The 67,241-nt window shown below is 47.4% G+C and overlaps 4 protein-coding genes and 1 pseudogene across 6 annotated transcripts in view; 3 read left to right on the top strand and 2 right to left on the bottom strand.

Annotated features, from left to right (window-relative positions):
• Window positions 1-1,383, top strand: part of LOC120644754 (protein ROOT HAIR DEFECTIVE 3 homolog 2-like) — a 7,103-nt gene extending 5,720 nt beyond the window's left edge. For both annotated transcript variants that reach the window (XM_039921453.1, XM_039921455.1), the window contains 4 exons: window positions 1-19; window positions 309-403; window positions 555-651; window positions 863-1,383. The exon at window positions 1-19 is cut by the window's left edge and continues 86 nt beyond it. In XM_039921453.1, the coding sequence (XP_039777387.1) occupies window positions 1-19; window positions 309-403; window positions 555-651; window positions 863-1,114 (463 nt within the window). In that variant the 3' untranslated portion in view covers window positions 1,115-1,383. The remainder of the gene's footprint in view (window positions 20-308; window positions 404-554; window positions 652-862) is intronic.
• Window positions 1,384-11,701: 10,318 nt separating this feature from the next.
• LOC120644753 lies at window positions 11,702-35,696 on the top strand. The gene is made up of 4 exons (XM_039921452.1): window positions 11,702-11,832; window positions 24,828-25,061; window positions 31,914-35,168; window positions 35,302-35,696. Exons 2-3 carry the CDS (start codon window positions 24,834-24,836, stop codon window positions 35,115-35,117), a joined length of 3,432 nt encoding a protein of 1,143 aa, XP_039777386.1. The 5' UTR covers window positions 11,702-11,832; window positions 24,828-24,833; the 3' UTR covers window positions 35,118-35,168; window positions 35,302-35,696.
• Window positions 35,697-42,393: 6,697 nt separating this feature from the next.
• On the bottom strand, window positions 42,394-44,271 carry LOC120644752 (antimicrobial peptides-like). The gene has a single exon (XM_039921451.1). It carries the CDS (start codon window positions 44,189-44,191, stop codon window positions 42,764-42,766), a length of 1,428 nt encoding a protein of 475 aa, XP_039777385.1. The 5' UTR covers window positions 44,192-44,271; the 3' UTR covers window positions 42,394-42,763.
• Window positions 44,272-47,003: 2,732 nt separating this feature from the next.
• Window positions 47,004-51,009, top strand: LOC120644751 (pentatricopeptide repeat-containing protein At4g14820-like). 2 transcript variants are annotated; one of them, XM_039921450.1, is made up of 4 exons: window positions 47,004-47,473; window positions 48,199-49,578; window positions 49,670-49,754; window positions 50,487-51,009. In XM_039921450.1, the coding sequence occupies exons 1-2, from the start codon at window positions 47,031-47,033 to the stop codon at window positions 49,496-49,498; spliced, it is 1,743 nt and encodes a 580-aa protein (XP_039777384.1). In that variant the 5' UTR covers window positions 47,004-47,030; the 3' UTR covers window positions 49,499-49,578; window positions 49,670-49,754; window positions 50,487-51,009. The 2 variants fall into 2 exon arrangements, with proteins under 2 accessions (XP_039777384.1, XP_039777383.1); XM_039921449.1 differs by having other exon boundaries at window positions 49,670-51,009.
• Window positions 51,010-57,424: 6,415 nt separating this feature from the next.
• LOC120645775 lies at window positions 57,425-59,194 on the bottom strand (annotated as a pseudogene).
• Between the last annotated feature and the right edge of the window lie 8,047 nt (window positions 59,195-67,241).

Raw genomic sequence — 67,241 nt, 5'->3', positions numbered from 1 at the left:
ACAAGCAATATCTATGCAGGTATTTTTTTTTTCCAGTGCCAGCTCAATGAGCCATCCTGTTTGGGGTTGGTGCTTACACAACTATGATTCATGTTCACGGTTTTGTTGGATAATCAACTTATGGAACTGATTTTCTTAGTTTCACATACTTCTGAAAACCAATCCTGGATTCCATCTGTGCTTCTTTTTTTTCCAAAACTTAGTATCTTCGTTTTGCTGCATTGTTTATATCACATGTATTTTTTGAAATGTGTGTACATTTTGCATTTTGCTGACCAAAATTTTCCGATCCGAATTCCTCCTTCCAGGAAACACATAGGCGTAGCAAGAACTGGTTGCCACCTGCGTGGACTATTCTGCTTCTGGCAATACTAGGTTACAATGAATTTATGTTTCTTCTCAGGTAATCATCTCCCCAAGATAATTTGTTTATTCGCTTTCTATTTGTTAGTTAAGACTACGGGAGTGCAGACACTTCCATAGTTCCATAATTGCAGATTTCATCATTGGCACGTGTATAACTGGTGTAATCTTTTTCTTTTGCTGATGAACAGGAACCCATTGTACCTTCTGGGCCTCTTTGTTGCCTTCGTCCTATCATATGCCATATGGCTGCAATATGACATCACTGCTTATTTTCGCCATGGCACGGTAAGAACATGAAAAACTTCTGACAAAGAGATTAGATCCCAAAGCTACTAAATAAAGCAATGTTTCTGCTCCTAGAATTCCGCTTCTTTTCTTCATCGGGCAACATAACGTTCTTGTTCTGGTGTTTCTGCATGATGCATTTCTGAAGTGCAACTGAATCTTACTACTGTAATTTAGCACTGATCTCAAAATAAATGTCCTCCATCTACAGCTATCTGCTCTTCTTACGATTTGGTCAAGACTGCTCCCGACAATCATGGACATCATGACTGCGATCGTCAACATAAGCCACAACCACAAGAATCATTCCACACGCGGGTCTAGTCGTCCCCCAGCGATCCATACTCACAGCTTCAGGAACCAGATGCGGCGACAGGCTCAAGTGCAGTACCACCAATCTCCTGACTCTTCATCCACATCTTCCTCTGTGGACTCAAACAGCCGTGATGAACATGAATCTTAATAAGCTGTATGTATGGAATATCCATCCCCGTGGAAGAAGCAGGAGAGCAGTACTTAGGTATCCTTCAGGGTTTCTGGTTGATAAGGAAAAAGTTTGTGTTGTCTTTTGGCTATGATGTATACATGTACTGCGAGATAAAATCTAACTTGTGCCTGGCAGAAAAAAATGAAGAGTACATTCTTGAGTAGTCCAACCATGGATGTATAGTGCTGGACAAGAGAGATTACACTAAAGTATACATGATCAGTACTGGAAGTTTTTCGAGTCTATGTGCCTTTTCTAAATAGCTTTTGGGGTTGCCATTAGTCAACCACTGCAAGCTTTGGTTACAAGATACTTTTTATATGTTAGAGTTTAGATATTTGGAAATGATACACTTGCGTATGCTATCTCGAAATGCTGTTTTATAGAAGTGTGTGTCTATATATATATATGTGTGTGTGTGTGTGTATATGTATATATATATATGTATATATGTATATATGTATGTATATATATATGTGTGTATGTATGTGTGTGTGTATGTGTGTGTGTGTGTGTGTGTGTGTGTGTGTGTGTGTGTATATATATATATATATATATATATATATATGGCTGGTCTATTCAGCACCCAGTGTGTTGGAATAGTTATTTAACGCCCACGGCTCTGGCGGGAAGGAAATTACGGTGCGTGATTGAGAGGGTAGTAAAATATAGCATTTCGTTGGCTTTTAATGTGGTTTGCTGTGGGTCTGGTCATAATGTCGTGGTTTCACGCGGGCCTAGAATATTTAATACAACTTTAATGTCTTGCATATTATTTTAACATTGGTTGACTAGTAAAACAGGGGCGCCATCAGCGCGTCATAGTGAGGCGCTTTAGCTTGAAATTTCTGATGGAGTATAAATTGTAATCAGTGAAAGTAAAAAGCTAGATTACAGTTACGTGGGTCGTGGCTTCAAGAAAAGAATTTGTTCCATGCATGTGTGTAATCAGGGCTGCCCTTGTCTGTGTCTGGTGAAGTATAAATTAGAGTGTGTGGGAGTAAAAAGTGATTTTTCGATGATTCTAAGCACAGTAGAAGATGAATGATATTGGACGCTCCCGGCAAGGCGTTATGGATGAAGCCTCGATGAGATCCACGTCACATGTTATGGTCAGAGATCTGACAAGTCCAGTTACATTTAGTAGTATGATCCTAGAAGTAATTTTAAGATTAGTAGTATGATCATTGGTAAAAGTTAGTAGTAAAAACATGTGCCGGTAAATATTAGTAGTACGATCCTAGAAGTAATTTCTGTGGTGTTAGTATGTTTCAGGAATAATAGATCGGGAGTAAAAAGCTAGTTTATTGGGGGCCAAATATTTTTAAAAATAGACGGGCTAGCGTGACAACGTTTATTCTATATGTGGCATATTTAATTTGAATATGAACATAATTTGTGAGAGATGGGGTCTGGAGTTGGAGGGACATGGTGGGCAGGCATAAACGTAGATTGTTGCTGGGCATTTAAATCTTGTCTGACTCTTGCTAGCCAGAATAATTAATTATAGGACACTGAACACTTTAGCCAGGATGTAAATGCTAAGATTATTTATACAAATGGAAAATGATTAATATATTGAAGTCAAATGATTCAGACATTGGAGTAGAACATTTCATCCAAGTGCGTAAAATTATTTATGATAAAGAGTAGACCTCCATTGTTGTTGTGCAGTTATTTAATTGAGCTGTTGTAATATATTTTGGGATGACTGCGAGTAAAAATCTAGGAGTACTTCGTGCTGCCAACTCCTAACCATTTGCTTCACAATACTGTGTACCCCGACGTAGCAAGTAGTGGCGCCAACATATCACAAATGTCTAGGGATTCTAAGTATCATGCTTATAATGGTATGAAACATTGAAACGAGTAGTAAGTTGATTTATCTGTAAGAGTAAAGTGATTCTCAGAAAGGAGTAAAATGTTTCATCCGAAGGTGTAAAATGATTTATCCCAATTAGTAGAACGCCATTGCCGTGGTGTATTTATTTCATTAAGTGGGTCTAGTATATTTTTATTTTGAGCATGCTGTTCATGCGGCATGCAAGGAATCTCCATTGATGTTATCTTAAACTTGCATTAGAGAGCAATTTTAGGAGGAAGTCAAAACCTGCATGCCATCCAATTAGTTTGAGCGTGATTTGTGAGTGAAATATATACAGGCCTTTGTGTATAGAAAGAATGCATTGAATCTGCAGTTGTCATAAAATTGAAGGACGAGGGATTTCAGGAGGCTGTTAAAAGCATTCATGCACAGAAACTAACTTGAGTGATATTTAGGAGAGTACTTAGCATGCATTTATGTTTTAAAATGAAATATCCTTGTATGGATGCAACATTTTGGAACATGATTACAGAATGTGTAAAAAACACATGATGGACTCATACAACACACACATTCCTTTGGTCTCAATTTTTATTTCTTGTGTGTATGGCCAATTATTCCTTGTTCTATAATATTATTCCTTACTTGGCTTTTAATCCATTCATCTATATAAACACAATTTTAGAAATTATTCCTTTACAAAATACTCCTTTGTTCTTAGAAGATTTAGACATGTAATATCTAGGAGTAATTTTCTAAATTTCGAGAAGTAAAATTAATGATGACATCGACCCAATGATAGAGAAGCTGTTTATGTTGTTATTACTTCTCTAATTTTATGATAATACTCTTTGATATTGATAATATTACTACTAATATCAATACTCTTTGAACCAGGTATGTGAGAGAAATAAGGGGAGGAGATAATGCGTAATTAATGTGCACTGAAAGTGGGAAGAAAATTATGATGTGACACATTATTATGTATTTATTGTAGCAAGACCTTCTGTTGCAGCAGTAAATATCATGAGAATTTTACTCCGGTGCATTGAATAATATTCAACAATCTGTGTGTAGAATAGACAATAGGTATATATATATACACACACACATACATATATGAGAGTATCACTTGACTTGCATGGTGTTGTAAATATATATATTTTTACAACCGTAGAGAACACTTGAAAGTTGAAACGATCCTATTTTCAATTTCGAGTAAACGAGAATTTAAAAAAAGCCAACCACAAACTTTTTGTAAACGTTGTCACTTTATTTAACAACACCACACATGTCACTTACATAGCCTCTCAACTAGGAGTTCCAGAAGCAAACTTAAGGCAAACAGTGTCACCAGATAGCAGGTCCCACGCATCCACGTATTCACACATCACATCGACAGCTCCTCTCGTACGGAGAGCCGTAGCCACGTATGCATCCACCGCTCTTTATTATTCCTCTACTATACACCTCTACGAACGGAAGACCTATATATATATATATAGGAATTAGAAAAAAAATTCAGATCCCGAGCGCACGCGAGCAGACACCGGGAGGCTGCTAAAATTTCCTTCTTCTTCTCTTCAACATCCGCCACCGCTCCAGCACCCCTGCCGCCGCCGCTCCTGCACCCCTCCTCCTCCACCTCCTACCCGTGCTGCCGTTGCCTCTCGTCATCCTCCTCCTCCTCCCCGTACCGCACCCCTCCTCCTCCTCCTCCCCCTCCTCGCGCCTCCACACCCCTCCTCCTCCTCTTCCCCCTCCTCGCGCCTCCACACCCCTCCTCCTCCTCCCCGCGCCACCGCTGCTCCTCCTCCTCCTCCTCGGCCTGCGCCAGTGCCCACCTCGGCCCGGCCCGGCCTTGCCTAAGGTAAAATCTTGATTTTTTTTTCTTTTTTCCATTGCAATTAGTGACTAGTTAGTGACTTACTAGTTAGTGACCTACTAGAAATCATGGATTTATAATGCTAGATGTTCCGTGGTGGTGGCGGTGGCCGTCATGATGGTCGTGGTGGTGGTCGTGGCCGTGGATGCATTTTCAACGATGGTGAATCTCAACGTCTAGGCCTACACTTCCATGAAGACATTGCCTTGCCTTTGGGCAATCGAACACGCAGACCAATTCCAAACGCTGTAAGATTCATTTATTATTTTTATATATTTTTACCTACACTTGAATAATTTCTAAATCTACTCACATACAATGCAGCATATCAACCTTATTAGATGTCTTTAAGATGTTGTCGAAGGTTTGGGTGGTACTATTCTTGCGGTGCGAATCGAACTTGTTCGGGAATTTGATTTCAGAAGGATACATATTTCTTTTTAAGTACCTATTCGACAGATAGATTTCGCCTCGATGGAACCAGGAGAGGCACCAATCTCCTCGAGGGTACCGATGGTTTCAATTAACGCAATGGGTGGAGTGTCACCAATTTGGGTAACTTATAAGAGCCTAGCGGTTGAGGCCTGCCTGCGGCAGCTTAAGGATCATTGGTACTGTGTGCCCAACTTTTCATATTTTCGAATTAAGCAGCTCTAGGTGGGAGAAAGCAATGTTATTCTAACTGCAGAGAGGCTTTGCGGGCTTAATCGACAAGACAGAGTATGAGATTTTCTTTTTAGTCATTGTTAACTTTAGTAATATTGCATTATTCTTAACTTTCTGTTACACCCGGTTTTAGGAACAAAACCGAATGCATCTCATATCTGCGACATGATCAAGTTTACACACATATGATAGACATTATAAGTGAATATATCAAAGAAGTGTTCAAAACATAAGTAAGAGAGAGTAAATAATTTTATTACACTCTGATAAATAGACACAAAGGTCTTTAATCGTTTCACTAACATCCTAAACGAGTACTGCAGTAGCGGCTTCCTCCACAGGCAGTTGACTGGTGAACGCACGCCTAGAACTCCTCGAAGTCGTCGTAGTTCTCCACTTCAACATTCTTCTGAACAATATTTAGGCAAGGGTGAGTACTCTTATGATTGGTACTCCGCAAGTGGGGGGAAGAATGCATGGCCATCAAGAGAGGCTAGGGTTTATAGTGGTTAGCATTTTTAGTTGGTCATATTTTATTAGCGAGCACCTATTAACTAGGTATAAGTTTATACCAACTCACTTAACCATAAAGGATTTATCATTATATAAAAATCATAGAAACCACATGTTAAATTATTCTTCAAGTTTGATTATCATTTGAGGGTCCAAGCCACTTGTAACCGTGAGCACTGCTGATATATCAGTTTTACACTCTGCAGAGGTTGTACAATTTCACCACAACTCGTGTCTCCCGATTTGCCCAAGGTAGCTAGCCTCTTAAACACTTCCTTAGGTGAGTGGCAAGGGATCCACTACGAAGCCTTTAAAAGACATGCAGATAACTAATGGTCCGCTAGAGTTTCAGTAGCGGTGTGGTCCATAACCCTCCCTAATGGTCAGCACCTTAGCAAAGGCTGCTACCCGAAGAGGACCGGGCTATTACCCCTACACCGACCCCCTCCTTGCCCTTTCAGTAAGGCCACCAGTTAAACACATGCCTAATTAATCGGCTAAGGTCAGAGCCATGTGACATTGTGGTTGTACTATTTTCTTCGGTGGTTCTCCATGTTCCAATTAAACATCATGTTCTTGTAACATTAACCAAGATAACAATATAAAGCATGTTTAACATTTCTCAAAAGTTCATTATATAAAGCATGTTTAACATTTCCAAGATAAAACATCTAAGCATTCCTACCCAACAAGATTTATTAAACTCGGTGTTCAAGGTTTCAGAGTAAAAGACTTGGTAAATCCTTAATAGTTGTCCCATCAAATTTATGCAATACGGAAATAAAGTAAAGTGTATTATCATGCTATTATTGGGAAAAAGTAGAATATGCATGGGGAGAAGTCCGCTTGACTTAACTTGCCAAACTGCCGATTCTCTTCCTCGTACTATTGCTCTTGATTTCCCCCAAATGGCGCGTTGTCTACACAATCACATAAGCAAAACAAACAACAAATGAGAAGCAACACGACAAACAGTAAAAATAGAAAAAGATATTGTACGCGTTGCAAGGATCGCGTGAGCAAAAGAATTGATGAAAAATGAAGTTAAAACGAGGAAGATATGGCTAAAATAAGGTTCAAGGGCTTATTTGCGAAGAAACAGAACTTTCAGGGACTAGATCTAAAAAAAATAGGGGCAAGAACATGAATAAACATAAAACTCAGGGGTTAGATTGAGAATAGAGGCCTGAAGGACGGCTGGTTCTATTTTACATGAACTCAGGGGTTAAAATGGATGTAATATGGCCTTTTTGGAATTATTTTTGAACTGTGCAGGATGATGGCTTCATTTTGAAAACTGTAGGGGTATTTTTGCAAAAAGACCGAGAATTGACCGGTATTGACTCGGCTTTGTTGGATCTGATCCGTTGGATCAAGATCCAATAGTGCAAGGAGAGTCGGGCGGCTCGGGCTGGCGGCTCGGCTGTGCGGCTTGGCTTGGCTGCGGCTCGACTGGGCGAGCGGACGGCTCGGCGGCGGTGCAAGGAGCCGGTGGCGAGCGAGTGCAGCGGCGGATGGCAGCCTCACCGGAGCAAGCCGAAAACAGCCATCCGGGCTCGGTCGGCGATGGGGAAATATCGGGGAGGTTGAGGAGGCGACGACGAGCTTGATGGGGGCGTCGGGGCGGCGAGGAGGTGTGGCGGAGGAGACGCACGGCGGTGAAGGGTGAGCAGAGTTGCCGGTGGTGGCCGAATCCGGCAGTCCGGAGCTCGGCCTCCCGCACGGGAAAGCCAAGGAGGATGAGAGGACGACGGCGCACGCGATGAAGGGGTCGACGAGGGCGCACAGGGTCAGCGAGGTGGTGCTTCAGCCCCCATGGCAAGCGGCGGCGTCCGGCTCCGGTGAGCAACCTAGAGCAAGGGAGGGTGAGAGAGGGGGGGGGGAGGACGAGACCGGGGGCATCCTCACCACGGTGCAAAGCTCCGGTGGCGGTTTGTCGATGAAGAGAGGCGTCAGATAGGGAAATCGACGGCGGCGGCATTCCGGGCACGGCGTGCGGCGGTGGCGCTTCGAGGCAGAGGAGCAGGAGGTATGGAGCAGGAGCGAGGGAGGGGAGGGAAAGGAGAAGCAGGGGTTCAGCGGTGGCCTTATATAGTGTAAGGATCGATGGACCAAGAGGGGGGATGAATTGTGCCTTTTTCAAATTTCTAAAACAAAATAAAGCAACCTTAACCTATGCAATGCTAGTAAGGCTCAATTCACCAATTGGCTAACTAAGCAACCTACACAAGCTATAAAGGATACAACAAGATATAAAGCTAAGCAAGATAGAGCTAAGTTATGATCTCTAGGGTCAAGCACATGAATAAATTGCATGAAAGTAAGTGCTTGAATGTAAAGAGTTGGCAAGAGACGACCAGATTTTTTTCCCGTGGTGTCGATGTGTTGGCACACATCCCTAATCCACATTGTGACACTCACTAAGAGTCTTGTCACCTCCTATGTCACCAAGACGAGGGTGCTCACTAAGAGTCTCCGTTCACCATCCCGGCGTGGTGGAGCTCAAGCCACGTACAATCTTCTTCGGGCTCCCACAATCAACTTGGCAAGCTCCGCAAGAAGCACCTCAATTACCAAGATCGTCTAGGTGATGCCAATCACCAAGAGTAATAAGCTAGGGCCTTCACTTGAGCAAGAATCGATCACCAAGAACGGATGCACACAAGCTTCTCTCTACTAGAGTCCTTAGCCTTGCTTCTTGGATGATTGAATGATCAAATGAGTGGAATGTGAAGCTCAAGGTGGCTCTCAACAAAAGAATGAGTGTATGAGTGTTGCCTGGTGTCAAGAAGCTATAAAATGACCCATTGGAGGGGTATATATAGGCAGCTCACGCAGATAGAGTTGTTGGAGAAAAGCTGCCAGAAAAAGTACTCAACGCCGGTTAATCCGACGGCCCTCCAAAAGTCATCGTTGGTTCAACCGATGAATGTAAACTGCCCATTTGAAATACTAGCCGTTACATCTCGGGCAATTTAACCGACGTATCATCGGTTTAACCGATGAGTGTAGTTGTCCACTGATCAACTGAAAAACCAACTCTCTGGACAACTGCACCGACGCTAACTCAAATCCTTCGTTGGTTTAACCGGTGAGTGTAAGCCTGAAAACCCCTGAAAAACTGACTCTCTGGACAACTGAACCGACGTTAATTTTAAACATCGTCGATTAATTCGGTGAACACTGTGTCCAGACTTCAGCAACTGTGTTTAATCGACGTATAGAAAATTGATGTCGTCGGTTAAACTGGTGATAAGACTTTTTCTTGATTTTGCTTTTTCTAATCTAAGTCTTGAATAAAATCCAAATATTCTTGAGATATGAGCTGAATAGCACTTGTTTGAGCTTCCAAGAACCTGAGTGACCAATGTGTGTGCATCCATTCTTTGATTGACCATGTCCATGCTCAAGTTACTTGGCCTTAACCCCTCTTAATAGTGCGATCTCTACAAAACTATAAAACCTATACTAACCTAAGTGTCCTTCTCAACCTTGCGACACTTAGAACTAGAAAGATCCTTAGTCTTGTTATATACTTGAGTTGAATACCGATATCGCCTTTTTGAATAATGAAATTTAGGGGCCTCTTTAACATATGATCCAATGAGCGATAAGATTTCATTAAGCTGCACAAACTCATTAGTCACAATAATGGTTGTCATTAATCACCAAAACATACCTTGAGGGCCTAGATGCTTTCATATAAGCCGAGGGAGGGAGGAGAAGGGGCGGCAGGGGAAGGGGCAACGAGCTTGGTGGCCGGCCATTAAGGCCATGGTGATGGCAACCGTTACTGACCGAGGGAGGAAGGGTGCGAGACGGGGCGTGATGACGGCTCATCACGAGCCTTGAAGATGCAGTGAAGGGGGAGGGAGTGAAGAAGGGAAGGGAGTGCGTCGCGGGGGCAGCGAGCACGTGCGCTGCGGGAGAAACGGCGCTCGGCTAGAGGTAGAAGGAGGTATCGAAGGGTGGGCCCAGGGCGTCGGTGAGAGAGAGAGGGTGGCTGAGGTGGTAAACTGGGCCGGCTCTGTTGAGCTGCCTGGGCCGCGCAGAAAGGAAAGAAGGGAAGGAGAAGGGAGTGGGCTGGGCTGGGCTGGAAGGAGAAAAAGAAAAAGGGACAAGAAAGTTTTTCTTTTTTTAAGACAAACATGATTTGAATAAATTCATTTTGAATTCAAACCAAATTTAATTTTGGGTGTTACACTTTCATAACGTTATTATCACCTTTTAGGATCTCATCGATGGTGAATCTACCATTGCAGCAGTTAGCTTTCGGGCAATTGTTAATCAAGTCTTGGAAAACTTAGCTTTGACATACATGGGTGGAGAGTCATTCTTTACTAGAGATTTCAAGTTTCAAGCAAAGCTCTCCTTCTACAGGATAAGTAAGCTTAACACTCCATTGTTCGATATTTATAGTTCTATATGTGGTATGTATTGGGAAACAGAGGAGAGTGCACTTGTTCGTGCTCTAGCATATTTTGATGAAGTTCTATGCTGGACGATTGGAGACATTAACTATCTTAAATATCTACAGAAGCAGGCTGCAGTAGCTTGAAATTTGTAATATGCATGGATGTACCTCTACTATTATCTTATGGATTTGAACAATTTGTACAAACTTAAGTATTTGTAATATGCATGGATGTACCCCTACCTTTATCTTATGAAATTTGATTGCATGTACACTGTTAAAAAATATCGAGAAACAAATTAAATTGAAATTGCTAAATTTTTTGGCGGGCGGGAAATTCATTTAGGGGGGGGGGGCATCGCCTCCCCCGCCCTGGAAATGCATTTTCAGGGGCGGGACATTGCCCCACCCGCCCCTGAATATCCATTAGTAGGGGCGGTTGATAGGGTGGCCCGTCCTGAAATGCATTTTCAGGGGCGGGTAACGCACCCGCACCTGCAAACAGCTATTTTTAGCTACGGAAATCAGGGGCGGATGCGCCATCCGCCCATAAAAATGCAATTAGCCGCCCCTACAAATCATTTTTATAGTAGTGACTGTTGTTTCTTATCCGAGGCGGGCACGTAAAGTCAGACCGCCTCGGTAAAGGCCACGATTAACCGAGGCCTTACCACCAAGGCGGTTGCAATGCCCGTCTCGGTAAAGCGGTTTTGCCCGCCTCGGTTAAAGGTAGTGTAGTAGTGTATTTATGGGCCCAAATAGAAGTGTATGTGAGGAAGAATAAGAAAGATAAAGATACCACATAATAATAAAATTTTTTATAAGAGACAAATATGAGACAACTATTGTATGACTTGACACTTAATACTTTTTTTTTGCAAGGATGACTCTTAGTACTTGACTTATAGCCAAGCACTTGGCTCTACTATTAACTAATTAACTATGCTCTTATAATTTAAAAAGAATGGAGCATGTAGCTGCTAATATACTTTGGCAGCTGGAAGAAGGCGGTACTATCTTTATGCGTTACATCCCGCCCCAAGAAAAGAACCACGTACGCTTTAAGCAGCTGGAAGAAGGCGGTACTATCTTTATGCTTTACATCCCGGCCCCAAGAAAAGAACCGCACGCTTTAATACTTTTGCTTTAGCCTTTAGAAAATTAAACCACCAAAACACGAGCTAATAAGGCATAGTTTTGCGTTGGGCTCAACGATAAGAAATGGAGCCCATCGACTCGTTTTGCAGGTTCGCCAGCAGCTAAGCTAGCATGCATGCATTTATAGCTAGCTAGCTACTTGCATTATTCTTCGTCTATCTCTCTCGGACTCTGGCGCGCGCTACGTTTCTTCTGTGCATGATACGGGCACTTGCCAGTAGCTGCCGAAGGAGGTATGCATCCACATTCTTCTTTTCTCATCAGTCGTGTTAAATACAGTATTATATTATTCCATCGATCCTGTCACTAGTATTGGGCGTTAGGACACAAGAATATAGTTTAGGGAGTACTCAACGCATTATAATTTTTTGAAATATAAGTAATGTGGAGAAGCCCATTTTTATCCTATGCCCTTTTTTCTGCCGTCGTGTATTTTGTTTTATTTTATTTACCTGACTACAGTATACTGAAACCATAGAATTAATCCACACGAACTTAAACCTACGTCGTACTAGTCATGGGATTAGGATGCATGCGCACAGTCAATGCAATTAATAAGCTTTCAAGGTCTTATCCTTTCTTAATATGTTTCTTGAGTCCTTACGTTGCAACGGAGAATGTGTAAAACTTATTGTGTGGTTGTGTGGAATCGTGGATGATGTGTGGCAAGCTATGAGATTTATGCAACGCATTATAGAATCGAATTCCGTACTTTAACTCGACACGTCTTGGAATCAGATTTCACACCTAAACGCACATTATTGTTAGCTTGTATGAGCATGGGTTATTAGTTGAAATTTTCTCATTCGGGACAAGGAGGGATATTGGGAAGTAAAAGAAGACAAAGGGATATTGCAGTTGTTTCTTTCTCTTTAATATTAGATATAGATTAGTGGTCCAAAGCAGTGCATAGCCATATGAATGTCTCAAACAACCGATCTGCATCTAAGGAACAAAACATGATACTGGCGTTCGTTTGCAAAGATTATATCCTTCTCTCTTCACATTTTTTTTAGAAAAAGGAAGGTTTCCGACCACTGCAACCGCACACAGTCAATTGTTACATCAATCTCAGCTCTGAAGTTGATCACAAATATCCTTCTCTCTTCACATGGCATGGCGTTCTTAGAGAACGTAGTGTAAATTAAAACAAAGGAGGATATGAATATTCTAAATATTGTGATTACCCTTGGGATGCATTAGAGATATTACAAATTTTCTTATTAGGAGATAATGGTTCTCCATGGCTACCAAGATGCCAATATTACCCTCCTAATCTATTCTTCGTGAAAATCTAATCCTACTGTGCATTTCCAAAAAAATCAATGTTCTATAGAATTTTATAGTTAGATCACACAGCACTACTTGTTTGGTAATTAAATACCGATTTTATCTAAAAATTTATCGTGTGTTGCTACGGATAAAGACCACACAAAGATTATTGCTCTATATAGAACTAAACATCATTTTGTTTTAAAACTAAGACTATAATGCAAGTTAATAATAATGTGCCATTATTTCTTTTTCCTCATAAATACTAGTCTATCAAACTATGCTTTCGCATGGGATAGAATCTTAGAACACATAAACATTAGACGTTACTCTTTAATATCAATAACTAATAAAATTTACTATATTAATTTGCATGTGTTTTATCTTTGTTTATTTTGTAACGCAAAATTTGCATAGAAACTCTGTAATCTCGATTCAGTTGTAATAAACTTATCAATACTAATCTCTATGTTCATCCATATCTATAGTTTTTTTTCCTGTGCTTATCTTCAATATGCATTTATTAGAAGCCTTACCTTTTATGGTGACTCTTAAGGCGCCCATGTCTTATTATGACATCATGAACTTAGTTTTCTATTTTTCATGTTTTGATTTCATTGGTTTGATGGTTTCTACAGACATTTATGTCCTTACAGTCAAGTTGAAACCCTTAGTCTTATTATTGTATCTTTGGAAAAAAATTCTTTTGAACCCCCTCAACTACTAGCAATCATCTACTTCGCTCCTCACTTATAAAACCGGGTATTTTACCCCCTTAAGTCTTGAAAACTGTCTAAATATATAATCTCTCAAAGTGCTTTTGAATTACTGACATGGCATATTACGTGGATGCTAGCTTGATGTATAATAAGAAAAAGTTCACATAAGCCCTAAATATATTGAAGGTCAGCTATATAAACCCTTCAACTGTGACTCTAAGACCTAGTACTGTGTCCTTTAAAGTGTCAAATATTGTTCAAATGACACCATGATGGTTTTGTAGGACTAACCTACCACACTGGCATATTACGAACGTGAGCCTACTTGTAAGATTGGCGGGGCTGGTATAGCCTTCTGAGGTGGACTGGGCTAGGAGGGAAGGTAGCTCATTGGTGAGGTAGCTATAGGAGGGAAATTCAAAAGGGAGGTAGCATCCGTGAGGGGATGGTGTTGGGGCATCCGTGGTGCATGAGCTCATTGTCGTTGAGGAGTGTCGAGAGGTAGAACATGCAACAAGAGATCATGCATGGGCTGCTTGCCGGTGGTGGAATGGGATGGAAAGATTGAAGGGAGAGCGCGGTGAAGGGGAGCAGATAGGGTGTGGGGTAAAAAGAGAAATTCTAAAATAATGTATCCACTTACAAATGGGCCTATATGCAACTATGGTTGATTAGGCTAGTATGGTAGGGTACAGTGGGGGAAATATAGCCTACAAAACCATCTCCTCATCAAAGATGCAATCAGTGCATCGAGTCATATGAAGATCTCCGGTCTCACAAACTAGGTATTTGATTATGGACGGAGTCCCATAACAAACATATCGCCAACTTCTAGTGGGAGTTTGAAAGTGATCTGGTGCTATAGCCTAAGAGGGGGAGGGGTGAATTAGGCAATCTAAAAACCTTAACCTAAAGCTCTAACTAGTTTGCACAAAACTTAAACTAAAACATGCTATCTAAATGTGCAACTATGGTTCAATTTAATGTGAAACTCCCATCCCAAAAGAGTTTAGCAACCTATAGCCAATCCTGTCAAGATACTACTCTATGAAAGTAAAGGCACACAAGGATTGCTAGTATGAAATACGGAAACGTAAAGATGGGATGAGAGGAAGTAAACTTTTGACACGAGGATTTATCCCATGGTTCGGTTAGCCACGAAGACATACCTACATCCACGTTGTTGAAGCACTCACGAAGAGTATTGCTTTCCGGCAATCAAGTCTCTTCCGTGAACACAATCACGGTCACCTTGATCTCGCTTTCCACTAAGGAGCTTACCCACGAAGGATGGGGGGTCTCCACGTCCCCCGCACAAAGTTGTCGACGCCACTCCACACCAAGCCGGAGGGTCATTGACGTGCCGGCGAGCCACAAGCTCTAAGGGCCCGGCGCACCGAGATACAAGTTGGTTCACTCTAGAACCAGCACACAAGGTTCAACACCTTGCTCTCACACTCTCTCAAGAGCTAAATCTAGCAGTAACACTCTCAAAGGTGTGCTAAGGACTAAGGATTTGATCACTAAGCACTTGGGTGGCTTCGAGAACTTCTTCAATGTATCTAGGACTTCACTTGAACTCCAGCCACTCCAAAATGGCCGGGGATGGCATATATATAGCCCTCCAACCCAAAGTAGCCATTTGTAGCCGTTACCAGCTTTTCTGCGCAAGCATCGGTTAAACCGGTGGGTGGCGTCGGTTCAACCAGTCTCTCTTAGCTCTGAAGTAGCCATTGCACTTCTAACACTTTTGCAGCTGAGTCTTACAACCATCAGTTAAACCGATGCAGTGGTATCGGTTAAACCAGTGATACTGGATCGTCATGTAGCTGCTACACTTGATCCTCTTCAGCTGACGTCATTGCACCGATGTATTGCTCTAATGGCCATCGGTTCAACCGGTGCTAAAGGCTTGGCTTCTGCGCACTTGACATCATCTCTGGGTAATAGTATGGCGATTGCATCGATGCCTATCTTTGGGCCGTCGGTTAAACCGGTGCCTAAGGACTGTCTTGACTTGATCCCACTTGGCACCAAATATTGCACCGATGCTTAGGCGTAGGTGTATCTGGCACCCATCGGATGAACCGATGGTACTGCGTCGGTTTAACCGGTGCAGCTGATTTCTGCAGAACACGCCCAATTAAGCGTTTCTTTGAGTTCTTTCATCATGTTTTGCTTTGCTAGGGCTTTTTACTTCATCCTTGGGACCTAATTAGATTCACTTGACACACTCATTAGTTCCCTTGATTGCGTTGTCATTCGATCACCAAAATTACTCGAAATGCCTAAATGGGACCATGTTCGTTACAGAGTCTCATAGAAGTATATTGAGGTGGTGAGATTGACACATATACCACACAACCAAATTTGTGGAGATGGGAAATACTTGGTTCTTTCCCATGCACTAGCAGCAAGGTGGGCGTACTATGATATGCAATTCATTTGAGTTGGATCAGTGTTGCTCATAGCCCCAACTGCTGGTAGCGGTAGCCTACAATAATCATGAGCAGTGTAAAGATTCGACACACACTCAAACTCAGGGAAGGAGAGGGAAGCAAACAATTTGTTTCATGTTTTGATGTTTGCCTCGTGTTAGTCAACTTGATCCTGACCAACTCGAGCTGCCAAAACAGTGTAATCCTAGTCCAAGCAGATATCCCAAACTTGAGAACCAAGACTTTGCAAGCAAGCATAAATTCAGATCTTTCCGTAAGAATAATTGGTTCCATTGAACTAGGGGGCTCTTCATTGGTGTGCTCTGAAACGAACCGGGTTCCCGAGAGGAGAACCCGACTCCCTGTATCGTCGTGATAGTCCATAGATCAGTAGCTATCACATACAAAACTCATTTCAATTGAATATCACAAACATATCTCACGTTAAAACATTACATGGATTTATTTAATTACATAATCCGGAAGATTGTAGTACGAATCTTTGAGTACAAGCCCCTTGGGCTAAAGAGAAAACAAACAGAAAAGCGGAAGCGGTAGCTAGTCTTCTGGGCATGACTCCATCTTCTCGATCCTTCTCCACAGGCAGCTCGGAGTGTAGCTCGGGCCATCCTTAATTTCCTTCCTTCGTTGTTCGGTCTTCTGGATTGAATCCTTCGCTCGGATCCTGCATCTATCAGGTTATCCCCAAGGATGGGATAGGTTCACGTCACCATCCGTGTGCAAGCTTTAAGTGGATGCAACAGGTAACAACTATTTCCAAAGGAGTGGCTAAGTTTTCCTATGCAAGAAGCAAGTATATAAATATACTTCATCCATCACCTCGACGCGGGCCATTCCGGCATCCCGGACTCCCGGTATCACCTATCTTCCACTACAAGCAACCCATCCCTGGTTCGGTGCGGGAACTCCCACTCCCCGCACCTTAGCTGCTATCCAAGCTGGAAAAGTGGTACTAGAGGGAGGTAGAAGAGTATATGTGGAACTACTCTAGAATGTGGTGCCAGATTCAGAGTTGTACATGACCGAGTACGCGGCTATACGTATAGTTTTCACCCTGCAGGGGTTGTATACCTGTACCCACTTGCCCCGATGCCCGCCAGGAGCGACCTGACTGACCCCGAGGCACCGGTCTACTGTAACGAAACTAGCAGCTACGGCACCATCCTGCTTCCGGTTTGGGTCGCGGCCTCCCACAGAAGGCCGCTCGGGGCTGTGAAGCAATCTATAATGAGATCGAAACAAATCCTGCGATCGGGGCCATAGGGTCCTGCCCTCTCCCTTGACACTGATATCCTATCCTCCTATAGGTATGGTGCCGCGCATAGCTAGCCCGGACCGGATCCACCCTCATAATGGATAAGCGGTGTGCACGTTTGACATAGTTCCGTTTCTAGGGCCACAAGCTCAAGTCCTTAATCATGCCAGGGCAAGCTCTTCATAAAAAAGAGTGCGTCCCGTAAACACGGTTCATGATCGGCACCCATTACAGGTATTGCCCGCCTAACACCTTACGATTCCCGAAGGAACCAACTTGCACCCGCCACAGGTGCTCCATAGGGTTGCGCCCAAATTACACAAAAGCCCCCAGCCCCCGATCCAAGGATCAGGTTAAGTTCGCTCACCCCATCAAAAGCCCTAATCACCAACTCCTGTATGTTGCGGAAAACTCCATGCAAGCCAGGACTATCACGATATGAATCCCACACTCAAACACTCTCATAGTAGCCAAAGCATTCAGATATCAATCAAGATATAAAATAGGAATGCAAGGAATACGATAGTAAATAGGCCATGCAGGTTCACCTCACATAAAGTAAAGCAATAGCAATTCTAGCAAGCAATGCCTAATAGGTAATCAAATCGTAGATGGGCATGAACCTGATAGGTCTTCGTAGCCTTCCTTGGTCCTCCGGGGCTTCTGGTCTCCGGGTACATTCTTCTGGATCCTCCAGTCATCCGGAACGTCGATCAACTCCTTCTCGTAGGGACCTAGTCGTAAACATGTATAACTATAGGGGCCAAAGTGTAAAGATGCACACAACTTGTCCAAATAAGATCCAACTCACAACAAAACCTACTCTAACAGGTAGAGTATGATTTTAGAAAAATTATGAAACTGGTTTCATAATTTTCGGAGGTCCGGTTAAATTATTATGAATTTTCTAAGGTTAAATCATTTCCTGGAATTACTAAATGATAAACGGAAAAAGGAAAACACACAGTGTTAGCCACGTGGCAGCACCGGGGTGTGACACGTGTCATACTGACATCCTCACGATGTCGGACGGGGTCAGTTCTCTGATGACGTCAGCAATGGGCCCTGCTGCCATCATCGTTGACCGGCTAACGGTCAACGGGCAGCTAACAGTCAACAGCCTAAGGTGGGTCCACGAGTTAGAAGGTCAACGTGTGTGGTCTACGGGTTAGTGGGGTCTGCTGGTCAGTCATACTCAGTGGCTGGCAGGCGGGACCCACACACCAGGTCACACAAGACAACAGGAAAAAGGAAGGGGTTGCAGATAACACGGGCCGAAGGCAAATGGACTAGTTTGGATCGGCTCACTTAGCTCGGCTTAGGTTTACGGTTCAGTGGTCCCATGTGCTAGCCACAAAGTGCGGCCAAAAGGCGGGTCCCACGCGTCGGGTTCAAACAGGGAAGGGAAGGAAAAAGGGTTTAAGGTATTATCGGGCCGAAACTCACCGGATCGGCTCGGTCCGGCCCGAAGGCTTGGGTTGGTTTTAAGGGTTCGGTTCAGGGTTTCGACTCACGGGTCAGGTGGATCCCGCTGGGCAGTCTCATATGGGAGGCTGCTAGGTGGGACCCACGGACAGGTTTTCCTCCTCTCTCTGACAGCCCGGTCCCACACGTCAAGGCATGCAGATCTGGTATGGCTGTGCCCAGATCCGATGGTGTCGGTGTGCGTATGTGCAATCGTGTGTCAATTGGTTTGTGTGCGCTCGCCGAGTATCCGACTAAATGCCCGAAGGGGCTCGGCGGCGATGACGGCGGCCAGGGTTCGACGGCGATGACGGCATAGCTGAGCAAAGGGCTCGGCCATGGACGAGAGCAAGGCGGCGGCCAAAGGGCACGATGCTGGAGGGTTAGGGCTAGGCCGAGGAACACGGTTCGATGGCTGCGGGGCAAAGCACTGCGGCAAAGGAAAAATAGAGCGGCAGCCAGAGGCGAGCGAATAGATTCGTGTTCGCGAGACACTTGGCGTAAAGGCCAAAAGGGTCTGGGAACGTTGTGAACGCTATGTTGTAGTGGTGTTCACGGTCATCGGACAGGGTCACGGTGAACGACAGTGTTCCACGGCGACGATAAAGCCGGGGTCGAGGCAGAGACACAACCTTTCGGTCTGCAGGGTTAGAACGGGGCAAGGACAGGGCCACGGCTTGGTCCAAGCGGCTTCGGCGCGCGTCCGCGAGCGGAACACGAGCGTTCTCGGCCCATCGCAATGCGGTGAGGGCGAGGACAGGGCCGAGGGGACAAGGCATGGGTGGAACGCGATGGCAACGCAGCGAACGGGTTCGGGGCGTTGCGTCGGGTGCGGTCCAGCGGCCACCCGAAAGGTGCTCGGCAGAATGCCGTAGTGGCACTCTCGGGCGTCCAGTCTCGATGGTGGCGACGTGAGGGTGTGCCACGGGTCCGAGGCGGCGTTCTAGGTGGTGGTGCACAGCACGGTGAGGTTGCGTGCGCGTGTAGACTGTGTGGGCATGCGCTCCGTGGTTGCTCGATGAAATGCCCCAAAGGGGCATCCATGTCGCGGACGCGACTGTGCGGCTTTGTTTATGTCCAAAATAGCATGGCACGGCTCGGCTCATCTACGGCTAGGCGTGTGCGTGCCGGGTGCTAGAAAAGGTGTGACCTTTCGGTCGGAACGTCGCACGTGCGCGTGCTCGTGGTCGTCTGGCATTCCAGGACCGCGACACGACGACGGCGGGGTAAGGATATGGCAACGGCGTGGCTACGGGGTGGAACGCGGTGCGTCGGGCTCCTGTAGGCAAAAAAGATAAGACGGGGTTCTATGGCTTTCTACGGACGGTTCATCGACGGCGATCATGCTCGTCGGCAGCACGACACTAGGGGGGTTCAGGGAGCGGGAAGCGGCGGCGGCACTCGCTGTGGGGCGACGGTGTAGACGTAGCTGGCGCGGTGAAGGCTCACGGAACGGCGTCGGCTTGGCTGGGCGTTTCGTCGAACAGGTTGTGGGCGTTCTCGGAAGTGGCTCCGGATCAGCGGCGTTCCCCTTGCAGCTGCTCCGACTCCTAGGCGTCGGCTTCGGCGGCGTCGCTGGGCGCCGGTGGTGCTCGGCTCCTCCTCCTCGGGCGGCCACGCGTAGGGGCGCGTGGTGCAAGACTGGGCATGGCGCACCTCCTCCTCGGCGGCCTCCTGGTGCGGTGGTGCTGCAGGGCATGTCGGCTTTCCGGGCGTCGGTGCGGTAGGAAGTAGGCGGCGGCGCACGGGAGGTGTGGGGCCAGGGCCCATGGCGGCCAGGGCGGTGCGGCAAGGTGGCGCACGCGTGGCCAGGCGAGGAGGCGGCGGGCGGGGCCATGTGGCGCGGCTCGGGACTTCGCGCGCGCGGCGCTGGGCGAGCGGTGCGGTAGGGAGCGGCGCGCGGCAGGTGGGCCCGCGTAGGGGGCGCGTGCGTGAGGCAAGCGGCGCGGCCTGGGGGCGCGAGCCCAGGCCGGGGTAGGCGCGAGCGGCGGCGAACGGGCACAGGGGCGGCGGCGGCTACAGGAGAGGTGGGGAAGGAGAGAGGAAGGGGATTAGGATAGGGTTAGGGTTAGGGTTAGGTTGTATAGGAAAAGGATGGGCTTTAGGTGGGCTTTTGGACTCGGGTTGGGCCTATTAGCTGGGTTGGGTTGGTCGGTTTCGGCCCAAGGCGAGTTAGAGGTTAACGTTAGATTTTTGTAATTAATTTGACTGGCCCATTCAAATTAATTACCACTCAAGAGTTAGGGCTCGAAATTAAATTGAGGGGCACACCTCAATTTAATTTCCACACAATTTCAAACAACTTAAATTAAATCCATTCGAATTCGAATAAACAAGGTAGAGTCGATTAAATCTAATTAACTCCAAAATATTTCCACACTAGCAACATAGTTCCCTTAATCATATTCGGAATTTTAAATTGCTAGGAATTTTAGAAGGGCAGAAATCCTACTTAGATGAATTTATTACAGCGCTACCACAAAATTTTTTGAAATTCACATTTTTCGACTTTATAACATTCCGGAAAAATCTGGGATGTTACATGCTCCATTGTGGCCTTCATGGATCACAAAGTTGGTTAAGGTGGTATGATCATTAACTGGGCTCTGATACCCATTGAAGGATCAAGACGATAACCAGAAGGGGTGTGTGAATGAGAGTCAATTAAAATTATTTGCAAGAACTTGACATATATTCTGAATACAACCTAGCACACCTCTCAAATTACAAAATCAAGTCCCTATAGACATAGCTAGGCAATTGGACTAAGAAACAATGCTAGATGAGCCAAATGGCTAATCGGAAGCAAATCCAACTCAATAAAATACATGAGAACCTCACAAAGATGATATTATCTGGTCGCTGGTTGTTGCTGTCTAGCTAGTGCTGCTGGTTGTTGCAAAACAATGAAGAAGAACAGGAGTACAAAGCATGTGTTGAAGAAGAACAGGATGACTTGTACGTATAGGCCTTGAAGGCTTGAGGAGCACAAAGAATAGACTACGACTGAACCAAGCCTTGTACATAAAACTTGACCATAATGGTGCAAGACGCTAAGCTAATAGCACTACAGGCACATCATTAGTTTAACGAGCTGACATCAAGCCAAGCAAAGACAGCCTAGAAACGTTGGTGTCAAATGTCACTACTACAGAAATCTTAACGGACGCGGTCAAAAAGCATTAGCCGAGGCGGTTGTTGCAACCGCCTCGGAGCGAAGGTCACGGTTAATCGTGGCCTTAACCGCCTCGGTTAATAACGGAGGCGGATTTTTTAATGTAACTGCCGCGGTAAATCGAATAAAAAAAGCCCCGCCGTGCCGCTGCGTCCGCCGTCCCGCCGTACACCGCCGCGCCGTGAGCCCGACCGCCGCCGGATTCCACCTGGATCCGCCGCGTCCGTGCAAGGCCCACCACGCCGCCGCATTCCACCTGGATCCGCCGCGTCTGCCTGGATCCACCGCGTCCCGCGTGGATCCACCGCGCCTCGCCTAGATCCACGCGCCGTCCACCGCCGCCGCTCCCCGCACCGCCACTGATGAAGGGAGGAGGGCCCGCCGCCGCTGCTCCCCGCGCCGTCCACCGCCGCCGCCACCGTTGCTCCTCCCCGCGCCACCGCGGATGAAGGGGAGGGAGGGCCCTCCGCCGCCACTGAATCTGCTCCCCACGCCGCCGCGGATGAAGGGGAGGAAGGGGAAGGAGCCACGCCGCCGAGAGAGGAGAGGGTCGTCGCTCATAGTAGTCGATCCGCCGCAGCCGCAGGCCGTACCGCGGCGTGCGGCCCGGTGAGCGCGTCGAGGGTGAGGATGAAGGGGAGGGGGAGGTGCGCGGGCTTGAGGAGGAGGCGGAGGCCGTGGCACGGCGGTGGGCGCATGAGCGGGGAGGAGAGGAGGCGCTGAGAGAGGGAGGAGAGTGGAATAAGGACGAAACCCTAACTGTCGTTATATTTATATCTACAAATGGATCCTTATTTTCAATATTTTAGTTCAAAATTCTATATAGCTTAACCATCAGCTAATATTTGCCTATCTAGAGCAAACATGGTAGAGTATTAAATAACAAAACGAGTAATTATCATTATATATCATCCATGTTTCATCTCATTATACTACGATGTGACCAAGAGATCAAGGCTCTCATAACCGCGAGACACGGCGAATCGATCCGATTTAACCTTGCAAGGTAGACCTAACCAACACGGCACGCATAAGCCCCGTCGGACCACACGCACCAACCATTCCCCTCCCCACCTCGAACTACAGAACCGCCCCACCTACATATAGTCAGCCGAGCTCAACGAGAGACCACCAAAAGTAAATACATGCATCTCCAATTCTCCGCGACTACTCGGCTCGCCCTAAGGGGTGGTGATGAAGTTCTGTACTTTCGAAGCAAGGCAGTACTAGGCTTACCGGTTCCGACTACCTCCTACTCCCGGTATGCGGTTAGTACAATTCAATCCCCGATCAGCACAGTCGACAACGGAATGGTCCTTAATCGACACAGACGGGGCTAAGACACAGCGGAGGTTAATTAAATCTTATACGAGTCTAACAAAGTTAGCCCAACTGGTTTTATATTTTTAGTATTCTCCTAGCTCCAAGTATACATTTACAAGCTATAAATGCATTTTATCTAACATAATTAAAACTACATAGTAAAAGTTATCAAATAACATATTTTATAGTTCTATCCTATAGAGCATGAAAGTACAAAGCTAACAAACTTAGTTTTACATTTTTCTGATTTTTCTGCAATTTCCTACGTATTTTTCAAGCACTGAAGCTTTGTGCTGATCGGATGATCCGACCCAACGCCGGATGATCCGACCATCACCAGAAAGTTTTGGCTTTGGATTTGCCGGAAGTTCCCATGGTCGGATGATCCGCTCATAGGCCGGATGATCCGGCCAAACAGTACTTTTTGCCACTGAAAGGTGCTAGGTGATCCGGCCCAACGCCGGGTGATCCGGGCCTAGGCGAACGGCGGCGCGCGCGGCGTGTGGCGGCACTCCGGAGAGGAAACTTTGGGGAAAAGGGGTGGGAAAGGTTGAGGGCTCACCGGGGAGTTGATTCTTGGGGTCCGGGGCGAGGAGAAGCGGCCGGAGGGTGCAAATCGACGGCGGCCTCGAGCTTCGAGCGGCACCAATGGTGACCGGACGGAGGGGAAGATGGAGGAGGTGGTGGGGAACCTCCGGTTGCAAGGAATCGAAGCAGGGCGGCCGGAGGGAGGAGGTCAATGGGGGGGCGGAATGAGCTCTGCTCGGCTCGGTTCGAGCAGGGGGAAGAAATGAGAGAGAGAGAGAAGAGAAGATAAGGCCGGTTCCAACACAGGCCCGGATGATCCGGCTCTCCCCCGGATGATCCGGAATCTGGGGTGTTACACTCTGGACCAGAAGTGCCTGTAGAAAAGGTCCCGATTCAATCGCAGGTAGCTTCTTCTTTCTTCCTCTGGCCAACCTCCTGCAGCCCCACCTTCCCCCACCTCCCCGGCTCCGGTGCCACCTCCGCCACCGCCCTCCACTGCCACCATGCTAACCAAGCCCACGCCGCGCCGCCTTCTCCTCGCCCCCGCCGCCGGCCACCGCCCACCGGGGGTCCTACCCCGCCCGGCCAGGGCGCAGCGCCGCCTCGCCCTCCGCCGGCTGAACCGCCACCGCCGCCGGCCCCCTCCTCTAGGTCTAGTGGCCATGGAGCCCGCCCCACCCCCCAGCAACTCGGAACTCTAAAGCTCCGCCGCCTCCAGCCACCACCCGGCCGCCGGCGACCGGCGGCCGCTCCCCCCCCCCACCAACCACCCCTCGTCGGCCACCCCCTCCCCCTCCTCTAGCTCGGCGGCGGCACTTCATCCACCTCCCTTCCTCCTCCTCCATCTCCGACACCGGCGAACCCCTTCTGCGATGCCTCGGATCCCAGTAGCGCGCGCGATAAATAGCTTTTCCCCATAATCCCCGCTACAATCTTCACCGTAGGCCGCTTTAGTTTTTTTATAGATGAATAGTTTTTTATGTATAGAAAAAAGTTATGTATTAAAGTTAAAATGACTTGGGGTTTGAAACAGGGGCCCATGGCAAAAGTGATGGACGATGTGGACAAGATGGCAGAGGAGTTCATTAGGGCCACTAGGGCCACTATGGTGGCCATGAGGCATCGGGGCAAAGAGCAGGTACCGGCTCCGGCTAGGGAGGATCGGCAGTTGTTACCGCCGGCTGTTCTGTTTGACAATCCTTATGAGCAGTTACCCGCTGCTCTGTTTGACATTCCTTCTGAGCGTGCCCGGCCTCCAGCGTTGAAGGTAATTTTCTATTTCAAATAGTGGTACACTCAAATGACTATGAAACGATCATTTAATGAGATCGTGTGGTTAAAATCATCTATTACTTCCTAGGATGTTATAGTTAAGAGAGAGAGAGAGAGAGTTTTGATTCCACAATAATTTAATAAATTCGTTACTCATCATCCTTTCTTTATATTAACACCATGCTTTTTTAGACCGCGTATATACTTAGAGAAGTGGCACACATATTTCCTGATGAGCTAGCCTAGACTTATATCGTTTGTTACTGATCATAATAATCATTTATTCTTAAATTTTTCTTCATATATTCCTAGAATAGTAATCAAAATAATTTCTCTTTTCTATAGTCTCACAACAAAAGGTATTCTTCTTTTTGATAAGATCAAATTATGGAGGATGAACCAAAAACTGATGCAGCTAGATATTGCGGTATCCTTCAGCTCAATACCTTGGCCTTATTTTTTGGAAAAATGGATTGTTCCCTGTATCTGTGACAGCACAGGCGCACATAGCTTAATAGTATTAGTTAATATCTAGGCTTTGAGCCTTAGAGCAAGGCTAATAATACAGCCGGCTGCTGGCCGTATGAATCCTTATGACCTACCTCTCAGCCCACTTGTATAATAGTTACATCGTCATAATTAATACATAGCCCACTTGTCTGTCTCACAGAGTTTCTTGGTTCTTGTGTCCAAACTGGCATCACATTTCTCCTCTCTCTCTCCTTTCTTCTCTCCACCTCAGCATTCAGCCGGCTTATAGCCAGTTATTATACTTGCTCTTATTAGGCGCACATTTGTAGGCTTTATATCTTGAATTCCTCATCTGAAGGGAATGTAAAAATAAAGGTATTTTCGCCATGTGGCAATGCTTCCTAGTTCCAATCATCACTCACAAATCTAGCAAGTTCAGAATGCACCACCTGCACCTCAAATTTCCCAAAGCCAAAATTGGTGCCTCCAGCTTATAATATAGTGCTGCACTCGGCTTCAGCTTCTTTATCATTTGACATTTGGCTTCATCAAGGGGTTTTGAGTTTTTTTTTTTGATAAATGGAGAATTTTATTAAATCACAATTAATAGTTCGAGTTGATACAGAAATTGTGACCCCACTCTCGGCTTCTGCGAAAAGCGCACACAGATTGAACAAAAACAAAGAAAACCCTGACATACTAATGATAATCAATACTAAGATTAGATCGTCACCATCCATGTTCCCGGGAGAAAACCACCACGACCGCTTGCATCAAGTTCTGCGATTTCTCCACAACCAAAGCCTGTACAAAGAACTTCTAGAGGATAACCTATGTGTGGAGCCAATGGATAACATAATGTACCACCTGCAAGAGAGAATAAACATGTTTTTCCCCAAATACCAAATCATTTCTGCATAATCAAAGCAACCAACAAGTAGCTGCCACCCCCAACAGAAGTAAAGGTTTTAAATCCTTCTAAACCCACGAAGCCAACTCACGAACATGTGAGAAATACTACGTGGTTGGGGAAGGTTTAAGGCAGCATGTATACAACTCCAAATCACACATGCAAAACAACATTAAAAAAGGTGCTTAATTGTCTCATTTTTGAGGCAAAAGCAACGCTTTTCACTGTGTTGCCAATTCTGTCTGGCCAAGTTATCTTTTGTTAGAATCACTCCCCTCCGAATGTACCAAAGAAAAAATTTTACCTTCAGTGGAGTCTTTATCTTCCAAATGATCTTGTTTAAGTTGGAAATATCTAGGTGAATCAAAGCCGAATAATGTGATTTAACCGATAACTGGCCTTTTGGGTCCAAGTTCCAATGAAATTCGTCTTGCTCTTGTGTTAGCATGATATTAGCAATGCAAGGGAGAAGCTCATTCTAGGCTACTAATTTAGGCCCAATTAGATCACATCTCTATGAAATATTTAAAGGAGATGTGCTGAAGACCACAACTATATTGTGTTGCTTGTGCCTAGCCATATTCACTACCAGAAAACTAGTCATTGATCCATAAGTGTTAGTACCGGTCACATTTAGGACCGGTGCTAAATGGCCTCGGGAGTGCATTTAGTACCGGTTCTAAATTTTGACGCCCCCTGATGCCATTTAGTACCGGATCATAATACCACCCGGTACTAAAAGTCATTTTTTTAGTACGGGTTAGTGTTTTGGTCCGGTACTAAAATGGCGTGGCCATTTAGTACCGGTCAATAACACCGACCGGTACTAAAGGATGACATTTAGTACCGGTCGGCGTCTTAGCACAGTACAAAATAGGCCTCCACAGCTACTTCAAAAGGAAAGCATCTCACACCTAGTCACATGTGATGCATAGGTGGGATGGCAAGGAAGCTACACGCGAGGCTAGAGGTTGTGGGTTCGAATTCTCACAACCGCGTTCACTTTTTCTTTTCTGGGTGGTGTGGGTGGCGCATTTAGTACCGGTATGGCTAGGGTGGTGTGGGTGGCGCATTTAGTACCAGTACGGCTAGCCGGTACGGGTCGCGGCAGCCGGTACTAACAGTGCCATACAACCGGTACTAAAGCTAGTTTTTGTAGCTGTGATTGTATAATAAGCAAGGATGTTGCTCACTCAAAGGTGTGTTTTCTAACCACTTGTCCACCCATAATCTCACTTGCAACCCATCTTTGATTGTGAAGGATCCAAAAAATAGAATATCTTGTTTCACTTTCATAAAACTAGCAAAAAAAAATGTAAGTCCCAACTTTTACAGTAAGCCTGAGATAATGTTTTAGAGCCTAAATACTTGTTCTAGATTAATTGCTGCCAAGTCCAATCTATTGTAAGTAATTTGAAAATCCATTTACTAAGAAGTGCAGAATTTTTAATATCCATATCTTGAATTTCTAATACCCCTTTATCCTTCGATTGGCAGAGTTTTTTTTTTCTCAAACACCCAGGAGAGCTGTGTATATATATTAAGAAGAAAGAAGGGTGAAGCACCGAGTCACCAGTACACAAGTTTTTAAAGGGGAAAAAACCTGAAGGACACCCCCGCACTCACATACTACACTATATTACCCTTTTACAAGACAAAGGAAATTGACCAAGAAAAACACATTCCTCCTAACCATTAGGTACGGTAGCAGGGCGAGGAGGTAAGTAATTCCTCTAGCCCTAGCCATATCCCACATGTGCAGCACCTCTCTAATAGCAGACAGAAGGCCATTCAGGTTAGGTTGAAGCCCATAAAAGCAAAACAATTCTAATGATTCCAGAGCGACCGTGCCCCTAAGATTATAATTGAATTAGGTGAGTTTGCTCTGCTTGGCAAGGTGACACTTCTTCTTGTGGTTGTCACATTGCCAGAAAAAAAAAAGTTGAGCGAAACTAGTCTAATTTCTTCAACACCACTCTTGGAATAGAAAAGAAAGACATCATGCACAATGATAAACTACTTATTAACACTGAGTTAAATTGTGTTAAGCGTCCCTTGTTGACAGGTGTGAAGGGATCGTGACGCTAAGAGGGGGGCTTGAATTAGGCAACTTAAAATCTACTTATAACTATGATCTCTAATTTTAACCTAGTCAAAACCTATGCAATAAATAAACTATCAAGATGTGCAACTAAGGTTTTTCTAGGTGTGTTGCTATCTCTATCGCAAAAAAGTTATACAACCTGGGTTCCCATCCTATCAACTAGCCTATCAAACTAAGCTAAGAAAGTAAGCACACAACCAAGGTCATAAATTAAGTGCGGAAGGTAAAGGCAATAGAGATGGAAACTCCTGTTCGACGATGCTAGTATTTTTACCAAGGTATCGAGAAGCTCCTTGCTTTCCCCTAGTCCTCATTGGATCCCCTCACAAGGATGCCCTCGCAAGGGCCAAGCTCCTAGTCGGTTAACTCCGTGGATAGTCCCTGGGCCTTCCCCACATGCAAGTCGGTCTCCGAGATGGCTTCTCTCATACCGCTCCCCGCCGTATTCAGTATTGACCTTCTGGCCAAACCGCCGCGAGCCTGGTTTCCTTCGGTACACGGTGGCGGCCACACCATTGACACGGTTGGTGTGGTCTCGCAAGACTACAAGTCGCTCTGGTATACAACAATGGTGCGCGTAAGCACAGGGTGGTAAGAGGTATGCAAACCTTACTAAACACTAGGCCTAAACCAAAGAGCAAGTGCTAAAGCAGTAGTCTAACTAACCTAAGCACTTTGCAAAGCACCTTCGCTAATCACTGAGAATTTCACTAAGCATTTGGTGGCTAGAGCAACTAAAGACGAGCCTCAACTCAAACAAGTATTCCTTGAGCTCCACACACCTTGAAATGGCCAATTGGAGTGGTATTTATAGCCCCAATGAGAGACATAGCCGTTGGAACCTGCACCCACATTTTACGCAGCCATTGGATCGTCCGATGGGGGTCATCTGACCAATCCGATGCCCTGTTCTCATGACTAGCCATTGCCGACCATTGGGTGCCTCTGTAGCACATCATCCGATGCCTACAGTCAGACCAGTCCAATGCCCAACTTTCCTCTCTGGAAATTCACAAAAAAAAAAACTTTCCTCTCTGGAACCTCTCTGCAAGCCAATGGATTGGGAGTCATTGGTTCGATGCTCCCTATTCTTCTCGGTCTGATGCTCTTGCTGCAGTGAATACTAGTGACTTATGGTCCGTTGCCTACCGCGCCGTCAGTCTGATGCTCCTGTTCCCACCAGTCCGATGCCTGTTGACGCCATTGCTAGGGTTAGCCAACATATAGTCTGATGCCCCTGAGCTTCTAGTTTGATGCTCTATCTGATGCCCAGCTAAATCCTTTTTCAGTTTGTTTCTTCACACATCTAGCTTGGTTCTATCTTGTGTCTTGGACTTCTGCATGTACTTGTAGGTTTTTATCAAGGCTTCTAATGTCTTGCTTGAGGTGTTGATCATCCGGATCACCACTTTGCCTAAGTTCAAGTCCACTTTGCATCCTTTGTACTATATCCAAAAAGTACTAGCAAACAATATTAGTCCAAATGGTCCTATTGATCATCAAACACCAAAATCAAACTTAAATAGGCTATTATGTCCATTTTTCTTACAAGGTGTTTGACTTTCTAGCTACTTAGCCTCTTCTCAAAATGTTCTTTTACCTTTTTCCAGTTCCCATTCCTTAGGTTTCTAAAAGGGATCCAAATTCCTAGAGTCATAGGAAAATCTCCAGATTTCCATTCCTCAGCTTATAATGTGATCAACCACCAAATTAACTCAATTAGTTGCCACTTTGACAAAGATTTTAATACTGACATTGAGCAGACAAATGGGTCTATGCTGCTGTATTCGGTTTGCTTCTTGCACCTTTAGAATGAGGGTTATAATACCAAAGTTCAAACTAAACAATAACAAATCCCCTCTGAAGGTTTTGGAACATTTGCATAAGGTCACCTTTTAATGATTTCCTCAAACATTTGATAAAATTCACCCGGGAAACCATTAGGGCCAGGTGCTTTGTTATGTTCCATATCAAAAATAGCATCTCGAATTTCCTTCTCTACAAAAGGGGAGGATATGAATTCATTTTCTTCCTATGTCGTTACTTGTGGTATATCACCAATGCTAGAGCTACCGAGGGCACACAAGGAGTCCTCTAGTGGCCTAAATAGCTCCTTATAAAACTGGGCAATATACTCTAAGATTTTCTGTCCTTCAATCTTTCGACCTGATCAAGCGAGATATTGTGCTTTCCTCTATTCTTGCCATTGGCAATTAATTGGAAATATGTGTTGTTATCTCCTAGGAGGATGTCCTTTACCTTAGCCCTTTGGAAATACTTACTTTCCTCTTCTCTAAGTAGCCAAGTTAACTGATCTTGAGCAGGGCAAGATTATCTCGCTTCGCTCTAGATGGATCATGAATCTTAGCCGCCAAATCGAGCCCATTAACTTTGTTTTTGTGCTTTGTATTGTTCATTATTATTTGCTTCCCACCCTCTTAAATGACTGTGCAAATCACTGAATTTATTATTCCACCTTTGAATCGGGTTTCGGCCCTTCACTGGTTTATATTCCAAATTTCTATGACATGGTCATAAAAATCATCCCGAGTAAAGCAAGACATGTATAAGGACATGTATTGATGTATTGCAACTTAGATGCAAATTGGATTATCTATTATAATGGCAAGCTTTCTCAGAATCAAATTTAAAGGATTAGTTTAGATTATGTTTCATTATGACAAGGTGGATAATTCTGACACATATATTTAGGGTCTACATTATATTGTAAATGGTGATTACAGTCAATTAAACTGATAGCCAGGTCTTTTTACTTTTGTGAGAATTTCCAAGATTTATATTTTTCTCGCACATTTCATTAGAACTCTTCGATAGTAACTGTAAGATTTAGCCAAATATTCACAAAGAATAGAGATACATGTTACCTATTGAATGATGTTTTTTACCACATGGGGATATAAATACATTTCCTATGGGACTTTGGTTTTGCCTAAAACTTATCTCAGACTTATTGAACGTAACGAGGAAAGACTAAAGATTTGGCTCTAACTTCTCTATGTACTAAGACTAGCTCTGCAGCCGCTTTTGATTTATGGATCCAAAGCCTGTTGTAACCTTGCTTGCTTGGAACAGTTTCTTTTCCCCTTTTTTGTTTCCTGAACTCCCTTGTAATAACTCTGTAACAAAGTTGCACCTGTTTCCTAATGCATTTTAACTGTAGGGGCTTTGGCCCCTCGAGATTCGAAAAAAAAAGACTAAAGCATATCTTAGTAGTAGTTTTGCCAGTAATACATTTCACATATGCAGCAAGTAATGTTAGTTATGTTGTTTTTAATGTTAATACTGAATTGATGAATACTGTATCAAAGGTGTCCTCAAATTCCAACCATTATTGAATGCAGAACTTCCACGCGGTTACTGTCAAAGAGGCTGTGCAATGCATAGCTCCTTATTTAGAGGATACAAGCCAACCAAGACAGCACATCTACTTCGATGGATGGAGTGGGCTTGGTGCATCTGCAGTCCTTTCATCTATAGCTAAAGACCTCCCGCCAAATGTGAGAAACAAATTTGATAAAATCATCCATATTGATTGCTCTAGGTGGAAAAACCGGAGAGAACTCCAGAGAACAATTGCACAGGAACTAGAGCTTCCTCACCATGTAATGGACATTTTAGATAAACAAGATGAGCAGGATGATTTCAGCGGGGCAGATGAAGGCACTAGAGTTGAGATTGTAGCGGTCGGAAGAGAGATTCATCAAGCCCTGCAAGGACAGAGTTGTCTAGTGGTTTTCCATAATGGGAGCACTAACATGATTGACTTGAATGATTTTGGCATTCCTCAACCTGCAGATCGATGGTCAAGCTTTGTTCAGAAGGTATTGTGGACCTTCCGTGGACGGCTTCATGCCATCCCAGAAATGAAGCCGGCAGTCGATCCAACACGTGCTCCTTCAACTTCAAGTGCAGAATCAACCAAGCCTAGTAATGGTAATCACTCGCAGACAGATAAGGAAGAGCTCTCGAGGGAAGATGTTCCAGCGGCAGGGGATGCAGGAGTAGACAACTCGCAAGTTTATCTTTACTCTTATCTTAAGGATAGTGAGAGTGAACACTGGAATGGACTAGTACATGAAGAAGCTAAAGAAATAGCTCAATACAGTCGTAAGCTTGGTGTCACCTCAGAAACAGCTGCATTGTGCTGCAAGTATATGTTGTTACTGAATTCCAGGGGCGTCGATGACGTACTGGACTACAACTGGGCCACCCATGCCTCCAACTACTGGGTTTGCGATGGAATTATACAAGAACGCCAACAGGACAAAGCATGGGAGGTAGCCACTGCTTTGCTCGAGGAGATGAAACTAGAGGACTTCTCATCCTACAGATTGCCTGATTTTGGTGATAAAACACGCTGGGTAGTAGCCACCGGTTCTGATACGGCTCAAGAAATTAAGCCAGAGACAACATCATTTTTTTGTGCGAACAGAAGAGGACGGGTAGCATCATTACCCACTAAAATATTCCAGAGATGTGATGAGCAACTTCATGTACTGAAACTTTGCCTCTGCACTTTCAGCTTTTCTTCACCGCCTTTCGTTCATTGTCGGAACATAAGATTTCTTGGACTGGATAAGTGCAAGGATCAGCCCAAGAAACTAGAAGGAAAGGAGGAAGAGGATAGACAAAAAATTAATTTCTTCCAGAGCCTATGGGTGCTTGACCTATGTGACACAGATTGGGAACTGGACTTATCCCCAAATATAATTGAGAGTATGCTTAAAAAAATTAGGGAGATACACATAAAGAGGGGAAGAATCTGGAGCAACAGTTATGCATGGACATGGAGACATCTACACAACATCCACAAACTTCGAGTGATTGAACCTACATTGCATTGGAAAGACGAGGGTAAGGATGAAGAGACCAAGGATGAATTCATGAAAATGTCCAAGCTGGAGCTCCTTGATTTGTCAGGGAATAGCACTATAAAAGTTTTGCCACGATTATCAGGCGCAAGTAGCCTCGGTACTCTGGTTCTAGATGGCTGTGTTGGGTTGACGACAGTTGCCCCTGAAGCAATACCTCCATCTCTGGAAACGTTTAGCTTTGATGCAGGGGAAGGAAAGCACGGCAACAAGAAAGCTAAGATCTCTCGCATCTCCATGGCTGGTTGTGCAAGGCTAGTGAACTTCAGATTGCGTGGATCTCTTCCGAATCTCGAGGAGCTGGACCTTTCAAACACATCGGTCAAAACACTAAACTTGAAAGATGAGGTGGTGCAGGTCCCATTTCTGCAACGACTCGTTTTGTTGGGATGTGAGCAAATCCGGGCCTTACTTTGGCCAAAGGCTGGGATGCCCAAACTAGTGGTGCTACGCATTGACACTCGAGGAGGCACAGAAGAAGCTAGATCAAAATCATCTCATGATGCTGATTACTCTCTGGTCGTCAGCAAGGAACATGAAGAGATGTGCCATGCACGTGTTGCTGTTACGGACTTGAGGTTCCTTCAGTCGTTGCTGCTTGCAGGCAGCAACAAGTTTTGCTGGAACACAGCAAGATTTAATCTGAGTCTCTACTTGTCTTCTGCTGGCAAAGATGATGATAGACAAAGCAACAGGAAGGAGAAAATGGGCCGCCCTTATAATAACACTGGACCATCAGTTGCCTCACGTCTGCACAAGTCCCCACCAATCCTCAAGAGTCACAAGATCTATGGTGATATCAACACTACTGACGAGGCAACTGGCAACCATGATGGCAGTAGTGCGCAGCAGTTTCAGCCGCTGGACTTTCATGTTGAGATTGGTGAGGAAGTAAGCAGTGCTACTCTGGTCACCGAACAAGGAATCAGGGCTGTGAGATTTGTTCTTAATAAGGTCAACTCATTGCATGTGCACGACAGCTTTTCCATGAACACTGTTATCCCTAGAAGCATGGTCACCCGTGAAAGTTGGTCCGATCTCAAGTGGTGCTCCATCGAGAGATGCCCCGATCTGAACACCGTGTTCACCACTGACGACGTGTTCTGCTTCCCTGAACTAGAGACACTCTGGGGGGCTCATCTTCCGACTGCACGCTGTATCTGGAGCAAAGGATGGATGTCCCTTCCATATTCTGGAAAACTCCGGGCTATAGATCTGCACCTGTGCCCTAGGCTCACATTTGTCCTCCCATTGTCATGGTCCCAAACCTTGTCCTCACTAGAGACCCTTCGCATCATCTGCTGTGGCGACCTCACTCGGGTCTTCCCCGTGGAAGCAGAGTTTCTGAAGGAATCATCTACAAGAGGCGAACTGGAACTTCCAAACCTGAGGCACATACACCTGCACGAGCTCCCCAAGCTTCGTCAGATATGCGAGGTCAAGATGCTGGCTCCCAAGCTCGAGACTGTCTGGGTGAGGGGATGCTGGAGCCTCAAGCGCATCCCAGCCACCACAGACTGCCCGGACAGCCGCCCTACTGTGGACTGCGAGAAGGACTGGTGGAACAAGCTGGAGTGGGACGGGAATAAGACTCGCCACCATCCCTCCCTCTTCCAGCTGCGCCACTCCAAGTATTACAAGAAGACCCTGCTCAGAAGCTCGGTTCTCCGGTGAGCCTCGCCGACCTGATTGATGATGTTACTACTCCAGTCAACGCACCTCCAGGTGAACACGAATAACTAGTTTCCTCTCTTGTACATATGCTTGTTTTTCTCCTGTCCTGTTTTTCTCCTCTCGTACTTTATTATAAGTAGTTCCCCTAATCACCTGTTTTAATTTGTTACTGATAACTGACTAGGTTTCCTGGTGGATACAATCGCAGCGATGTCTCAGTTGCTACCTACGGCGTGCTTCCTTAATTTCCATTGCTTTTGACAAGTCTTCTGTGTGTTTGTTTTCTCAAGAATAAATTGGTAGCTGATGCTGGTTGCATTATTGCATCCACCAAGTTATTGCACTGGGTATGCTTGATGCTATGTGAGTTCGTGTCCATGAAGCACGGCTTGTTTGCTCGGTGTTGTTTGTGTATTTATGTTGTGTGTATGCTTAAAATAAGAGGGAGGGTCTCATGTGTGGCTTGGCGCTCTTGGTGTGTGTGCGTGTTTGAACTGCACGATATTTTCACAGTTTGTATCTTTGTATGTGTGATGAATTGACTCAGCAGCATGCTAATGATGCATGTAGATTTGCAAATGGTTTGGTGTCACCTACCTAATTCACGTGTTAACTATTTCGATATGTGTATGGCCGTATGGGGAGATCAAGGTTTTCCGCTGGTGCATGTTGTTGTTGGGCTGATCTTAGGCAAGAGTCAAAAGACCGAGTTCAAAGGGGAAGACTCCCCCACCCACCAACGCGCTGATAAGGGTGCTAATAACAACCCTGTCAGCTGCGGTCCTCTATTGTATAGCGCTAATAAAAGGGCCCCACACTACCCCTCGTGGAAACAAACGTCCTGTGAGGGTTAGCAATGTCGAAAAGTTCTCTTTGTGATCAAGTAAGGGAGAGTGTATCATAATCTGATTTATTGCTGCTTTAGGATGGAAGGTTGGTTCCTAGTGTTGCGCGCTCTTGGCCTTGAAGCTCCCATAATCTGACAGGTTAGAGGCAGCATAATAACTTGGTGAATAATGCAGATGCAGCATCAAGCAAGCACAGCACAGCACAGGACTGGGCTCCCCTCCCCGACCCCTCTCCATCCCTACTCAACCCTAGCACCGCCGCTGTCGGAGCTTGCCCCCCGGAAGTCTGGGTGGTGGCCAGGATGGTGGCAGCGGGGCCCTCGGTGGTGCTCGGGTGTATGGGTGGGCAAAATACCCGAAACCCGAAGCCCGAACCCGAAAAACCCGAGACCGAACCCGAACAATCCGAACCCAAAAAACCCGAACCCTAATTCGGGTTCTAACCCACGGTACCCGAAATTATTACGGGTAGTTCGGGTATTGGGCCACGGTACCCGAACTATCCGAACTACCCGAAATACAACCCAGCCCATGTATGTTTATTCATTGATTGTGGCCCAGCCCACCAAACCGAACCCCTTAACCCTAACCCAGCTGCCCAGCGCCCCAGCCCCCAACCACACGACACACCCCCTCCCCACTCCCCAGCTGCCACCGCCTGCGCCGTCGCCAACCGCGCCACCGCACAGCCGCACAGGCGTCCGCCGCCCTCCCCCAGTCCGCCACCGCGCGACCTCCCGCCACCATTGCCAGAGCCCAGAGCCACTGCGCCTGCGCGCCGCTCGCGCAGATCCCCTGCACCTCCCCTCGACCACCGCCCACCGGCCGGCCACCGCGGCACCGCCCAGGCGTCCACCAGCAGCGCGATGGTCCTGGCCCCTGAACGCCCCGCCATAAATCTCTCTCTCTCTCTCATCCCTTCTTCAGATCCAGCACTTGCAGGCAGCACGACGACGACTGGCGGCGCGCGGGTGGCAGCGAGGGAGCAGCGGCGTGCAGGTGGTATAGAGAGCGCCATCTTGGAGGTCCCGTCTCTTCGATCTTTGTCCGCAAGCTGCCTCATGGAGGACCCATTCATTGCTCGGTGCCCAGGCGGCCACTGACCCATGGTGATGTTCTGCGTGTGGTACTGGGAAAAGTGTACTTGCTGGTTGGTGCTTGATGCTAGTTCCTCTCGAGGGAATCGACGATGTTTGGACCTGATGGAGGATTCAATGGATCTGTTATTTCTTTCTTTTTTTCCCCTTTCATCTGCTTCTTTGATCTTTCTTTTCCGTTCCAGCTAGCAGGCAATCCTGATGGGGATGCAAAGCTAGCAGCATGTGATAGATTTTTTTTTAGAATATATTGAGTTTCTTTGCTGTTCTTCCCTAATTTATCTTCTCATATTTTTTTGCTGGTTTTTTATCGGGTATTTCGGGCAAACCCGAACCCGAACCCGAACTTTCGGGTACCCGAAATGTCGGGTATTGATTTTTCAAAGCAAATTTCGGGTAGTATTTTTGAAAACCCGAATTTCAGAAAACCCGAAATACCCGACCCGAATTTTTCGGGTAACCCGAACGCCCAGCCATACTCGGGTGGTTGGCATAGGCGGTAGGCCGGCGCGCCCATCCCATCCAGTGCCGGCCCTAGGGGTAGGGTAGTATGTGCAACAGCCGAGAGCCCAGTTGAGGGCCCAAGCCACGAGGGGGCCCAAACCCGTGTGTGTTTATATATATACACATTCTCTATTTAGCCCTCAGGGTGCTGAATAAGTTATTTAGCGCACTGATCCAAGCCCAACTAGCATCCATCCAGCAACCGAAAAATTAAGAGGTTCAAACCGGAAATAGGTCTACATAATCGGAAAATTTAGCTGTGCCATGGCTATTCATCCTGTAACTGGAAAATTAAGAGGTTCAAACCAAAATTAGGTCTAAGTGACCGGAAAATTTAGCTGAGTCGTGGCTATCCATCATGTAACCGGAAAATTAAAAAAATCATAACAAGAAATTGGGCTATGAGACTAGAAGATTTAGCCAACCAGAAAGGTAAAAGGACCTGACCGGAAAATTAGGTCCAACCGGAAAATTTTGATTTTTTTCCGTTACAATAACACCTTTCCGGTTATGAGATCTTTGTTTTCCTGTTTCGGCCTATTTCGGGTGATTTTCTGATTTTAGATAACAATTTTCTGGTTAGGATTCCCTGTCCAGAGGTGTGGCGTGTTTTTTCCGGTTCAGATAATAATTTTTTGATTTGAGAAATATTTTTTCCGCTTTCAAAACTAGGTAATGTTCCAATTAGAAGCACCATTTTCCGGTTTAAAAAAAGTTGGTTTTTTGTTGAAATAACAATTTTCCGAATTCGTGAATACTTTTTTCGATTTCGAGAATAACTTTTCCGGTTTCGGCTCACTGTCGCGTGTTTTTTTCGATTTCAGAAAGAATTTTTCCAGTTTCAGCTTGTTTTAGCTCGCGATGGAGAGGGGGGTCCTAGTGCGCTGGATACTTAAATTTCTTCCTGAACCCGAAAAATTCTTCTCGAAACCGGAAAAAACACGCGACAAGGAGCCAAAACCAAAAAAGGTATTGAAGCATCCCCTCATAAGAGAAGACTTAAATGTCTTACAAACATCAGTCCCAGGAGGCTGATGACACATTTATTACATCAGATGGTTCGTTACCGTACAACTCTACGCGGTAGTGAGCAGAGAAGCGCCACTATCGCGAGGATTACAATCCACACACACGCAACGATATTAAATATAAAAAGAAAGTCATCAGAGTCTTGCGCCATGCGGAATCTCCTGTGGGTGACCCTAATCCACAGGCAAGGCTGGGTGCAGGATGGTACCCCTACTCAACGTCGTCGGGTACAAAGTCTGGACCTTCTTCTGTAAAAATAAAGAATGGGGTGAGTACAAACGTACTCAGTAAGTTCAACCACACCCACGGAGGGGGTATAAGCAGAGTAATATGCACAAGGTAATTCAAGGATAAGGTTAAGATTTACTTTTGCGGAAAGCAATATTTTATGCAAGGGTTCATTTGAAAACAAGCATTTCTAAAACCAGTTTTCTTGTACCGAGTAACACGAGGGGTTGATCCACACAGGATCCAATTTTAAGACTGCTACCGGACTGCTCATCCGCCATAGCACACGGCACAAGTGCCGGACACATTTCCAAAACAACTCACGCCAACCCGTTCCATAGTAAACACTAGTTATGTGAACACACCGTAACTCGCCCAGTACCGTGGGCACGGCTATTCAAATAGATTCTTAACTCTGCAGAGGTGTGCAACTTTACCCATAAGCGGGGTACCGCAACTCGATCACCTTAGTGTCGGTGCAGATCCCAACAAAGCCATTACCCACCTTAGCTAGACCTGACTAGCCATCACGGGATGCACCAAGGGGTCATTGACCTATCACAAAGGTTGTAACCGTGGCATAAGTCACACAGAGCTAATCCCTTCTTCTTGATCACCCGTTGCTCTCAGCTCTCCTGATGGCTATCAGACTAACTAGTGGGGTTTATGCTAAGCCGTTGCCCATACAACGGTCGAGTGGTTTGCACGATAGTGGAGTTAGGTGAGATGACACACCAACTCGGTCCTTAGTTGTGACAAGATGGATATCTCCCTTCCTTGCTCTGCCACACAGGCACGAGCACACCAATCGGCAAATCACACAGAAATGCCATCCATCCCGTCTAGACACATCTTTCGAAAAGTCCTCTTTTATCTCTTCCCCCCCACACACACACTTTTTCTTTGTAAAACAAGTTGTATTGTGCATAAGATCCTAAGCGTTCTAGCAGCGATTAACGTCCAAACAGAACACATTCAGACATTAATCTTGGTGGTCAAGGAATGGATATAACAAATCAAGGGGTGGCTGTCCAACCGTGTTTTCAGTGAGCAAAACATATGCAATTTTGTAAAACAGGCCAATAGGTTGTGTTTATAAAAACTAGGACAAAAGCATGCATCAAAGGATGGGATTGAACTTGCCGTCTTCGAAGCCTTCGGGGAGGTCCTGGCCGAAGCACTGTCCTTCGGGCTCGGAGTCGTGGAACTGGTCATCGTTCGCTGGCTCGCAGAACTGCTCGTCGACGGGCTCTCCTTCGTTCACACCGTGGTCTACGACGCATACAAACAAACACACAATCAAGAAAAAGAAATAAAAGTTTTATCGTTGAGCTCGAATCGGAAATAATTAAGATATGGAGTTCGGAGTAATATTTTTGGACGATTTTCTACTGGCATGGCCAAAACTATGTTAAGAGAGGCGTGGTAAAGTTTCGGATTGATCGGAGATTGTTTGACGCATGAAATGATAGGTTACAGGGAGAGTTAGGGGTTAAACTGGAACCACGGGCTTATTTGTAATTATTTTTGAGGGGCCAAGGGCTTGGTGGTAATATTTGATAATGTTAGGGTCACTCTTGGAAAGAGCAGGGACCTAATTGGGATTAATTTTGTTTGGTGGAAAGGCTTATTTGCAAAAAGGGAAAATAGAAAGGGCCTTTTTAGAAGAAAAAAAGTTTATAAAGAGTGGGGGTTCTTTAGAAAATAGAGGAAAGGGAAGGGGGCTCAAGGCAAAATTGCCTTTCCTCTTCCTCCCCTCGATGCAGAACAGGGGAGGGGCGCTGGCTCGCCGGCGGCGGCCCGATTCGGGCGCCCACGGCGATGGCGGCGGCCGGGAGGAGAAGGGAAAGAGAGAGGGGACCGAGAGGGTTCGACTCCCCCTCCTACCTTGGGCTGGGGTGGAGCGTGGAGGGCGGTCCACGAGGGCCGGCGGCGGTGGTGCTAGGCGGCTCTGGCGGCGGCGCTAGGGAACCGGAGAGGAGGAGTGCGGTGCGGCGTGGCTTGTGGTGGCGGTGAGCGACGCGAGGGGCCCTTTTATAGGCGGAGTAGGTCGGTGGAGGGGAGGGCGCGTCGGTGGCGGCCGGTGAGCGGCACGGAGCGCCTTTAATGGCGTCCGGCGTCGCGACTCGGCAGCACGGGCGGCGAGGCCGGTCACAGGATGATGTGACGGCTCGGGCAGGCGTGCGCGGGGCAGGCGGTGCAGTGCTCGACGGCGGGAGGCGCGGCGAGCAGTGGCGCGTGCTCCACGTGGGTGCAGTGCACGCACAGGCGGCCGACGGCGATGGCAGCACAGGAAGGCGGTGGCGGGTCGGCGAGCGGCGTGGCCGGGCCCGGAGCACGCGAAACGCGTGCTGCGCGCGGTGGTGCAGGGCGGGCGGGCGGGCGGTGTGTGGGTGCGGCGTGCGCGGCGTCGCGGCTCAGCGTGGCGAGCCCGTGCTTGCGCGTGCGTGTGTGCGTGTGCGTGGGCACGACCTGGGGGTGGTGCGCGCGCGCGGCGAGAGGGTGGTGGCGAGCTGCTTTGGCGGCGAGGGTGGGGCGGGAGTCGGGCGCACTCGGCGAGCAGGGGAGGCGGGGCCGGGCGGCTCTGCAGCGCGCGGGGAGGAGGGAAGGAAGAGAGGAGGAAGGGGGAGAGAAAATAGAAAAGAAAATGGGAAATAGAAAAGAGAAAAGAAGAGAGAGAGAAAGAGAGAGGGAGATTTCGAAAATTATAATTAGCGCGTGTTTTATTTTGGTGCATTTTTCGGGATGTCACAGGTATTCCCGAAACCGGAAAATTGCTATTTCAGCAAAAAAAACCAATGTTTTTTAAACCGAAAAATGGTGCTTGAAATTGCAAAATTACCTAGCGTTGAAACCGAAAAAGATATTTCTCAAACCGAAAAATTGTTATCTCAACCGAAAAAACATGTCGTACCTCTGGACAGAGAATTCAAACCATAAAATTGTTATCTAAAGCAAAAAAGTTATCCGGAATAGGCTGAAACAAGAAAACAAAGATCCCATAACCGAAAACGTGTTATTGTAACCACAAAATTAAAATTTTCTGGTTTGGACCTAATTTTCCGGTCAGATCCTTTTACCTTTCCGGTTGTCTAAATTTTCTTGTCTCGTAGCCCAATTTCCGGTTAGGATTTTCTAATTTTCCGGTTGCAGGATGGATGACCATGACTCAGCTAAATTTTCAGTCACTTAGACATAATTTCGGTTTGAACCTCTTAATTTTCTGGTTGTAGGATGAATGGTCATGACACAGCTAGATTTTTCGGTTACGAAGACCTATTTCCGGTTTGAACCTCTTAATTTTCCGATTGTAGAATGGATCTAGTTGGGTTTGGGTCAGTGCGCTAAATAACTTATTCAGCACCCTAGATATGCTAAATAGAAAATGTATATATATTTTATACTCTCTATCAGGAGCTACTAATCGAAGTCAGTAGAGAGTATCACTTGACTTGCATGGTGTTGTAAATATATATTATTTTTTACAACCGTAGAGAACACTTGAAAGTTGAAACGATCCTATTTTCAATTTCATAGTAAACAAGAATTAAAAAAAAGCCAACCACAAACTTTTTGTAAACGGTGTCACTTTATTTAACAACAGCACACATCTCACTTACATAGCCTCTCAACTAGGAGTTCCAGAAGCAAACTTTAGGCAAACAGTGTCACCAGATAGCGGGTCCCACGCATCCACGTATTTACATCATCACATACGGTACACGACAGCTCCCTCTCGTACGGAGAGCCGTCGCCACGTATGCGTCCACCGCTCTTTATTATTCGTCTACGCCTCTACGTACAGAAGACGTATACGTACGCGTGCGCGTACACAGGTGTATATGCGGACGAGGAGCGGTAGTACTTGGTCGACGGGTGGGGTCCACCTGCAGGCCGGCCACGTGTGGCGGCCGGCGCCGTGACACCGTCTCCATGCGCGTCACACCACCTGGAGGACGGCGCCGGCCACCGTCTCCCAGCTGCCGCGGCCGCCGCCGTGGTGGCGGCGGCACTCGCGCATGCACTGCTGCCTCCTGTCGTAGTCGCGGTGGTGCTGGCACTGCTCCCTGCAGTGGTGGTTGCCCTCCTCGCCGGTGGCGAGCTCTTCGCCGTCCTCGCCGCGGCCCTGGTGGCGGCGGCAGTCGCGCATGCACCGCTTCTTCCTGTCGTAGTCGCGGTAGTGCTGGCACTGCTGCCTGCAGCTGCGGTCGTCGTTGCCCTCCTCCTCGCCGGCGGCGGCGGAGGCGTCGCGGCGGCGGCTGCAGCCCTCCTCGCGCTCGCAGCGGCGCACGCACCGCCTCTGCGTCTCCCGGCCGCCGTGGTGCTGGCACCTCTCCTCGCAGCGGCCGGTGCAGTAGCTGTCCTCCTGCTCGTCGGCGTCGTCGCCGCGGCCCTCCTCGCGCTGGCACTGCTCCATGCACCGCAGCTTCGCCGGCCAGTCGCTGTAGCGCTGGCACTTCCTCTCGCACCGGTCCCCGTGGCCGCTGTCCTCTCCGGAGCCGGCGTCGGCGTCGCGGCTGCCGCCGCGGCGGCCCTCCTCCCGCTCCCGGCGCTCGAAAGCCTCGACGCAGCGCTGCCTGCTGCGCTGGTCGCCATGGCGCTTGCACTCCTCGGCGCAGCGCTTGCAGTCCTCGCCCTCCTGCTCCCGGCGGCGCTCGCAGGCCTCGACGCAGCGCCGCCTGCTGCCCTGGTCCTGGTGGCGCTCGCACTGCTTCCTGCACGAGCACGGGCACCGGTTGCCGTCGTCGTCCTCGGCAGCCCCCTCCTCCCGGCGGCGGCACTCCATCAGACAGCGCTGCTTCTCCCGCCAGTCCCCGGCGTGGCGGCGCTCGCACCGCTGCCGGCACTCGCGCCCGCCCTCGTTCTCCTCCTCCTCGTCCTCCTCCGCGGCGCCGCGGGGGCGGCACCGGCTCACGCACTCGGGCACCCGCCACGGCTGGTCCTCGTAGCGGCTCGCGCACCTGCGCCGGCACTCGCCCCTCCCAGAGCCGCCGAGCGCGTCCTCATCGTCCTCCCGCTCGTCCTGGAGGTGGTGCCGCTCCCGGCACTCGCGCTCGCACTCCGCCCGCCGCCGCGCGTCCTGCCCGTACTGCCACCGGCACCCCTTCCTGCACCACCGCAGGTCCTCCTTCGGGTCCCGGTCGGCCGCCGCCGCCACCTCCGAGCCCACGTCCTCCTCCGCGGCGGCCGTCGCCGCCGCGGCGAGCAGCACCCCCGCCACCAGGAGCAGCGCCCACCGCGAGCCGGCCCCACCGCTACCCTTCCCCATCCTAGCTACTCCCCGAGAGGTCACTCTAGCTACAGCCACTAGCTTGTTCGAGGCCGATGGAGGACGGTCGAGATCGATGAGATGGGCGCCGGTTGCCATGGACGCGCTGCGAGCAGGTATTTATACGCGCGCCGGGGGACGACGCCGCCGCGCATGCAGCCCGGGCGAGCAGGACGTGGCGAGGCGCGCGGCGACGTGGCGCGACGGCGGGGGCGGCGAGGGGGGATGGGTTCGGTGACAGTGAGCTGTGAGCTGAGTGGGCGCGGCGGTGGCGCGCCGCAAGGGGCGGGCTCCACGTGACCTGGGGGGTGGGTGGGGGAGCGCTCGGGGCTTGGCGCGTTCGCAGGTTGCCGGGGAGGGGAGTAGGTGGGAGGGCGTCGTGATGTCTCCATGGAGATGATCATCGGAGCATCAAGAAGTGGATGAGCATGGCCTGGCCTGACGGCATCGGGACTGCGGCCGTCCCGTCCTACACGCAAGGGTTCACGCATGCAACACATGCATATCAAGGGAGGAGCGCCGCCGTCCTCCGCACCTCCTCCGCGCCACGCCGAGGAGGCCAAGCAGCCATCCTGGAGTGGATCCGGACATGAGCTAGGCCATGGCCACCGCGCACGAGCTCCGCCATGGCCTGCTCAACGAGGTCCTCTCCTCCCTCGTTAGCGACTCCGCCGCCACCGCCCGCAGCGAGCCCTGCAGCGCGGAAGCAGTCGGCCTCCTCCACCACGGCGGTGGGGCCCACCTATCAGCCCTCCTCTCCCCTCTCTCTTCTCTCCTCTCCCCCACCGACGCCACCCATCTCCACCCTCCCCGGCCGCCACCCGTCCACGTCAGCAAATAAAACCACACCCAAAACCACTAGGATGGCCAAATCTGACCGGTTTTGAGAGTTGGATGGTCAAGGATATCAGGTTTTGGAGGTTTTGGAGTTGGATGGCCAAAATCAAACTCAGACAATAGTTGGATGGCCAAAAATGAACTTTTTCCACTCTAGCTATAAATTGTCAAGTTCTTGCACAAGACTATTATCGATTATCTTCTAGAAAAATGGACGCGAAAACTTGAGAGACGCGTTTTTTTAAAACAAAATCTGTGTGAGCTAAAAGCTTAAAGTGGGGATTATTTTGAGCTAAAAGGTTGGGCTTTTAATTGGAAAATTTCTAGTTATTTAGACGATGGTGTCACTTTTTCTTGGTAACTAGAGGTGGGAATTCTTAGTTTAACATGTTATTGACTCAAATTTGTCGGTGCAACGTGCAAATATGCAATACAATGCCGCAAACTGATGGTTTACAAAATCGTCCTATATCCAGAGCAAACAAATTAGCGGCAAATTGGGCCATTTGTTGGCGAACTACTAGCGAAGGCTGGTCTGAATGAATCTAGGGTCTTTGGGCCTCGTAACCACCTGGTTGGTTGAGGCCTGATTGACTCATGAGCCGGTTCGGCTCGGCCCATCATTTAACTGCTAAAGTTTGAACCGGGAGGTCATTGGCGCCATCCCTGCAGATGCTCAACGGTTCACGACGTCAGGATTCTGACCTGCCTTTGCCTTACTTAACGTACCTCTAATTGTTCTCCCCCTTTTGTGAACGATCATATTCCTTCAGATTCAGAAAACATGTGACCACTTCTCGCCAATGTTTATACATCATATCAGTCTGAACTGTTGCAAAAAGACTGTGCGTAATCAGGCTAACCTCGTCGCATTTAGGCTGAAGTTTTAAATACAAAAACAACGCAATTAGTCTGAACTTCAGCTAACCTCGTAGAAGTTTTAAATGCGAACTCGAGGTTTTAGTCCAAAGTTTCAGATGTGAACATATAAATCTAGCAATACTGATAATATATCCATAAGGCCACAAATTAACTTAGTATCATGCTAGTTATCACTGACAAATTATGATCAATTTTATTAAAATTTTAATTGTGAACATGAGATTTAATTCTAAGATACTACTTTTGGCTTGGGCCTATACGTAATCATACTAAGTTATTATTAATCTCTTGGATGGAGTTAAGGCCTCATTTGATTTTTTTTAAGTTGCTGTCACATCGAATATTTGGATGTCAATTCGAATGTTCAAATGCCAACTTAATATAAAACTAATTGCATACTCCCTCCATTCTCTATTGATAGTCCTACTTTACCTTGACATAATGATCAAGAAAAAAGCAACGTTGCTTATCATCTAATTAATGTAACACAAGGCTTTTTGCTAGTCCTCCAATGACTTTGCTAGAAACTACTCGTTACTAGTGCTATTTATTGCCATGATCCTTATCAAGAGCAAATATAACTATCATTTGTGAATATTTTAATTTTAGAAATGGGACTATTAAAAGAGAATGAAGGGAGTAAGTTGCGATTAGAGCTATAGACGAATCTATTAAGTATAATTAATGTATGATTAGTGAATGGTTATTGTAGCAATTAGTTGTCAAATTATGAACTAATTATACTAAATAGATTCATCTCGTGATTAAGTCACAACTTATGAAACTAATTTGGTAATAGGTCTATGTTTAGTACTTCTAATTGGTGTATAAATATGTGATATGACGAGACTTATGAACTGAAAAAACCAAACTGGGTCTAAATGAATTGGATTCAACATTACCATTTCCCGTTGGGTTTAGATTGACTTTAATTTTCTTTTGAATTTAAGACTTCTCTTCTTGATTTGGAAATCAAATTCTCAATGCATTATCGCCAGCATCCAGCCAACAGTATTTTTCTCTCACACAAAATTAGTACTAGCCAGCATTACTTTTCCCTCACAAAAAACAGCACCAGCCACCAGCACCAGCCAGCCGAACACAGTCGGTGGGACTCCCACTAAAGGCTAATGAATCTCGGCCATCCAGACCTCCAATCAGACGGCTCAGATAAACGCTAGCAGCCCAACACGCCCTCCTGCCGCCCAAAGTCGGCCACATGGAAGCGCACGCGCGCCACCACCACCACCACCTGCGCCAGCTCCGCGCCGCCCTCCTCCGCCGCGGCTACCCCATCCCGGCGCCGCCGGCGGCCCACCCGCACCCCGACCGCGCCCACCTCGCCGCCATCCGCGCCGCCGCCGCGTCCGCCCCGCGCCTCGCGCTCGCGGCCTGCTCGTGCCTCCGCCGCGCGGGCCTGCCCCCGCCGGGGCCCCGCGCGCTCCCCGCCCTGCTCCGCTCCGCGGCTCGCTGCGACGGTGCTGGCGCGTACGTGGGGGGCGCGCACGCGGCGGCCGTCAGGGTCGGGGCGCTGGGCGACGGGTTCGTCGGCACCGCGCTGGTGGGGGCGTACGCGGCGTGCGGCCGCGTGGAGGACGCGCGGAGGGTGTTCGACGGAATAGCCGTGCGGGACGTCGTTGCCTGGGGCGTCATGCTCGATAGGTATCGCGCTTGGATCTGTCATGTTTGTTTGTGGGGTTGTTTGAGACCGGAATTGGATTCTTTCTTCTTTTGGTCGTTCGGCCCCATGCACTTGTGGCGCAGTTTAGCATGGTCTGTGTTCTGCATGAAGAAAATGTTACACGGGTGAATGGAATAGCTTGTGGTTGTGTGCGACGAGTTTTATATTTTTTTCCCACTGCTTGCCAAGAGTTTAGCATTGGAGCAAGGGGCAACTAGCATATTCTAAGGTTTGGAACACATTAGATCAGATCAGCCACAAGTTGGAAAATGTAGCCAGGACCTGACTTTGCAGTAACATAGGGCTCAAATCACTATGAAAGCTGCATTAGTTGTGAAATTTTTCTATGTTTTTTTAACATAACTCGATAACTCGCAAGGTGATGTAATTCAATGACCTAAGAAAGCATAATACACTTTGAGCATTATCCATATATCAGTTATATGCTTCAGGAATGGCATATTGTGATCCAATATTTAGTTTACTGAAAGACCTATGTTTATCATGCATGAACTCCAGGTACTTTTAGAGAGCATAATTCCTTGTAATGCAACCATCATTTACATAGTGCACAAAAATAAATTAAGTGATCATCCATTTTGGTTTGTTTATTTGCTGTTACTATTTAGTCTCCATTTTGGATGCTACTTGGCAATTGCACATTTCACTGCAAACTGTTATACACCTTTCTAATATCATTTGACAGTTATTGTCAGACTCAGAACTACAAAGCAGCTTTGCTTCTGTTTGCTGAGATGAAGAGGTCTGGAGTTGTTCCTGACCAATTGATCCTTGCTACTGTTCTATCAGCTTGTGGGCATATAAGACATTTCAGAACCGGGAAAGCCATCCACTCATACATGTTGGTGTCAGACATTCTTATAGATGCTCACCTCAGTAGTGCTCTCATAAGCTTGTATGCTAGCTGTGACAAAATGGATATGGCTGAAAAGCTATACAATGGGATGCCAAGGAAGGACTTAGTATCATCAACTGCCATGGTTTTTGGATATGCCAAGAACAGAAAAGTTGAGGTTGCTCGCTCTATATTCAATGGAATGCCAGAGAAAGATGTGGTGTTTTGGAGTGCCATGATATCAGGATATGCTGAAAGTAACCAACCTAACGAAGCATTGAGTTTATTCAGTGATATGCAAGAGCATGGTATCATGCCTGATGAAGTTACTCTGTTAAGTGCCATATCTGCATGTGCCAATTTAGGTTCCCTTGATAAAGCCATATGGATCCACTCCTTCACCGAGAATAACGGATTGACTAAGACATTGCGCGTTTGCAATGCTCTTATTGATATGGTCGCCAAATGTGGGGGTATAACTCTTGCCTTGAATATCTTCAATGAAATACCTCACAAGAATGTTATTACCTGGACAAGTATGATTGCTGCTTTTGCTATGCATGGCGATGGAAAATCCGCCTTAGTTCTGTTTAAGCAGATGAAAAATGAAGGTGTTGAACCCAACAAAGTGACATTTCTTAATTTACTTTATGCTTGCTGTCATGCTGGTCTAGTTCATGAAGGTCGTTTGATGTTTAGATGTATGGTTCAAGAATACAGGATTGAACCCAATCATGAGCACTATGGTTGTATGGTGGATCTTCTGGGAAGAGCTAAACTTTTGCAAGAAGCAGTTGATGTCATAGAGTCAATGCACTTAGGGCCCAATGTGGCTATCTGGGGCTCTTTGTTAGCAGCATGCTGGATGCATGGCGATCTCAAGCTTGGCGCATTTGCTGCAAAGAAAGTTTTGGAGTTGGATCCCAATCATGATGGAGCATCTGTGCTTTTATCGAAGATATATGCAAAATCTGGCAGTTGGAATGATGCTGAGGAGGTGAGGGGAGTAATGAAACTCCATGGGGTCTCAAAAGAAACAGGCTCCAGTTGGATGGTGCTGAATGATTCTAATCACGAGTTTGCAGCTGGAGGTGGGAAACATCCAGAAAGTGATAAGATCCTTCTGAAGCTCGATGGGAAAGTAAGTTGATTTGTGAGGTGACAATATTAGAGAAAATGTTCTGCTACACAGCGAGAGCCTTGTGATTTCTTTCAGCCTGGTAATTTCAGGTATGGGATATTGCTTCTTGGCAATGAGTAGCACAATTTTGCAACAAGAAAGTCGTTTGTAATTTGAAATTTTGGTTGTGATTTGTTACAGGCAGGAAGCTTCCGATGACATGGTACCCCCAGAGGACTACCTGTACAAGGCGCCGATGACGAACATGGAGATGCGTGCCAACCTGGTGAGCGGGTACCCCGGCTGGACCTACCGCTTCTGCGCGGGCTCGATGATCCTCCCGTTTGGGCATGGGCTCAGCTACACCCAGTTCTGGAACTCACTGGCGCACGCGCCGTGCAGCTCACGGCGGCCACGCCTTCGCCGCGACGTCGCTCCTCAACGTGACGCGCTCCGGCAGCAGCAGTGCCAATACCGTGTGTGTAGCGCACATGCGCTGCGAGGGTCTGACTATCCTGGTGCATGTCTATGTGAGCAACGTCAGCGAACGCGACGGCACACACATGGTGCTCATGTACCGTGCCACCCCGTGGTCCATCACCAATGTCTGTTCTGACAAGAAACACCGCATCTCCTCATGTCGCGTGTGGCTCGCTGGAGTGGCTCCACTAATCCGGCCGCCCCTCGTTTGGATCCCCTTACTCCTGGAGGCCTCAGTGCCGCGCCTGCTTGCATCTAGCCATGGCCACGGCCTTGCAGCTGCCCGTTTCCGGACTCCATAGGCAAGGGGACCGGATGAGTGATGGCCTGGTCGGCAAGGGTGCCAGAGATGGCGTGGGCACAAAGCTCTGCGACTGAATCAATTTCCTACTCACTTAGTCATGTCATTGATCCCAGAACCTTAGCATGAATCCTGAATTCCCTTAACTATTACCATTTCCTGAACATCTGAACAAGAACCACGAATCTCTTGCTGCATGTTACACTAACGCATAGATGACGTTCTGTTCTCTTGCAGCAACTGGCTGAAAGCGTCGCACTGGGGTTGCAGCAGATGAAGAAGAGCGCCATGCCTATGCCTTCCTCGCCCCTTGCCGTCGCCTGCCAACGATCCAAGCATGGTGGTGGTGGCTGTCAAGTCAGGCCTGGACTCTGAAACTTTGAACCAACTGAAGAAGATAGGCATCAGACATGGTGTTGACCTGGAAGAAGACGGCCTTGGTGCGGGGCAGCATGGGGTCGGAGGCGACATCCTCAAAGAGCACCTGAGTGAACTCACTGGCGGTATGGTCCACCACGTTCCGATACATGAAATTGCTGTTGAAGTCGGAGTTTGACACCTCCTGCAGAGAGCAGAGTTTCAGACAGGGTACTTGCAAGGCCATGGCAAATTAAGAACAAGTTCAGAGTGACTGCTCAGATACTCTGGACCTAAATCAAGTATAGTTTTACAGAATTTGAAAGATAATCTTAAATCTTTGAGCAGATAATGGATTAAGGGAAGGTAAATATGGGTGGAGAATCAGCTAACCCGATGGTAACAGTTCCTGCAGGCATAGAGAAGCACATTGTGCTCCTTGTCCTCCTTGGAATACAGTATGTTGCTGTTGCATGCATGCACCCACTAAAAAATAGCGAGCTTGTTCATGAGCAAATCACCTCTTGGGAAAAAAACCAATCAAGAAAGGGGTTAACTGGCTGAACATATGAATCAATGGACCAACAATCAGCTCACCATTCCTGGCAGAACTTAATGGCACTCATGGTTGCTCCTGCTGCTCTCTCCTGCTCTGACCTCCGACTGTATCAGTGATCCGAGATGGCTGGCAAGTAAATTCAGATGCTATTTGTTTCTAAAAGGAGATCAGAGATGGGAGAGAAGGAACAAAAGTTTGTAAGAGGCAATTGAAGTATACAAAGAAAATATTTGCAGAACCTCACCTGACGTTGCTGCTGCTGGTGGTGGCTGATGTCAGGTCGTGTAGTTTACCCTGAAGGAACCTGGTGAAAGAGGATAAAAGGGGCCGGAGACTGGAGAGGCAGCTTGTCTTGTCGTTGCATCGCATCAGGTGATTTGTGTGGGGAGTTTTGGTCTTTCGCTTTCCAGGATTAGAGCACTCTGGTCGATTGATCCATTCTAACCACGAGAAGAAGCAAGGTTGAACCTTTGACTACTGTGACAGTGCTTGCTTTAGCATAGTCAAGGTCTAATCCGCAAATCTGAAATCCGCAGGGCAGAATTCCGCAAGGAAGTTCAGAGAAAGAACAGATGAATCCCGTCTCTGCAGTAACTTAATCAGTTTCACTGAAGCTTATTCTGGATTTCCAGGCTGGGACTTCTTTGAAGTGCCTGAAATCTTGTGGATCGAGCTAGACTATGAGCTGGGAAGGCACTGACGCAATGCTCTTGTTTCTGAGTCAGATAGGTGGCCTACGAGTGGTGCTGAATGACACAGGCGTGCCTTGAACAGGTCAGCTTAGGAAATATCAGTAGTAACGCAAACAGAGTTCGTGTTGCGTATGCATAAAACTCGAGGTCTGGTCATGCGATGCATGAGTTGCTCTGTAACATTACACCTAATTGAGAATTTGATATTCTGATCTACTTTTACCTCACTATCTCCTATGATTTTCGCAAATCACGACACGTAAGGCACAAAAATTTATAATTACATGTCGCCAACATCGTTATTACCGGTACTCTTTCCTATCAACCTGTAATTACACCGCTTAGAGGGTGCACCACAACAGGAACACGCCGCCGACCAACAGCAAGATCAGCGATGCTGACTCATCATCACTAACTTGGAGATTGGCACCGGTGGTGGCGGCGGTGGAGAGGTGAACGGCGGCGCCGCCTCCGAGGACCCTGTGGCAATGCCACGACCAGTTTCAGGCTTTCAGCAGGAGCAACTAGACAAATCTAATTCCGGTGAATCGATGCAACGGCCAATCTCTCTGGCGGTAGACGGTGAGTTACCTGAAGACGGCTGCCCCGTCGGAGAGGCGCCGGCGGCGACCGGAGGCCGCGGCGCGTAGGGAGGGAGCACCAGCCCTTGCACTGCAACACAGAGAACCGACAGATCATCGAGCAGCCAGATATTGAGAACGCTCAGATTTCGTGCATCGCAGATAGGCCGGAGGTGAAGACGACGAGAGGGTATGTGGATCGTGGGCGGCGGTGGCGGCGGCCGGGGCTAGCTACTTACTGCTGCAGAGCGCGATGGGCGGGTCGGCCTGGCCGCAGCCGGCGGGGATTCGGAGCGCGTCGGAGACGGTGACGTCGTAGCCCGTGGCGCGCCCGAACGTGCCGTCGGCGACGTAGCAGAGGCAGAAGGGGTCGGCGTCGAAGGCGGCCTCGTACGCCGCGCAGCACGCGGGCGAGGGCGCCGCCGCGCCGCCGAACATGAAGCTCCGGCACTCCATCAGGCCGGCCAGCGAGTCACCGCAGTACTCCTGCGCCCGCGCCGGCGCCACCGCCGCGACGAGGACGAAGAGGAAGGGGAGGAGCTCGCGAGACAACGCCATGGGATCGTCGATGGTGTCCCTAATTGAGTAGTATCTTGGAGAGGCTACGATGTGATGTCCTTTTTGCATGGTATGATGGCGTACCATAAGCTTAATTATTTGTATAGTCAGGATCTACGGCTTTCATATGACGAGTCTTGTAGAAATAAGGGAGGGAGAGGAAGATTTTGGTTTTGGATTGGAAGTGCAATGCATGGACTTTGCGTCGTGAAAGGGACAAGCCACCTCCCCTATTTTCATATTTTTAAAAAGATTACTGTACGATTCAAACATTCATAATGCACGCATACTCATTATGAATCCACGTACGCAAACCGTACCCTATTTTCACATTTTTTTTCTCTTTCGCAAAAGCATACTCCTATTTATTTTCCCAACATAGTATGTTGCAATAATAAAAATAAACTGCGAACGTTGCCCTTCAAAAGGTGCATCCTCTGATCCTCCCATCCAAAATATCATATTTTTTTAAATATGAAAGATATTATATTATTTTCAAAATATATCGTACTATTTTCAAAAGATGGCTAGGGTTTTGAGCTTGGATTCGAGGCGGCTCGGCATAGATCCGTTCCGCCTCTCGCTCTTCCTATCTACCAATCTAGCTTTCGTGGAGAAAACCCCAACCAGATCCTCTATTGATTGATCTCCCATCTCAGCTCCTTTATATTTGGATCGGGCCGATGGACTTCCCGCTTGGGTGTGTTCGTTTATAGGGCAAAAATAGACGGTCCCTCAACTTTTGATTCGAGGGTCAAGTTTATCCCCATTGTTTTCAGATAGACCAATATAGTTCCTTATCTTTTGTTTTGGATCAAACTCATCATTGTGTTATACTTCCTCCATTCTCTTTTGATAGTCATATTTCCAAAACTTAAATATTCACAAATGATAGTCCTATTTGCTATTGATAAGGACCATGTCAATAAATAGCAACAGTAATGAGCAAAGACATTGAAAGACTAACAAAAAATCTTGTGTTACATTAATGAGATGATAAGCAAGATTGCATTTTCTTGGTCATTGTGTCAAAGTGAAATAGACTATCAAAAAAGAATGGAGGGAATATTATACATCATAATAATATGAGATTTATGCAAAACATTCTCTTTACTCTTGTCTTCTTTCCCTTCTAAATTCATTAAAAGTTTATTATTAGTAAAAGAATATTTATTAAATGCAAGCAAATCAATGAAGTGGCATGAGCATCAATGCATTTAGGAACTGAACATCACAAGCATTAAATTTGAAATGTATAATTTTATTTATCCATACATCGCATTGTATCATTAGTGCATGAAAAATAGAAATTAAGGAGGGGAACAAAAAGCTAAGGGTAAAAGGATTTTTTTTATTTATCTCATGTTATTATGGAGTATAATATCAGCATAACTACCTGTATGACCTTAAAATAAAAGTTGAGCGATCCAATTTAAAAATTAAGGTACGAATTTGACTCTTACAATAAAGTTTAGCGATCAAAATAACTATTTTACCTTTTATAGCGTGTTTCGATTATTATGTTTTTAAGATAGAGATTATTCCCTTCGCACCTATATATAACTGTCATTTTCATTTCCCAATAATTAACATTGACTAAATGTATATTAAAAGTATTAATATTTGTGGTACATAAATCTCGTTTTTTTAATAAATTTATTTGAAGTTGAAATATTGCGCGTGTTTTACAAACATATTTAAATCTAATTTTTTAATAAATTTATTTGAAGATAAAACATTGCACTAATTTTACAGATAAAGTTATTTAGGGATGGAGCCTCTGACTCCCGATAAAAAACGACAGAGTTATTTAAGCCTTGTTTAGATCCCAAAATTTTACACCCAAAACTATCACATTGAATATTTTCGCACATGTATGGCGTATTAAATAGAGACAAAAAAAACCCTGCCACATATTGGGTGTATTTTGCGTGACAAATTTTTGAATTTAATTAGTCCGTGATTAGACAATATTGTGCTATGGTAAACATGTGTTAATAATGAATTAATTAGTATTAATATATTAATCTCGCAGACGAGTTCTGCAATTAGTTTTTAATTAATTTATATTTAATACTCAAATATGTGCCGATATCCTTCACAAGCTTCAAGTATAATTGTTGGCTCCTTTTTATGTCCACGGTACATACCATGCCATGCAGTAGGACAATTTTTCCAGCTCTAGTGCATACAATCTATGGACCCAAGCATACCAGGGAAACCTCTGTTGGCTCCAATTGCTAGTAATCTAGCGGTATCCTCTTCATTAGGCAATCTCATGTACTCCTGTCCAAAAATTTCAACAACAGCCACGGTAAACTTTCACAAAGCTTCTAAAGCGGTACTCTCACCAATACGAATATACTCGTCCAAAGCATCGGCCGCGACGCCATAAGCTAGCTATCGGAATGCTGCCACAACCTTCTGCAAACTGAGATAGTCCTAGGGTACCAGCCGCATTCCTCTTCTGCACAAAATATTCATCATGCTCCTCAACAGCATTCATTATGCGCATGAATAAATGTCGTTTCATCCGAAACCTATGTCATGACACAATTAAAAATTAGCTCTATTGTAAAGCAAGCCACCAAAAGTAATGATAGAAATTGTAGGCACAAATCCTAACATGCGTCTAAAAGTCTTTGGTCCGAAAGTTGGTTTTTTTGAGAAATAGTCTTTGTAAAGAAGACCATGGTACAGTAGTCTTTCACGATCCACAACATCATGTCCCTCGATGGAACCAATTCGACCCAGATGATTAAGCGTATCCTCAACTATCAAGTGTGCGGCACTAGAAATAACAGCTTTCCTCTCATCATCTGAAGAGGAGGAATCAATGATTTCATCCATTATAAATTGATTGAATTCATCATCTGAATCCATACTCAATGACGTTGTTGTCCAAGCAAGATTAAAGACTGGATAAAAACACAGCTGATCAAAAAATCGCTTCAATGCGGTACATATTGAAAAGGCACTACGTTGAAGTGATCACATCATGATACCTCAAATTGATTTGTCCAACTTCCAGTCCGTTTGCACGTCTGACTGGAAGGCCCAGAGTAGGACTTCCAGTCGCCTTCAATCGAATTTGATCAATTCCTAACGCGTTCAGGCGATGAGCTTGAAGGATAGCTGCCAGCGCTACGTCCAGGGGCGCGCTCCGGCTCGCAACCTCGTCCCAGGGGCGGCGCCGGCACTCACTCGTCCAGGGGCGGCGGCGCAAGTGAAGGGGCGCGGCGCTCAGCCGTACGTCACGGCATCGCGAACATATTGCTCGTGAATCGAAGAGTCGATGGAATTAGATGACGTGGACCTAATTTAGAATAATAGCCATCATATTTTACCTAGTCTCTTGGACTACCCCTAAAATTAGATGTTTTTCTATTTTTTCTAAAAACCTACAACTTTCAAATTTAAATAATAAAATACAAGAGCGCTTTGATCTCACCCCAGACTTTGTCGAGTTCATCGCCGACCATCCCTTCACCTTCCTCATCCAGGACTGGTCCGGGGTGATCGTGTTCGCGGGGCACGTCCTGGATCCCACCAAGTGATCGGCGTCAGGATTCAACAAAGCTGCATCCATGTATATATTGGCTAATACTTTGCAAAGTGCTGAGTGAGGAGGTGCTGCTTGTTGCTCTTGACCTACCAGTTAGTAGCTGTCTTGTAACATGGTGTTTTTTAACACACGGCCTCACTGGGATAGTTTGGTGTAAACTTGATTGCCTTGCACAATCTTCATCGTTTCGTCAGTGATCAGAACAAGTTGTGATGACTGATGACTGCCTCTCTTCCGAATATGTGTTCTAAACATGGCTTTCTTGTTATTTTTCAGAATAATCTGGGTTAAACACTAAACTGAATCTTCTAAAGCTTACAAAAGTTTGCCGAAAAGTTTGTTTTTATTGAGAAAGCTTTGCCGAAAAGGTTAATGGGTAATACTCACATAAACAAAAGCGGACCGCCATAACTGTCATAGTCTTCTACTGATGTGAAGTATGCACTGTTTGCTATCTTTGTGTTCTGTGAAGCATACTAGCAGAGTGGTCACCTGCAATGAAATAATCTACTGCGCCTGATATATTTTTGCAGGAGCTGTGTTCATCTAATTTTGTGTGTATCAGCGTATATTCTGGTTATCATGGCATTATTATTCATCTTGGACTTGGAGAAAAGTAAATGGCAATGCAAAGAACGGCATTGGTTGGTTGGCACAAAGACATGAAAAGTGAGCGCTTTCTTGCAGACGTATTTTCAGATCTGCCGTGGCTACTGGCCACCCAGAACCAGCAGATCGAATCCAGCGCAACGCCAAAGTTACACCAGTGAAACAGTACTCAGCAAGCAGTACGTCTGAAATTATTACCAAAGTAGCAACGGTTCTTGCATTGCGGATTTTATTTGTTGATCCTCGGATGCTGATCACTTGGTTGGATCGAGGACATGCCCCGCGAACACGATCACCCCGGACTACTCCTCCATGATGAAGAAGGTGAAGGGATGGTCGGCGGTGAACTCGACGAGGTCAGGCGGTGGACCGCCCCCGCCAACCGAATGCACGATGACTGCGGCCGCCTCAGTTCCTGCCTCGTTCACCTTGACCACCGCCTTGTGCGCGACCTTGGACATGAACGTCGGCCGCCGTGCACCGCCGGCGACGTCCTCCTCCTTGCACATGCCACGCAGGTCGACAGCCTCCGGCGAGAACGGCAGCGAGAGACCCAGCCGGCCGAGGTCGCGCTTGAGGTCACTCCAGCTGAAGGAGATCTCGAACTTGGGCAGCTGGATGCTGACGGGCTTCCGTTTCATCTCCGCCAAGATGCCGTACAGATACGCCGGCGACGCGGTGACCACGTCCACCATGGTCGAGAGGCCGTCGCGCGCGTCCGGGAGGAAGACGAACATGGAGTACCGCGTCCATGGATCGGCGCCGGGCTTGTAGGGGAGCTTCAGGACCTTGAACCCGTCCAAGCACGCCACGTCCATAAAGTCGATGTTGCCCGTCGTCATGAACTCCGTCTCGGCGCCACCACCGTCGAGCCGGTGGAACGAGCTGCGCTGTGTGCGGTAGGAGTCGAACGGCACCAGCCATGCGCCCTTGAAGTAGACCGCGTTGGCGAGCACGAGGTCGGTCGTGGCATCGATGTCGCTGGCGGAGATGACGGTGTCGATGAGGTTTTTGGTGGCCTTCTTCACCCACTCGTAATCATCTTCACAGCTGCCTCGGGCTTCACGTGTCAAAAAATTTTTAACATGCAAAACTTGGTGAACTTCGATGAATCACAGATTCACAGCATGAGCAAAAAGAAACAAGGACTTTGTCTCCGTTGCTGTTCGGGTTTTTCGCTGCCATATCCATCATGATTTTGTATGGGGAAAATTTGATGTAAATTGATTTGAAAGAAATCAGAACATGTTTTTAAAAGATTTGGGTTGAGCAAGATCGCTTAACATCTTGAGACTTGATCTTGTTTATTTACGCTTTGCTCAAAAGAATTTAAGTATCGAACTAATCTACCAGATAATTTACAGTTTAACTAGTTTGCTAAAAAAAAAGGTAGAAACAACTTGCAAAAAAAAAACCCTACAGCGCCCAGAGATTCTAATGCCACTAATAAAATATTTTCTTTATCGCAGAATTGAGCAGCAATGCAAGTTCCAACTGTAGAAAACAATGTGTGTAGAAGTTGAAGCAAACAAAAACCCGGTGAATATGAACAAAGAAAGCTACTAATTAATCGACGCAGTTACCTCCTTGCTAAAGCTGACGGTTCGCGCCTCCGACTTGTAGGACTCGGCGGCGACGTCGCGGATCGCGTCGGTGAGCCCGCCGCGGGAGGCGTCCACCCAGGCGCCGCCGCCGTAGAGCACGCGCGGGCCGCCGCGGCCGGACATGTCGGCGAGGACGCTGCCGGCGATCACGCGGCGGCCGAAGCCGGCAAGCGCCTAGGCCGACGGCGCGCCGAGGAAGGCGAGCAGCTGCGCCAGCGTGGCGCCGCGCGCGCCCGTGGCCCCCAGCGCCAGCGCCGCGTGCACGGACACCGGCGAGGACGCGACGTTGGCGGCGGCGGCGGAGCCGTCGTCCGCCCCCGCCCCGGGCGGAGGAGGCACGAGGTGCTTGGCGAGGCGGAGCGCGAGGGCCGTCTGCCCGTCCCGGGCTGCTGCATCCCCGGCGGCGGCGGCGGCGTCCATGGCGGCGGTTGAAGTGGGATGCGGGGAGCCCGGCCTGCTGTGCGACGTGCGCTCGTGTGTGTATATACACACACACACACACCTTCCGGATGCCCCGCCCTTATCTTATCACCCACGGTAGAGTATTGCTCCGTGATTCTCGCGCTCGTGGAGCTGTCACAGCGCAAGAATTTCCATTTTACCCTTCTTCTCCCTCTCTTAGATGGGAGTATCATCGGCACAATTACCAAGAGAGTAAACTATTTAATCGGGCCGGAGGAATGTCATGGTGATAATACTCATCTCAGATTCCATAATACTCCCCCTCCTCTCTTTTTATCATTTCAGCAAAACTAATATGCATAACACTCCAATAACACTTCCACTAAAATTAGCCTTAATTTTCACTCTTCATGTACCCGCTATACATTGTGATGCATGGATAAATAAAATTAGTTATTCTAAATTTAATATTTGTGATGTTCAGCTCCTAAATGCATTGTTATGATGGAGTATAATATAGCACAAGGATGAGTTTGACCCAAAAACAAAAGTTGAGGGGCAATATTGAACTATCTAAAAATTGAGGGATGAACTCGATCTTCAGGTTAAAATTGAGGACCAAAATGTCTATTTTACCTTTTCATAACGGGGCATCGCTCGCATCATCGTGGCCCGGATGGGCCGGAGATGCTATGCAGAAACGCGGATGGATCCTGTACCTGGCGAGCCAAGTTGATTGCTACTTTTGCATAATCTAAGCTAGGCTAAACTATAGATGCAAGTGCAACCATCCAAACAAGCGTAGTTTGCAGTATCTAGACGATGTTCTTGTGAGTCGTTTTGGAAGGAGTATTTTCTGCTTATAAGAGGTGCACGTTGCATTGGTTGCCGCTCATGTTCCGAGGTAGAAGATCAACGTGGTAGAATCATGCCAAGGGAAGGGTGTGGGTTTTTCACTGTCATATCCAATCAGGATCTTGTATGAGGAAAATTTGATCCAAATTGTTTTGAAAGAAATCAGAACATGTTTTTTAAAGTTTATGTTGACAAATGGGTTGGGCGAAATTGCTTAACATCTTTACACACACGTTCTTGTTACACTTTGCTCAACACAATTTAAGTATCGAACTAATCTTCTTCCAAATAATCCACAGTTTAGCTTGCTTGCTCAAAAAGAATTTCAAAACCCGTGCTGAAAAAATCTGCAGCCCAGAGATTCAAATGTCACACAAATTAAATGTTTTCTTATCCCAGAACTGAGCAGCAATGCAAGTTCCAACTACAAAATGCCAAACTAATTTCATATAGGCTCTTGAATGAATTACTCCATTAAAGTGGTGTTGGTGGAGAGTGTCTCCGGGATAGGCGAACACTACAACAGTAATGGAAATGCATGCAAAATCAAGTGGGAAGTTTTCTCTCTCTATTCCATGTGTCCCATCAATGTTCGTATTTATAGGCGGCGTTTCGCCTTCCAAGTGCAATTACTATTCTACATCTTTACAACGATCATATTCCCAGAATATTCCTGGACGTACATGTAATTTCCCTATTACAGTCGTGAGTGGATTACAACTCAGATGGGCCCCGCTGCTTCAGGCAGCCTTCTTCGCGACAATCACTCTCGCCGCAGTCTCCGAAGACATTCCTTCCTTCGCTGGACAGCACAAACGCCTCGCCGGTGCGTCCTCGCGGCGCCTTCGGCCAAACGACCGAAGGCCACCATATCCTTCGCTTCAACGCACGTGCCGCCTTGTCTTCGCGTGTCTTCAGCTTCCAGGCCGAGGGTCAGACGAAGACCATCATATCCTTCTCTCATTCTTGGCTTTGAATCGCACGTGTCTTCGTGTACCTTCGGAGACCAGACCGAAGGTGGTGTCCCCAACAGTGGCCCCTCGGAGCCTCGGTCCGAATCTTCGGGAGGGGCATGGCTTCGACCTTGTGGGCGCCGGTGGCGCCCGAAGCGCCACCCTTCAGGCTGGGCGTCGCAGCGGTGATTGGCGAAGCACAGTCCGTGCCGTTCTGCAAAAGATGCTTCACATTTTTGCCGAAGAAACAAAATTTTCGGAGTTAGACTGTTAGCCTGCGTCCCAAATTTGGCGGGGAAAATTTTGGCGGGAGAAAGTTTCGGAGTTCGTTCTTTTAATGCTGAAAAGATAATCTTGCCCCTTGGTTTGTTTGCCTCAGATGCGAAGCGCGGGGGTGCGGCCATCTTTTCACTTCGCGGTGCTGGCAGTTTTGGTCCTTCGCGCCCGCCCCCCCTTAAATACCAGCGCCGCGAACGGTGGGCGCTACTGCTCATTGCGATTGTCTCCTGGCCTCTCAACATCTTCTCTCGCGAAGGTTTGTTCGGTGCTCGTTCTTTTTCGACTCTCTTCGATCACAGCGATTCAGAAAGTGGCGGCATTTGGAGATCCTACTTCTTTGGAAATGGCGCCGAAGAAAGATCCTTCCGAGGGGCCAACCACCACTGTACTTGGCCTATCGAAGATGACGCCATCCCTCCTCGACGATCTGGTTTGCCGAGGTGTTGTTTCTACAGACGACGTCCGCGCACCGCCGAAGGGTGAGACGATCGCCCATCCTCGCCCCAACGAAGTGGTCGTCTTTCGTGACATGTTCACCGCCGGCCTTCGGATGCCCTTGGACCCACGTGGTGGTGGACATCTTTCGTCTATTTAAGGTGTACTTGCACCAGATGACACCGACATTGATTCTTCGGTTGAGCCTGTACATGTGGCTGGCGAAGACCTGCAAAATAGTTGCGAGCGCCGAAGGCTTTGCTCGTGCTTTCAGGGTTCATTATCAACCAAAGAAGATTTCTGTGCAGTCATCGGGAGGCATGGAGATATCTGCCATCCCTCAGTATGGGTGCTATACCTTTGCCTTCCACAAGAACCTGCCCTGCCCGGTGGCTGCGAGCAAGAACAAGTGGGCCAATGATTGGTCATCCCACTGGTTCTACCACAAGGTTACACTGGATCCAACAACGAAGACCCATCCCCTTGTCATCGACCACATCCCTGCTCTTGGTGATGTGCCGAAGGTCGCCTCCCACGTCTGAGCCGAGGACGAGGCTCTGCTTACGCTGCTTCGGAAGCTGTCAAAGACCTTTGGCACGCGCGGCATCATCGAAGAGTTTGTTGCATGCGACTGCTTCCCCGTCAGGGCCGGCTGGATCATCTCCAGTTGGCTGGCTGAGGATTGTTGGATCGAAGGTATCCCGATACCTAATTTCGCGACTGTCTTCAACCTTCGGGCCGAACGTAAGTTTTTATCCCTCGGACGTTCACTCTTGAGAAATGCAACTTCCCCGCTTTGTCACTTACCCCTTGCGCCTCTTCGGCGATGCAGGTGCCGACCCAGTCGTCATTGAGAGCCGGGCCAACAAAATAGTCGGACCGGTCTTCACGAATGAGCACAAGGTCTTGGAGGGGCACCTTGGCGGAGTTCGACAGAACTAGGTGTTCCACACCCTGGGTCTCTCCGCGCCTCGCCGGTTGGCCGAGGTGAAACTCGCCGTGGGCCAGGGTGCCGCCCCTACTAGCGCCTTGGAAAAGGCAAAGAGAAAACGTGCGTCCTCCTCGGCGGCGCCGAAGAAGCGAGGCTGGGTTCATGAAGCCCTCTTGAATGTGTCGCCCCTGCAGAGCAAAGGGGATTCCGAGGATGCCGCAAGCGAGGACAGCAATTGTCCGTCGGGCGAAGCGACACCCGTTGCTCCAAAAAAGGTGATGCCACTGAAAGCGGCTCCGGCTTGCCTTGATCTTGAGTTCAGTATCGCCGTGGAAAGCGGTGAAGAGGGAGACGAGGAGGTGCAGATCGAAATCGACTCCCCCCTCGCTCGCCTGTGGCTCACGAAGCCCCTGCTCCCGACAAGGACGTGGGGATGCCGCCTGCGCATGACAAGGCCGCGTCCGGCTTCGGGACAAAGGAGAGCGATGGCGAAGACTCAAGCAGTTCATCGGACAGCAACAACTACTTTGTCCGCAATGCTGATCCGGAGGCCGTCGCCACCGAGCTGGGTGCAAAGCCCACGGTCATTCGTCTCGGCGGCAACATTGTCAAGTCTCTCCACTTTGAGAGTCGAGATAGTGAACACACACTCTTGCGGAGGCTGGGGGCTCCTTCTGCTTCCCGCTAATGAAGAAAGAGCTGATGGACTCCGGGCTGGACAACATGCTGGAGAGCACATAAGATTTGTCACTCATGGCCTTCGTGGCTGCACGGTGTGCCGCCCGACAGCTGGCGACCGGTGAAAGCTCGAAGACTGCTATTGCAGACCTGGAGGCGAAGGTAGCCGCTCTTGAACGAGATAAGGCTGCCCTACAACACCGCCTCGCTAAGTCCGAAAAGGAGAAATCGACTCTCACCACGGAGCTTTTGGCTGCGGCCGAGCAGTTGGTCAAGGCAGAAGTCGCGGCGAAGGTAGCTAAAGGTCTCGCCGAAGAAGCAGAGACCCGCCGGGCCTTGTTACGAAATCATTTCCATACTTTCAAGGAGTCAGTGAGAGCCGGAGCGGCAAAGTTGCAGGAAGTGCTTCCTGACCTCCTTGAGAAGTATGGGCTTGCGGCCCCCGAAGTGTCTTCGAAAGACGCCATCGAGGTGGAAACATTCTTTAAATGGCTTTGTGCGTGCGTCACGATGCTTGATGCTGGGGCTCACTTCCACGAGGATATAAGTGCTGTCGTCTCCGTGTGTACTCTGAGCGTGGCGGTGTATGGATTATTTCCTGCCGACGCTGGCAACGCGGGCAGCATGATGAAGGCGCAGCTCCGTTCTCTCCATGACGAGGGTTTTTTCTGGGCCGAGGAGGACGTTGTTCGTCCGGAGGTGTTGCCAGCATTGGCAAAAAAACATCGCGAAGAACTTCATGGATCATTTCTTTAAGGGCGAAGGCCGTGCGCTCGTGCGACGTGAAGTTGAGCGGATGAAGACCCAGGTGATTTCTTGTTAACTTTTGTTTGCACAGTTTTCTTCACTTCAAATGCAACTGATCATCTTCGAAAATGTTGTTTTTCAGCTCCAAGTCAAAGCTGATGCCGTCGCGGAGTCCATCCTCGTCGAAGCTGTGGCGCATGCGGCTGCCGACGAGGGACCTGGAGGTGAGGATCGTCAAGGGGGGCCTGGTGGGGCCGTCGTGCCGCCCCGATGCTCGAAGACCAAACAATGGAGGCCTCTTCTCGCCCTATGGCTGGCGAGGTGTGAGGGTCGAGACTTCTAATTGTGTGGACAGCTTTCTTGGTTGTAAATAATATTTTTGAAAACTAACACCTTCGGTATCTGTGCAGGACCCTGCGTTGGCCCCTGCGCAGGTGACCGAAGGTATCCTTCCTCGGGTTCTTAAACGAGGGGACTTCAATGTTGCTGGTGCGTCTTGGGCAAAGTTTCATGCTCGTCAACCCTGGGTTTCATTTGAAGATTTTTGGTCCGATAGGAAGCGAGTTTACGAGCACCGGAATGCCGATACAAAGCGTTTTTTTGCTTAGTTTCAGAGCGATCTGACGAAACATGCGAAAATTCTCGCTGATCGCACTCTTCGCCGTGAAATAAAATGAATCCTCGACACGGATAGGCTGCATAGCGCTCTCGCCGGTCTTCTTGAACCGAAACCGGAGCCCTTGGACGAAGAGCCATTGTCTCCCCTTGAGTTCATGTATCGCCGCAAAGGCATCTTCGACGAAGGCTCTGGTTAATGTTGCATTGCCTTCGCTTGCAGGGGATGGCTTCGAAGTATTTCTCCGCTAGTCAGCCGATGAAAGTTTAGATTGCGCGGTCCGCGAAGTCATATCTGAGGTGGACCGCTTTATCTTTGAGGAGTCCTCGGATGTAACTGTGTAATTTGTTATGTCATCTCGCCTTTATGCGAAGAGTGTGTTTGTTGTAATAAAATTGTACTTTGTAACTATAATGAATGTGTTTTTCTTCCCCGTTTACCCTTTGACTGTGGAAACATGCGAAGCGCCACCCCCCCTGTCAGACCCGGGACAGCGGGACTGCTTATAGACATAGAATGTTCTAGAGTAAGGGATAGCTCATGGATGTACCTTACCCCTCTTGTAACTACCCGAATAAGCATAGAACTAACTGCAGTATAAAGGAAACAATCCGATTGTGTTGTAGTAGGACTCCAACTGTACTCGGCTAGGACTTTTCATGTAACCCTGTCCCCCTGGATATATAAGGGCGGGCAGGGACCCCCTCCAAACAATCATCAACACCTAAGGCAATACAAACCACACAGGACATAGGGTATTACGCAAACTCGCGGCCCGAACCTGTCTAAATCTTTGTGTTCCTTGTACTATCTAGTTCTAGAGCAGTCGATCCCTACCTACAAACCCTACTGCTAAGGGTATCCCTGAGCAGGCTTGGCGGTAAACACCAACAGCTGGCGCGCCAGGTAGGGGATTCGGCGAGTTCACCAACGAACTCGATGGCCAGATCAAGCAACGCTAACAGCGTGCCAGAAGGCACGACTTTCGTTTTTGGTTCCTGGGCTTGCATGGCTAATGGAACGGGAGGCTTTTCCAGCCACCTTGTCACACCTAACTCGCCTAAATGGAAAACCCGCTCCCAACCCTCCGACATCCGCGAGCCCGCGGATCTCGACGAGAAAAGATTTCCACCCGAACTCGACTCGGACAACCCAGGAAGCGTGACAACTCAAAACCGAACTCTTGGTTTGGTCAAGTTCGACACAAATTCTGATTCCGAAAAGCCTCACTTTTCCAAAACTCTTGGAAAGTACCTAGCTCATCTGAAGACAATTAAATGCCCTAAGATAAAAAACTCATAACTACTCGCCGGAGTAGATCAAGTTTTACGATCAATTGAGGGCTGCATCAAACTTGCAGAAATCTCTCTCAGTTCATCTACGCCTCAGCAGAACCCTAAAGCACTAAACCCACCGCAGAAGAGGTCGGGCGATACGCTCTCAGGGGTCGATCGGGTAAATTCAAAGCTTGCTAACCGCATTAAGGTGGCTAAAAGCACTCTTCAAAACAAAGAGCAGAAATCGGGAGGAAGAATCTACGGGGGAGCTAGTGAGACAAACCCCCGTCTTGTTCGGATGGGACCGTCTTTCTCCAGGATACCTCAGAGCCCTTCACCGAAACCTGCTCACACTCGGACTCCGAAACCAGTCGAGTCTAAGTTCGATCAGGACTTTGATCGTTTCATGAATGGTCTCGAGAACTTTGAACCATTTGACAATCTCGAAGAATGGTCAGATAATGTCGAGCTATTCATGAACGCCATGGCCAAACCAACCGAGCATGCCGACGTTCTTTGGGAACTGGCCAAGCTTAAAAAAGGAAAAGCCAAGGCCCCAAAACAATCCAGCGACTCAATTTATAACAAACCATGAATTAAGAAGCCTAAGGGGCTAACTCGTACTCAATCGTGGCTACACTGGATGAACGAGAACGCCCTCCATGTAGAGATGGGCATACCGCTTCTCGCTCACCCAAAGCATACATACTCAAAAATCGGTGGGCTAACAGACTCCGAATCCGAGTACTCCTCCGACCCGGAGGAACAAATGGACGACCTAATCCAGTACAGTAAACAAGTCGAGTTCAACTCGGCTAAGAACCTCAAGTCCAATCAGGACTCCCTCCCTAACCTGATTATATATGCAACGCCGCAAGGATGGACAGTGCACCTCAGGAAGCCACAAGATCCCAACGCTTCTGCCTCAGAGCTAGCAGATCTACCCTACCAATAGAGCACTCCTTTAGACCCGTCCTCAAGCAAACAAGACCAAGAGATTCAAGACCTCTGCCGTGAAATCCTCATGGTTCGTATTGCCGAAGAACCTGAGGATGATCCCACGGAGCGTCTCAACCTCGACGACTACAATTCTGATGATTTCAACGAGTACCTTTCCGAGAACATGGAAACTACTCCTCCTACAATCACAGAAGCCCAAGTCGCTACCAAGGATAATCTACCTGCTCCTCCTCCCTCCTCTAGCGGTGACCATCACCGTCCAACTGGACGAGCAACATCCAGCAGAAGATTTCTACGAAAGTCATCGCCAGCTCAACCAGAAGAGGGCGTTCAG

This window comes from Panicum virgatum, chromosome 8K, assembly GCF_016808335.1.
Source record: "Panicum virgatum strain AP13 chromosome 8K, P.virgatum_v5, whole genome shotgun sequence".
Classification (NCBI taxonomy): domain Eukaryota; kingdom Viridiplantae; phylum Streptophyta; class Magnoliopsida; order Poales; family Poaceae; genus Panicum; species Panicum virgatum.
This window is presented reverse-complemented; position numbering and strand designations above follow the sequence as displayed.

Coding starts and splice junctions, on each gene's coding strand:
- LOC120644751 (XM_039921450.1), top strand. CDS start 47,031: ATGGAAGCGCACGCGCGCCACCACCACCACCACCTGCGCCAGCTCCGC. Junction 47,474..48,198: donor TGGGGCGTCATGCTCGATAG/GTATCGCGCTTG, acceptor ATCATTTGACAG/TTATTGTCAGACTCAGAACT.
- LOC120644752 (XM_039921451.1), bottom strand. CDS start 44,191: ATGGCAACCGGCGCCCATCTCATCGATCTCGACCGTCCTCCATCGGCC.
- LOC120644753 (XM_039921452.1), top strand. CDS start 24,834: ATGGCAAAAGTGATGGACGATGTGGACAAGATGGCAGAGGAGTTCATT. Junction 25,062..31,913: donor CCCGGCCTCCAGCGTTGAAG/GTAATTTTCTAT, acceptor TATTGAATGCAG/AACTTCCACGCGGTTACTGT.